The 61630-nt window shown below is 45.8% G+C and overlaps 1 protein-coding gene and 1 pseudogene across 4 annotated transcripts; one reads left to right on the top strand and one right to left on the bottom strand.

The window, feature by feature from the left end:
* Positions 1-23811: 23811 nt before the first annotated feature.
* On the bottom strand, positions 23812-26512 carry LOC118726159 (annotated as a pseudogene). The gene is made up of 2 exons (XR_006742411.1): positions 26498-26512; positions 23812-24843 (listed from the first exon to the last, which is right to left on the bottom strand). The product of XR_006742411.1 is annotated as an aquaporin-11-like (transcript).
* Positions 26513-29877: 3365 nt separating this feature from the next.
* MGAT1 (alpha-1,3-mannosyl-glycoprotein 2-beta-N-acetylglucosaminyltransferase) lies at positions 29878-46865 on the top strand. Of its 3 annotated transcripts, XM_045585780.1 has the most exons (4): positions 29878-30009; positions 30862-31293; positions 33659-33792; positions 44344-46865. In XM_045585780.1, the coding sequence occupies exon 4, from the start codon at positions 44453-44455 to the stop codon at positions 45794-45796; it is 1344 nt and encodes a 447-aa protein (XP_045441736.1). In that variant the 5' UTR covers positions 29878-30009; positions 30862-31293; positions 33659-33792; positions 44344-44452; the 3' UTR covers positions 45797-46865. The 3 variants fall into 3 exon arrangements, with proteins under 3 accessions (XP_045441736.1, XP_036306113.1, XP_045441735.1); XM_036450220.2 differs by lacking the exon at positions 33659-33792 and having other exon boundaries at positions 44338-46865; XM_045585779.1 differs by lacking the exons at positions 29878-30009; positions 30862-31293; positions 33659-33792 and adding an exon at positions 36500-36622 and having other exon boundaries at positions 44338-46865.
* The last annotated feature ends 14765 nt before the right edge of the window (positions 46866-61630 follow it).

Below are 61630 nucleotides of genomic sequence, written 5' to 3'. Positions count from 1 at the left end.
TTAATGTTGTAAAATGATGTTTTGGATTGTTATTGTAAAGCTTTCATGCACTCCATGTGTCTATTGTCTTTTGTAAAATATTATGAATATGTTGTTCAGGGCTTACTCTCTCTGCCATGAAGAGACAGATAATTGTGGCAAGGTAAGGTGGAACTCCAATAAAGATATTCCTCAAAAGTAAACAGGGTGTGCCTGGACTTCAGATGGAGCAGTATGCAGGGAAAGCCATTGTGTCACATCTTTGTGGGGTACGTTATGCCAGATACAAACCTCGGAGGGCAGCAGGGGCTCATCCCTCAGGGCTAGCAGCTCAGGTCTCACTAGAAATTAGGTGGTACCTCCACCAGGAGAAGTGCAAAATGGATTGGACTGGTGCTGGATCATTACTCCTGGGAATGGGCAAGCTCTTAATGGTAGTCACCACACAAACAATTCTGTTAGGAACTGAAAAATTTTAACAAAATATTAATTTTGTATAAAGCTGTTAACTAGGTAACTCAAAGGGTGAAATGAGAGTCTTCTAGAGTTCAGTAACCTGTCCAAGAATAGTCTGTGTGGGGCCAATCTGAAGAGGCTGAATTCCCTGTCGGGTCTCTCTGGTCCAAAAATGCACTCTTTTTCAATAGAAAAATCTCTAGCCAAATAGTGTCCCTGCTCTCTCTAGGACTTCATGTATCTAGCCACAAAGTTTACATGCCTCTCTCTAGAAGTATAAGTTTTTCACTTTATCTCCAAACCTTCATCAGTAAATTTTGACGGGGGGAGGCGGGGATAGAACTAGGAAAGGGAAAGATAAAGCATTTCTGTCACTCAACTCTCACTTAGGATTGTCACTACCATACTTGCTCTTTGTTCTGTTCACAGGCAACACTGGAAACATGATTCTCTCCATAGACTTGTGTTAATATATTCAGCAAATTCTTGTTGAGGACGTGCTAGGCACAGTCCATTGTCCTAGGCTCTGGGCAGGAGTAAATAAAGGATATATAACAGAGAAAGTCCATAAGCAAAGCTATCCCAATGGATGCTGAACTAGAATGCAGCATTCAGAAGAAAGTGAGCACCATTATTGGTCAGGAAGAAGAGGTAACGTATTTGGGCCAGACAGTTTAATTTTATTATAAAGTGGGAGGATTGGGAAATGGGTTGGCCTGATGAAAGACATCATCAGAAAAGCTCACACATTCTTGAGTGGCCAGTCTCTAGCAGGGCTATGCCCAGTGGACAGAAAGGAGGGAGGCCATAGAGTATCAGTTTTCAGGAGTCACCAGACCCTCTTTAATTTACTGAAGATAAAACCATTATGGTTTTAGATCACTGGGTTACCTGAGGTTTCTGTGTATCCAGGGCTGTCAGTATGCCAGTGGCTTGAGGCCCCCATAAGACACTGCCTACTTTCAGGAGAGTCACCACTCAGATTCTGCGAGCCCTTGTCTGCTGAGCACTGGGGCACATGACTATAAGACCTCCATTGACTCATCCATAAGAAGTGGGTCCTGGGGCCTCTTGGCCTTGAGCCTATCTAAGGACAGGTATGTGCAGCTCAGGATGATCCCAGACAAGGAGGGGCCTTTGGGCCTCCATCCATTCCGGGCAGACTGGTGCAGAGGTGGTTTGACTGCATAATTTCATCTCTTGGGACTTGAGCTGGTTTAGGGACTACTATCTCACACCTTTTCAGAGAAAATTTCTGATACGTGAGAAGAAAAGTAAAATTTCCAACATATGTAGGTAAATCAAGACACTTAAGAAAAAAGCAGTGTCTAAGAAAACCTTTAATTCAAGACTTAAAATAGAATGGAAATCTTGGACAACAGTAGGTAAATTGAGAGATGGAAAAAGGTCAAAGTGCAGTTTAAATGTAGATTTTTATGACATTAACTATGATAAGTTGTCATAGTGGCCACTAGAATGATAGAAATAAAGGATATAAATCTAAAAATCTGGGCTGGAAAACCTCAAAGTCTAGAAAAGAAAAACATTAAAAAGGTGGGGCAATGCTTTCTGGTAAAGATGGGCTATGTTATTTGTGTTAACTTCCCACATAAATAAATAAATAAATAAATAAATAAATAGACTAAAATGTAGTTGAGATGCCTTGTGCTTCAAGAGCATTGAAAGTGAGAAGACAGCGTAGTTTAAATAAATAGTGCAGTTTGAGAATGGGATCCTGTCATCAGAGAGGGAAACTCCAAAGCAGCTTCTTCTCTAAACTGTTTACTGATGCTGCATAGTTGAGCATCACGTCAGTCACCGGGAGACAGAAGGTCAGGGCCAGGTCCACCTGAGGTGATGAATCCCAAAGGGCTTTGTCCTCAGGATAAGGTAAACCAGGTCTAAACCCATCCCCAACTCTTGGGACTGCAGAGATACAGTGCTATTACTAAGAAAAGCAAGAGAAGAAAAAGTAATGGAAAAACATCCCTAATGCCCTGTAGTTATTGGCCAACCGTACTAGATAAACATCTGGTTTATCACAAAACTTTGGGATAAGGACCCTTCAATTTTGACCTCAAGTCAACCTTATAGATAATTTTTCAGGGACAATTAATAAAGATAATCAGATACATAAGGAAAAAAAGGCAACATACAGTAACTGAAAGCCATGTGAAAAGGACATACATAGACTTCACATATTGAGTTATTGGTTACACTGGGGTCAGGGGAGGAACTGTTCTCAAAATATTTGAAGATGTATTTGGCAACAGTATGTGACAGGAACAAAAGAATTGGTGAAAACACAAAAGATATTGGTGAAGAAATTATCCAGAATGCAGCATAGAGATACAAAAGAAGTTTGACGTATGTTTAACCATAAAAGGCAAGGACACAATAAAAGAGGCAAAGAGAATGGGGCTGAGAATTTTCTAGAGCTGATGAAAAAAGTACAAGCCTACAGATTTAAAAGCCCAAAGAACACAAAGGAAGATAACTTTATGAAAGTCAAACTTAAACACGAAATACTGTAACTGCAGAAAATCCAAGAGAAAAAATTAACAGCTAAACATACACAGACTTCTCAGCAGCAACAATGGGAGCCAAAAGAGTGAAGTGAAAACATCAGCATAAAGATAGAAAATAATTGTCAACCTAGAATTTTATACCCAGTGGAAATATATTTCAAGAATGAGGATACAAATAAGCACATTTTAAGACATTATTTGCTTTATTAGCCAATAAGGAAAAATCTAAATCTGTTGTGATACAGAAGGAGCATGATCCCTGATGGATTGGGAGACACAGAAGGTCAGGCACATATAAAAAGAAATGAGCAAAGAATAAAGAATATGTTGCCAAATGTAATGAATGCTTTATATAAAACAAAAATCTGGAGTTGTGAAAATAAGAGGCTTAGAATAACAGACAATAACATAAGTCAATAGTAAAAAGGATTGTATTATGTAAGGGTAAAGGTTTGGTTAATCTCATGCATATTGTAAAGTCCAGGGAAATAAAATAGAATATATAATTTCAATAGTAGTAGATTAAAAATGGACTTTTAAAAATAAAGTAAAATAAAAAATGGGTGAGACAAAAATAAACCAAAAAGATGATAGATCTTAAGTCAATCATACCAATATTTATACTCTATTTAATTTCATTAAATGATAAAGATGGTCAGTCGGTGTTAGTCTGTTAGTCTGCTCTGCTAAAACACCACAGACTGGGTGGCTTATAAACAGCAAACAATGTGTTTCTCACAGTTCTAGAGGCTGGGAGTAAGCCCATGTCAGAGTGGTGGAAGATCAGAATGCCTGGATACGGGCTCTTCCAGTTTTCAGATTTCTAGTTGAATCCTCACGTGGTGGACCCTCCTGAACTAACCACTTCGGAAAGGCCTTGCTTCCAACACCATCACACTGGCATTAGGATTCCAACGTGTGGTGGGGAATACAAACATTCTGATCATAATAGGACAAAAGTACAAAACCCCACTAGATGCTGCATACAAAAGACTTGTCTTAAATAGAATCTGAAAATGGGTTTGTAGTTCTAATATTAGATGAAATAGAGACTTTGAGGCACAAACCATTCCTAGAGACAAAGGGAATCATTAAAACAAAAGATTCAGAAAAAAACAGTGGGAAGACATAATTTTAAGTTAGTATCTACCTAATAACAGCTTAAGAGTTGGCAGGTATATTCAAACAAATATAAAATTCACCTCTCTTACTAATTAATAGGACAATTAAGGTAAAAATTATAGATACAAATTTGAACAATGTAATTAGCAAGCAATTTATAACTATGAAACACTGCACCAAGTATCAAGGATAAATATTTTTTTTCTCAAGAATATGAAACATTTTCAAAATTTGACCGCACAGATTTTCTTATCAGTTATGTCTCATTAAAGCTAGGGGAAGAAATTATGAGCCATATGCTGGCCCATTAAGTAAATCTCAAACTTTATAAAATTGAAATTTTATAGAGTATGTTCTCTGCATAACATAAATTAGCAATAAGGATACCTTGCTCATCCCATTATATTCAGAAACTTACATTTCTTTTTAGTCAATGTATTTTTGTTTATTTCAGAGAGGAGGAGGAGAGAGAAATAGCAGTGATGAGAGAGAATCATTAATTGGTGCCTCTTGCACAACCCCTACCGGGGAGCAAGCCCACAACATGGCCATGTGCCCTGATGGGAAATGGAATTGTGACCCCCCTGGTTCATAGGTGGACACTCAACCACAGAGCCACTGTGGCTGGGTATACATTTCTTTTTTCTTTTTTTAATAAATTTTTATTGTTCACATTATTACTGATGTTCCTTTCTGCCCCCCCCCATTGCTCTCCTCCACTAGGTTCCCACCCCACCCTCTGCCCTTTCCCCACTCCCCATTGTCCTCATCCATAGGTGCACAGTTTATATTCATTCTCTTCCCACAACCCCCTCTCCCCTTTCCCCCAAGAATCGTCAGTTCATTCCCCTTCCATACCTCTGATTCTATTATGATATATTCACCAGTTACTATTGTTCATCAGATTTTTTTTTAATTTTCTTGGTTTTTAGATTCACTTGTTGATAGTTATGTATTTGTTGTTCATAATTTTTATCTTTATTTACTTTCTCTTCCGAAAGAACCCTCTTCAGCAATTCATATAATTCTGGTTTGGTGGTGATGAACTCCTTTAGCTTTTTGTTATTAGTGAAGCTCTTTATCTGATCTTTGATTCTGAGTGATAGCTTTGCTGGGTAGATTATCTTTGGCTGTAGGTTCTTACTATTCCCGTCTGGCCTGCATGGTTTCTGTTGAGAAATCAGCTGACAATCATATAGGTGCTCCTTTATAGGTAACTACCTTCTTTGCTCTTGCTGCTTTTAATATTCTCTTTGTCTTTTGCTCTTGGAATTTTAATTATGATTTGTCTTGGTGTGGTCCTCTTTGGATTCCTTTTGTTTCGAGTTCTGTGTGCTTCCTGGACTTGTAAGTCTAATTCTTTCACCAGGTGGGGGAAGTTTTCTGTCACTATTTCTTTCAGTATGTTTCGATATCTTGCTCTCTCTCATCTTCTGGGACCTCCATAATTCTGATGTTGGTTCGCTTGAAGTTGTCCCAGAGGTTTCTTACATTATCTTCAATTTTCTGGATTCTCTTGCCTTCTAGCTTCTGTGGAGGAGTGTCTTCTGGCTCCTTTATGTTCCAAATCTTTGACTTGATTTTTGGCGATCTTCCATTCTGTTTTTAGGACTCTGTATAATATTTTTTATTTCAGACAATGTATTCTTTATTTCTTGTTGATCCGTTGTCATTTCTTGTTGATTCCTTCTTAATTCTAGTTGATCTCTTTTCATATCCTCATAGGTCTTATTGATCTTTTCTAGGAAATTCTTGAAAAACCTTATAAGCGTAGATTTGGACTCTATATCCAGTCGCTTTTTGTCCTCTGTTACTTTCGTTTGTGATCTATTTCGTGGTTGCATTTCACAGCTACAGATGGGGCGGGTTTCAGGGTGGATCCTACAGCCTTGGCTTCTGTCAGCCCCGCCCTATGCGGCTCCTGAGTCTCAGGGTCCTTCAGTACTCGTTGCAAGCGCCTCTGAGAGAAAGGTACCCTCGATTTTCGCCTGCTACCAAACATTCTAGGCTCTCCCCCAATGAGCCCGGTATTGGGGTTCAGTTCAGTTGGTAGTGGGATTGGAGGTGGCGTTCAGAGCAGTCTGGAGCCCCTGTCTCCTTCCCGCCAGGGCAATCCTGCGGCACAGCCAACCGTCCCTTCTCTGTGCGCAATGTGCACGCCTCCGGGACCTCCTTTCGCCGCTTCCCCGGAGTCCCGCCTTACAGCCGAGCTCCCTATGGATGAGCCTGGGTCCCCGGGGTCTGGCCTAGAACTGGGGTTCAGAGCAGTCGGGACGGGGGCCCAACATAGTCGGAGCTTTTATCTCCTTCCCTTTAGGGAACGCCAGCCAGGCACTCAGCCTCCCTCCTCTCTGGCTCCGTCCTCTCGATGCACGCCATGTGTCTCTGTACCTTAGGCTTTTATAGCTCCTCCGTGCTTCCTTCTGGTTTCTCCTTGCTTCTCGTTGTAGAATTTCCAGTCAGTCGACTTTCCCGTAGTTCTGGGTAATGTCCATTTTATATTTTAGTTGTATTTTATTGAAATTGTTGTGTGCAGCTGCGGCTAGGTGTTTACCTGGGCAGCCATCTTGGATTCTTGTGTATACATTTGTTAATCATAGTTCAAAAAAGAAAATATTTTGAACAAATAATGAAAATACTTCATATCAAGACTAGTAGGATATTTCTAAAGCAGTCTTTAGACATTGATAAAGCAAGTGAAAGAAAAAATATTTCTAAAAAGATATTTTAGAAAAATCAAAACCTAGCAACACAATCAAAATAAGTCCCAAAAAAAGTTAAAATAAGGAAGTAAAAAATGGCAGACATTTATGAAATAGAAAAACATACAATATAGAGGCTCAGTTAATCCATGTGTGTGCGTGTGTGTGTGTAAAGACTAATATTGACAAACCTCGGTGAGATTAATTTTAAAAAAGGGAACTCAAATAACTAATCATGATAAAAAGGGGGAAAATGGAGCACTGTTAAAATGTTTTTCTTTGGACATACACTGACCTTCTAGCCTGCTAATACTGAGAGAGTAACCCATTCCTAAATTCCTTGAGTCAGTAAGTCCGAGAGTAGGACACAACAAGAGGAGCCAAATCACAAAGAAAGGACTCATTTCTATAAGATTGTGATATCCACCTGACCAAAGCCCACCAAAACTGCCGTGGACACTGCTACTTGTTTATTTACCTTGTAAAGCCCCTCACACTCTCATGGTTATAGACATTCTCTGAGATCTTTGCTTGTTGCAACAGTTTGAATAAAGCCCTCATTCTCTTGTAGTTGAAGTCTCACAGAATTTCTAAAGTTTGATGTTATTTTACCATTTTATGCTAGTAAGTTAGAAATTTAGGTGAGAAGATAACATTCCTAGAAATAAAACTTACCAAACCTTTACTAACAGTCTCGTGGCACGGCTGTGGGGAGTATGGGGGAGTATAGGATGAGTTCAATTCTGTGGCATGAAAAGGGGGATCGAGGGTTGGAGCATCACCCAGTACACAAGTTTGTGGGGCGATGCATGGGAAGGTTGCTGGTTCAACTTCTGGTCAGGACACATGCCTGAGTTGTGGGCTCGATCCCGGATAGGAGGTGACCAGGAGGCAGCCAATCCATGTTTCATTCTCTCCCTTTCTCTAAAAATCAATAAAAAAAAATTTAAGTTTGGTCTTCGGTCAGGGCAATAGATTGATGTTTCTCTCATCTATATTTAGCTCTCTCCTCCTCTCTCTAAAGTCAATAAACATATCCTCGGGTGAGAATTAAAAGTATTAAAAACTAAAGGAACAGGAGAAGGGGAGAGTGGAGGAGGGGAAAGAAAACAGGGAGGGAAACCTTGATCAACAGCAAAGCCTTCCACAGGCATGCACTCTTTCTTCTGGTGAATGTGAAAATGAAAGCTTGGGAAATAATTTTAATCTGGGTTTGCTTGCAGAGACTAGGTATGAAAGGGTACTGAGGACCAGTCATGCAATTCAAGAGAATTTTTCCTCGTAGGATTAAAAAATGAGGGTTAGCTGAGGACAGAATGAGAACCTGAAGTCTGTCTGCTTCTGGGCTGGAAGTTCTCCATGTCTTTTTCCGGCCTCAGCCTGGAGTCACAGAGAAGGAGGTCACAGTGCTTTAACCCAATTCATTTCCCCCTGAATGTTTCTCATGTAGCTTTGGGAGTTTTCCTCAGCCCATGCATAGTATCAGTTATGCTCAGGAGGGAGTTTGTGTGAACCCTGTGTAGAGGCCACAAAGTGTAATGGCCAAGATCACAGACTCTCCACTTGGGTTCAGATGAAGACTCACTCGCAGGTGATTTACACAAGTTACTAACCCTGCCTTTATGCTGTGTCCTTATCTGTCTCCCACAAGGATAATAGTAATTGGACCTCATAGGCTGTAAGGAAGGTTGGAGAAGTTGGTGTTTATTAGAGTCCTTGGAAATATGCCTGGGATGAGAAGTGTTGGTATATGGGTGTGGCAAGTCTGGCGCTGTGGTGGCCTCCATCCCAGGACTAGCATCTGGCCACTCAGGTAGTGAAAGCAGCCCCATCTGGAAGCCAAGCTAATTCCCTAAGGACCACCCCACACATAGACACAACCTGAGACAAGGTTTGAGAAAATAACTTTTTGATCTGGTTACTCAGTAGTACCTTGCTTGTAAGCAAGAAATCCATTGTTTCTAAACTTGCTTTGCTCTGTCAGACTGGAGAGGGGTCAGCAGGAGGGGCCTTTATTCGTTGACCCAGCAGTGCTGGGTGGGGTGCAGCTGCTTCCCACTTGCTTCTCCAGCTCAGGCAGCCTGCCCGCTCATGCTCTTTGCATTTCCCTCCGCCCCAATCCTTCTTGGCAACAGGTGTGCTGAGATTAATGCAGGTAAGGATGCTGAGCCAAGCTTCCACCCTCTTAAGGAGGACTGTTTTGGGAGAGTGTCTCTTAAGGTGTCAAAAGATAGAGGTCATGAGGTGGGCAGAAGTTCCTCTGGTCTCGGATGCAAACCTTAGGGTCAGTATTTCAGTGAATGCAATTATGAATTTATTTCTTTTCCTGTCTGTAATTTCTCCATCTGAAAATGAGGGGAAAGACCCAACTCACAAGTTTATTTTTGTTGTTAATTCTCACTTGAGGATATTTTTCCATTGATTTTTAGAGAAAATGGAAGGGAGAGGGAGAGACAGGGAGAAACATCGATTGGTTGCCTCCTGCACGCTCTCCAACCAGCGCCTGGGAACCTACAACCAAGGTACATGCCCTTGACTGGAATTGAACACAGGACCCTTCAGTCTGTAGGCCAATGCTCTATCCAAATCGGTTAGAGTCTCACAAGCTTATTTTAAAGAATAATTAAAAAGCACTGAGTATTTTGTAAATCTTCATACAATACAAAACTATTAAGTTGACTAAAGATCTAATTTTTAAATGTTAAATGAACAAGAGAATGAAGATGAGAGCAAAAATTAAAACGTAAAACAATACAAGAGAAATGATCAAAGGATAGTCTTGCCTTTCCATTAAGTGCTCTGCCCACATAGGCCAAGTCTGCTCATCTCTCAGACTCGGTTGAGCCTTGGTGGTTTTTATTCTCCCTTCCTCCCCACAGTCTCCCCTACCCCACCATCCCCGCATAAAATTAGTCATTGTCTAAAATCGCTGACAAATGGCTTAGTGCCTCTTTCCTGTTCAGGTGGGTCCCTCAACATTTAGTTAATAGCAAAAAATAAGTGTCAGCTCCTGGTCAAGGCTCTTCAAAGGCCCCTGGCAGCCAGGCACAGGTCTGGGCTGAGCACGGGCCTTGTGGCTCTCACTCCATGGCCTGGGTTCCGTTGGGAGGCGGTTGGCATGTCTGTTTCTCCAACTGCCTGTGAGCAGCGTGTAAAGGGATTGCCTGTTGTGGAACCAGCTGCTGCAGCAGGACAGAAGTACAGGCTGTGAGCCCTGTGGTCCCTTCCTTTTGCTTTCATCCAACTTTTGCAGGAAACATACCTTCTTCCCTCTCACTGCCCAGGCCATGCCTCCTGGGGCCTTTTCTCCCTTTTCAAAAATGTTATGTATCTAATCTTTCTCCCAGGGCCATCTGGGTCTTAGAAAGGGGGGGGGGGGGGGGGGGGGGGGATTCATTGGCCTGGCCCAGTGGTTGGCAAACTCATTAGTCAACAGAGCCAGATATCAACAGTACAACGATTGGAATTTCTTTTGAGAGCCGAAAACCGACTTCTGAGCATGGGCCACGAAGTTTCAATCGCACTGTTCATGCATGCCCGCACGTGGTATTTTGTGGGAGAGTCACACTCAAGGGGCCAAAGAGCCGCATGTGGCTCACGAGCCGCAGTTTGAGGACCACTGGCCTGGTCGGTTTGGCTCAGCAGATAGAGCGTTGGACTGCAGACTGAGGGATCCCAGGTTCGATTCCTGTCAAGGGCATGTTCCTTGGTTGTAGGACATTCCCAGTAGGAGGTGTGCAAGAGGCAGCGAAAAGGTTTCTCATGTTTCTATCACTTTCCCTTCCTCTCTGTAAAAAAAAACCAAAAATCCCACACCATTTTGATTTTTTAAAAAATCATTGCTAATATGTAAATAGTTGCTATTAGGAAAAATTTGAAATTTTGTCTTTAAAAAACCAGGTATTTATTAGCCCTGCTATGTGTGCTGAACACTGTTAGGTCATATAAGATTAAGACATAGTTCTTACACTCAAGAATCAGACTGGAAGACAAGATTTAAGTACATAAAAAGCCATTCAGGAATGAACCAAAGAGACTGGTAAATGATAAAATGTGTTTGAAGTGACTTATAAAGGTCATATAATGACACTGCGTTTTATCATCTGTGAATCACACAGGACTTAGGTTATCCCTAAAGTTTATTTGTTCCAAATAAATTTCCCACTAAATCTTAGAAACTTTATATAACACCACCACCTGGTGTTCACTTTTACCAGCCATCACTGCTAGCAACACTTCCGGTCTTACAGATACTGTGAGGAGGCCATTATTCACTTCCCACTTGCCAGCGGAGGCGGGTGGGGGAACAGGGATGGAGAGTTCGGGGAGTGCCCATGGGCACAGAGCTGTGTAGGAGCTGGCACTTTGGACCCCTGGTGGCAGGCACTGTGTGCACAGCGGCTATGCCGTGGTGTCTCTGTGCGAACTCCCACTTTCCCGCATTTACTTTCCAGATTGTACTTCCTTCCCTTTTCAAATGGGAAAACAATAGAGCATCCTTGGAATGCCTATTCTATTTTCCATGACTTCAAGCAACCAAGTTTTTAATATGTTCTTGGCTGTTTTCTCTCCTCTAGGGCTATAGTTTACTGGAGTCTATCCATTTCACTCAGAGTTTAGCCCAAAGTCCTGTCTCCACTGTATCACATAGGTTTCTTTTCCCCAAAATTTATCAGGAGAAATCTTTAACATTTTATATCCCTCTTTTCTACCCCTTTCTTAATTCTGACTGCACAGCCTTGCTGGGAAGATTCACATATAGTGCTTCACTAAAGCTTTCGTTTCCTCCATGGTGGGTCTGTCTACTCCACATGCAGCTATTCACACTCCACTGGAGTCTCTCAGGATAATGTGAGGCTGTGTGTGTGTGTGTGTGTGTAGAGTCGAAGAGTCCATGAAGGAGTAGGCCTAGGACAGCCACCAATAGTGAATTCTAACACCAGGCAAAGAACCGGTGCTGACAGCTACTGAGGCTCCCAGGAGCGAGTGTCATTTGAACTGGTGATAAAAGACTTTGGAGGACTTTTTGGTGGAGAAAGAAGAGGTGGCACCCCAGGCTAAGAGGTCCCTGTCCTCTTTCCTAGAATGAAGTACCTGTGGTGGGGGGAGGGGGGACAATGTTAAAATATGTACACAGATGATAATTTAATTTAAAAAAAAAAAAGGAAAAAAAAGAAAAAGAAAAAAAAAAAAAAGAAGTAACTTTGGTGTTGCAGGCATTGGCAAAGAAAAAAGAAAATAAAAATTTTTTCTTGGACTATTCTCTTCACTCTGGATTAAAGATGAATAATCGGATCCATTTCATAAATCACACCCAGTTCTCTGCTGAAATTCCAATAGTTTTTCACCCACTCAAGAAGGTGTGTCAATGCAAGCAAGTAAGCTTGGTATTTCCTCAGAGAAGTCCCCATATGGGTCTGATTTATTTAGAAGAATCAATCATGGGAAAAAGTCCATCTCTTAACAGTCATTAGGAATGACCCAGGGACAAAACACATAGGTGATTGCCACAGAGCAGTGAGCAACCTGGAGCTGGCAGGCATGGGAAAGTCTATTAACCCCCAAAGCTGGTGGCTTCTTTAAAAACAAATTGCCACCCTAGCTGGTTCGACTCAGTGGCTAGAGCTTCAGCCCTCGGAATGAAGAGTCCCAGGTTCAGTTCTGGTCAAGAGCACATACCTTGGTTGCAGGCTCAACCCCTGGCCCTGGTGGGGCTTATGTGGGAGGCAACCAATTGATCAATATTTCTCTCCTCTCCCTCCTCCCTTCCACTCTCTCTAAAAGTCAGTGGAAAGCATCCGTGGGTAAAAATTAAAAAACAAAAACCAAATTGCCTTAGCGGTTTCCAGACAATATGTAATGAGCGTTTGCTGGGCCTTTAACTTCCAATCTTCAGAAGGAGTCTAGTGTTGGTTCTGAAGGGGACGGGAGCGCACATGTGGACCACACTGTTGTCCCAAAATATGGTGGAAAACAGTGAGTCTAACAAGAGACCAGAGATGGCACTTTAATGATAAAGTTATATACTTATGGGTTGGGGGTAGCAGTTGTACTTTTTTCTCCAAAGCTCTTCAGTGCTCCTACACGAGGCTGCTTTAAGGACTGACAGGGTCTGTGAAAGCGGGTCACGCAGCCAGACCAGCATCCAAGTGCCCCGCTCCAGACCCAGCTCAGAGCATAAGGAGAACAGCCATACTCCTATTGCAGCTGGCTTCTGCTGGCAATGAAGGACTTACTACTCCCAGCAGGGCTTCTTTGCAAGATCTTCCTGGGGTGAAAAGCTGACACAAGGGGATCCATTACAGAGGAATCGCTTGCATGTCTTGCTCCTTGAACCTTTGGAATGTTTGAACTGAACAAAATAACTTTGGACTGGGCCAAACAACTATTTATAAACCTAACAGGATAGCAGACATCCTGACCACAAGGACTGTTGAATCCAGAATCTTTTTCTAAGATAGAATCAGTAACCAGCCATGTAGAGCTTGAGTAACAGCTGGTCAGCAGCAATGGGAATTATCCTATTCATGTGATGATTTCCCTTCCTAGCCTCCTAAAAACTCCCTCTTGCACCTCATACTCGGGGCACAGTTTGGGTTCCTACATGAATCTTTGGGATCTCAAAGAAAAGCTTGCTGTCTTACTCTGGCTTTTTATTTTTAGGTTCACATTGACCCACCTACCCCGGAGGTATACCTAATTAACTTTGTATTCCTCTAAAACCATTCTTCTTCTTTTTTTTTTTTTTTTTTTAAATATATTTTATTGATTATTTTGCCCCCCTCCCTCCCATTCTTCTTCTTTAAAAAAAAATCTTTACTGCTGAAAGAATTACACAGGTCCTTCTTTTATTCCATTAACCCCTTCCAGCCCATCTAAATGATTCTTTCATCAGCACTTCTGGATTGTCTTCATTTTTTTGCTTGCAAGTTTCTTTGTTCTTCGTTGAGAATGAGTCTTCCTATGACTGGATATATCTTGAAGGCAACAGACACTCTATTTTGGAGTGTGCTCCCTCCACTGCTCCCTTCTCCCACTTCTCCCCTCTGCCCACCATCTCCCACTACTGGAGGCCCAGTACAGGAAAATGGGATCCAAGATGTCAAATGCTTAGTAGGTAACTGACAACCCCCACTGACAGAGCTGATCTAAGGAAATACTGAGCTGAGCAAAGGCGCCTGGGTTAAATGCAAATTTAAAAATCAATCCACCAAGCCCAGCCAGTGTAGCTCAGTGGTTGAGCGTAGTCCTATGAACCAGGAGGTCATAGCTTGATTCCCAGGCAGGACACATGCGGGTTGCAGGCCCAATCCCCAGTGTGGGGCATGAAGGATGCAGCTGTCTCTCTCATCATTGATGTTTCTATTTCTCTCTCCCTCTCCCTTCCTCTCTGAAATTAAGTTTGGACACTTTTTTTTTTTTTTTTTTTTTTTTTTTTTTTTTTTTTTTTTTTTTTTTTTTTTTTTTTTTTTTTTAAGTTTGGACACCTTAATTAGGAATATCTGTGCGAGTGACAAGACAGAGGGAAGCTAGGTATATGGTGAGGTGTAGGAGGGTAGGGAGTAGAACCAGGGAACCCAGCAAGGCACAGTTACTAAGAAAACCCAGCTGGGCAAAGAGGGGCCTACGTGGGAGACACTAGCTTTAAAATGTCTGGATGTAGCTGAGACAGGCAGCTTGCAGATAACCAATCACAAGGCAGTGAGGCATATATAGTAAACTAATCCCTAGCCTAGGGGAATGCTAAGGCCAAATTCTTTGAGAGGAGCATTCATGAGCTAGCACACAAACCTCCCCTAGGTAAAAAGCTCATTCCCCCCTCCCTCACTCTGGGGTGCACACCCTTGCACCCACATGGCCATGGGCGAATAGACTTTAACTAGCTTGGATGCTGAAAGACATCAGCTGCAGCACAGAATGAACGCTCTGGACACCCGCCCGCTTTTGGAAGCCCAGCTGCACATTTTCCAGGACCGCCTTCTGTCAATAAACTTTGCTTCTGTAAACTGTTTTTGTCCGTGAATCCATTCTTTAATTCTGTGAGATAGTGAGCTCGGACTCAAACACCACCTTTTGGTCTCCAGAGGACCAAGCAGGCAACTGGGCACAAGGGCCCTGAGATGCAGGGGGACTTACTTGGGTGTCTGGCACAGAGGTGACAATGGAAGCCCTGAGGCTTCCGTGGGATCATACAGAAAGAAAGTTGGGGAAGAGAGAAAGAGGGAGGAGGGGAAGCTAGATGAGAAGGCTGAGAGGGAGTGGGCATGAGTTCTGGAAGGAGAAGGAAGCACCCCCTCAGTTGCTAAGAAGCACATAAGACAAAGGAAGAAAATGAGGGGTGCTGTTTCCTTATGGGTCAGAATTTTAAAATACGTCCAAGGATAAAACAGCTATCAGACTTTGGACTAAAAACAGCACAAAGAATACTAACCAGGGTACGGAGAGGCCCAGTAAATTATAAAACAGTATCTAGGTGTGTTTTTTTAATTCAAAATAATTATCATCTGAAAAAAATATCTAAAAAATGTACCTGTGAAAACGGCCAAGAAAACACGGAAAAACAAGGCGGCGGGGAAGACTCTTCCTGCCAGGTTCCAGAAGAGGTAACTAGCGACCAGAAGGGGACGCCGGTACATTAGTGAGGCTGTGTGTGAGCTCCCTGGTCCCTGACCACCTTCTTTCTGGTTGGGGAGCTTGGGAAGCTAACCCCCTTGCATGTGAGACCTGGAAGGCTGAGGAAAGGTGGAGGCCATGTCCCCGCTGCTTCTGATGGAAATGGGCTCCCATGCGGAGGCAGGGCCACCGGTGCAAAGGCCTCTGATCAAACGACTGCCCAGGAGACTGCCTGCCGGTCCCCCAGCGGAAGAACTGATACAAAATCTCTATTTGTTCTAAGTTTATTCAAAGGCAGAGCATTTGTGAAAGACCACACTTCCGGCCCAGTGGCCTGGACTCTTACAATCTCAAAAGAGCACACAGACATAGTTAAATAATAACCTGGGAAATCATCTGCAACATAGTTAAGGAAGAGTACTTGCAAATAAAGGAGACAAACATAAGTCTAAATGGGCAAGACGAGAGTAGACATTTCACATAAGTGATGCCTAAAAACAGGCTTTATTTACTAGTTATTAAAGGAATATAACTTGAAACAACAATGCAAAACGACTGTTCCATCAGATTAACAAAGATGACAACAAGTGAGTGAGATGGTGCTGGCAGGGCATGGAGAAAAGGACCATCCTGCCCTGGTATCAAGGCAGGCCACCTTTCTGCAGGTCTGCTGACAGCACAGTGCAAAACCCTGCACCGAGTGCACCTCAACACAACAAGTTTATTGGGAGAAGGCAATTCCAGAATTATATTGTGAGGAAGGAAGTAGAGACCTGCACAGAGGTTTGTCTAGAAGTAATTCTGTTAAAGTGAAAAGTTGGAAAAAACCCAAATATACAAAAACAGAGACACTGCCAAAACCGGTTTAGCTCAGTGGATAAAGCGTCAGCCTGTGGACCGAAGGGTCCCAGATTCAATTCCGGTCAAGGGCATGTACCTTGGTTGCAGGCACATCCCTAGTGGGGGTTGTGCAGGAGGCAGCTGATAGATGATTCTCTCTCATCGATGTTTCTAACTCTCTATCCCTCTCTCTTCCTCTCTGTAAAAAAAAAAAAATCAATAAAATATATTTTAAAAAAAGAAAAGAAAAAAAATAGTAAACTTACAAGTTAGCATGATAAAACATGCTAAAAACAACAACAAAAAACCAACAGAGACACTATGGTGCATTTGCATAATGGGATACAATGCACTCATTAGAAATGCTGTAGAAGTGTGTGTGTGTGTATATATATATATTTTTTTTAAATAAACCTTTATTGTTCATATTATTACAAAAGTTCCTCATTTTTTCCACTTCCACCAGGTTCCTACCCCACCCTCTGCGCTTTCCCCACCCCCCCTTGTCCTCATCCATAGGTGCACAGTTTATGTTCAGTCTCTTCCCGCACCCCCGTCTCCTCTTTTCCCTGAGAATCATCAGTCCACTCCCCTTCCATACCTCTGATTCTATTATATTCAACAGTTAATATTGTTCATCAGGTTTTTTAATTCCCTTGGTTTTTAGATTCACTTGTTGATAGTTATGTATTTGTTGTTCATAATTTTTATCGTTATTTACTTTCTCTTCCGAAAGAACCCCCTTCAGCAATTCATATAATTCTGGTTTGGTGGTGATGAACTCCTTTAGCTTTTTTTTTTTTTTATTAGTGAAGCTCTTTATCTGCCCTTCGATTCTGAGTGATAGCTTTGCTGGGTAGAGTATTTTTGGCTGTAGGTTCTTGCTATTCATCACCTTGAATATTTCTTGCCATTCCTGTCTGGCCTGCATGGTTTCTGTTGAGAAATCAGCTGACAGTCATATGGGTGGTCCTTTATAGGTAACTACCTGTTTCTCTCTTGCTGCTTTTAATATTCTCTCTTTGTCTTTTGCTCTTGGAATTTTAATTATGATGTGTTTTGGTGTGGTCCTCTTTGGATTCCTTTTGTTTGGGGTTCTGTGTGCTTCCTGGACTTGTAAGTCTAATTCTTTCACCAGGTGGGGGAAGTTTTCTGTCTCTATTTCTTTCAGTATGTTTTCGGTATCTTTCTCTTCTTCTGGGACTCCCATAATTCTGATGTTGGTTCGCTTGAAGTTGTCCCAGAGGTTTCTTACATCATCTTCAATTTTCTGGATTCTCTTGTCTTCTTGCTTCTGCAGAGGAGTATCTTCTGGCTCTTTATGTTCCAAGTCTTTCACTTGACTCTTGCGATCTTCCATTCTGTTTTTAGGACTATGTATATTTTTTATTTCAGACAATGTATTCTTTATTTCTTTTTGATCCCTTATTATTTCTTGTTGATCCCTTATTATTTCTAGTTGATCCCTTTTCATATCCTCATAGGTCTAATTGACCTTTTCTAGGAAATTCTTGAAAAACCTTATAAGCGTGGTTTTGAACTCTATATCCAGTCGCTTTTTGTCCTCCATTTTCTCGTTTGTGATCTGTTTCCTTGTCTCGGCATTTTTGCAGCTTCCCTGAGTTGGTAGCCTTAAAAGTCTCTGTGTTCAGCCTGGATGGGGCGGAGTTTCAGGGTGGAGCCTACAGCCTTGGCTTCCATCAGCCACACCCTATGAGGCTCCCGAGTCTCAGTATTCTTCAGGGTCCTTTAGTACTCACTGCAAGCACCTCTGAGAGATAGGTGCCCTCGAGTTTTGCCTGCTGCCAAACAGTCTAGGCCAGGTGTCGGCAACCTAAGGCTCCGGAGCCGCATGCGGCTCTTTTGGAGCTTTGTCGTGGCTCTGACAGCAGGGCCGATAGCAGGGGGTGCGGGGAGCGCTGGAAGCTGTATCACTTACCTCCGCCGCCTCCGGCGCTCCTGGCGCTCTGTGTGGCAGGCTGCTGGTGACTTAGCGTCGCTAGGCAACCATAGCATTCCTGTCCTGGCCCAGCCTCCTCCCTCACATCACAGCGTGTGATGTCACTGAGGCATGCTGAGCGTGCACCTCTGCATTGGGGAGGAGGAGACTGCTGCGAGGGGGAAGAGAGGTGCTGACAGAGGGGACACTGAAAAATAATAATAATAATAAAAGCAATAAAGAGAAAAAAGGGAGAGGTAAAAAGAAGACAGGACAGAGAGGACTGGAGAAAGAGAAAGAGAGGGCTTGCAGTGTGACTGTCAGGGAGTCGGACCTGTACAGTGAGTGGAGAACAAGAGCCTAAAAGAGAAAAAACAGCAGCCAGGTAAAAACAAAAAATTAACAGACACTAATTTTTGTTGTTGGTTAAGCATGGGAGACAGGTCCTTTTGTAAGATGTACACTGTAGAGCCGAAACCGGTTTGGCTCAATGGATAGAGCGTCGGCCTGCGGACTGAAAGGTCCCAGGTTCGATTCCGGTCAGGGGCATGTACCTTGGTTGCGGGCACATCCCCGGTAGAGGGTGTGCAAGAGGCAGCTGATCGATGACTCTCTCTCATCGATATTTCTAACTCTCTAACCCTCTCCCTTCCTCTCTGTAAAAAAATCAATAAAATATATTAAAAAAAAAAAGATGTACACTGTAGGAAATTTGTGGCTATTAAATAAAAAATTATTTTTTAAATAAATAACATTATTATTTACATTTTTTATTTATTTAATTTAATTTACGGAATATTTGGGGGCCTGATGAATTATTTTTATGGCATGCATGGCTCACTAATTAATTTACAAAATATTGGGGGCCTGATGAATTTTTTTTTTAAAAAAAAGGTGACTTGTTAATTTAACGTTTATTTCTATGAGGAGGAGTAATTCTGAGGGGGTCAAACAAATAATTTTTTTAAAAAGTGGCAAAAATTATTTTTATGATGAGGAAGAGTAATTCTGAGGGGTTTGGAAAAGAAATAATAATAAAAAAGTGAGAAAAAATATTTTTTATGATGAGGAGGGCTTCTTGAGGAGGTCAGGAAAAGAAATTATTACCAAAAAGTGACAAAAAAGTTATTTTTATAATGACGAGGATGACACTGGGCCCTCATTATTAATTATTATTTATATCAGGCACTGATTATGATTTATGGTACACTGGGACCCTGATTAATTTTGTGATTTCTTATTACGTCCCTGTTTTTGACCCCCCCGGTAGGCCAGCCATGGATAAAGGCAAGAAGAGAAAAATTTCTGAAGAAAACAGAGTGTTTAATGATCCATGGACTGAATCATTTGCATTCTCTACTGACGAGACTGGTTTACCAGTATGCTTAATATGTGGAGAGAAATTTGCAAACAACAAAAAGTTGAATGTTGCAAGACATTTCCAGAATAAACACACAGCCTTTGCTGAAAAATATCCAGATGGAGATGAGAGACAAAAAGCCGTTGCAGAACTTATGAGGAAGGTAGATAGGAGCAAAAATAATTTCAAGAAGTGGGTGAAGTCTGCAAATTCCACAACATATGCTAGTTTTGTGGCCGCTCAGGAAATAGTCAAGCACGGGAATCCGTTCACAGATGGAGAGTATATAAAAGAAGCATTCATTAAGGTTTCAGAACATCTATACAAGGACTTCAAAAACAAGAATGAAATTGTGCAGAAAATTAAAGACATGCCTTTCTCTGCGAAGACTGTCAAAGACAGAACCCTAAAAATGGCAGAAAACATTAGCAAACAGCAAATTCAAGACATCAATTCAGCTGTGGCATACTCCATCGCCTGTGATGAGTCCAAAGATAAAGATGATATTGTACAAATAGCGCTGTTCTGCCGATATGTGAATTCTTTTGGGCCACAGGAAGAAATGATTGAGCTGATACCACTAAAAGACCAAACAAGGGGTGAGGATCTGTAAGGCTGTCCTGGACTATTTAAGTGCTGAAAAAATAAACACCAACCACCTGGTCTCAGTGGCTACTGATGGGGCACCGAGCATGAGAGGAGCACAGAAGGGCTTTGTGGCTCTACTGCAGAAGGCTCTGGGTAGAACGCTGCTCTCATTTCATTGCATCCTGCACAAAGAGGCACTGTGTGCTCAAACATTTCCCCCGGAATGCACAAAAGTGATGGATGTGGTCATTCAGATTGTTAATAAGATAATGGCAGAGGGTTTAAACCACTGCCAGTTCCGTTTGCTATTGGATGAGGTGGAAAGCATATATTCTGACCTCCTGCTCCACAACAAGGTCCAGTGGCTGTCCAGAGGCGAGGTGCTAAAAACCTTTGTCGCATGTTTGGAAGAAGTAAAAACTTTCCTGGCCAGCAAAGAGCTCACCTTTGCTGAGCTGGAACAACCAGGGTGGCTGGAAAAATTACATTTCATGGTAGAAATTACAGCACATCTAAACACACTAAATACAACCCTTCAGGGGAAAGGAGGCACAGCCCTGCACATGCTGGAGGAGGTTTTGGCATTTGAGCACAAGTTGACAGTGTTTGTCAAAGATTTACAGAGAGGTACACTGTCTCACTTCCCCTCTTTGAGAGAGTTCAAACAAAGTCATGATACGATAAATTTGGAATATTTGAAGTCTGCAATCACCACAATGCAAAGTTCGTTTGGGAAACAATTCTGAGTTCAGAGAGGAAAAAACCACATTATCCTTTCCTGTCACTCCCCTGGTGATAGATCCATCCCTATTGAATATGCAGGTGTAAGTCAACCTGATCTTGAGATGGAACTGGCCGATATAGCCGACAAAGATATATGGGTGTCCAAGTTCAAATGCTTGGCCGCTACTCTTGAGGATGTTGCCCGTCAGGCCATTCTGGCTCAGAATCATAAATGGAGTGATATTGAAAACCTTCCCAAACAGGACAAACTTATATTCGAAACATGGAATGCCACCCCCAACACTTATATAAACATGAAAAAGTATGCATTTGGAGTCCTGTCGATCTTCTGCTCCACATATGTATGTGAGCAGGTCTTCTCCAACATCAACTATATGAAAAACAAACATCGGTCACGCCTCACAGATGACAACTTGCAAGCCTGTGTGAAAATGAAGGTAACGTCTTACAGCCCTGATGTGCAGACACTGTGCATTGAGGTTCAGGAGCAAAAATCCCATTAACCAGGCAAATTAAATATTTTAATTAGCTATTAATTTGCAAAAATATATTTTACATTGTTAAGTGAAAAAATCCTTTTTTTTCTTCAGATTGACAGCTAACTGCACGATCCGGTATATAGCATTAAGGTAAAAAACAATATATGCAGTGTTATATTTGTTTTAATTGTCGCAATGGTTTTGTAGCTCCCAGGGTTTTTTTTCCTTCGGAAACGGGTCCAAGTGGCTCTTTATGTCTTAAATGTTGCAGACTCCAATGAGCCCAAAACTGGAGTTCAGTTCAGTTGGAAGTGGGGTTCAGAGCAGTCTGGAGCTTTAGTCTCCTTCCCACTAGGGCAATCCAGCAGCACAGTTAACCGCCCATTCTCTGCGCGCAATGTGCACGCCTCCGGGACTTCCTTTCGCCACTCCCCTGGGTTTCCGCCTTACACCCCAGGCTCCCTCTGTTTGAGCCTGGGTCCCCAGGGTCTGGCCTAGAACTGGGTTCAGTGCAGTCGGAACTGGGGCTCAGCATAGTCCGGAGCTTTTGTCTCCTTCCCACTAGGGCAATCTAGCAGCAGAGTCAACAGTCCATCCTCTGCACATAATGTGCTCGCCTCTGGGGGCCCTGTCTTTCACCGCTCCCCTGAGATTCCGCCTAACAGCCCAGGCTCCTTCTGTCTGAGCCTGGGTCCCCAGAGTCTGGCCTAGAACTGGGGTTCAGTGCTGTCGGATCTGGGTTTCAGCACAGTCCGGAGCTTTTATCTCCTTCCCTTTAGGGAACGCCAGCCAGGCACTCAGCCTTCCCCTCCTCTCTGGCTCTGTCTTCTCCGCACATGCAACGTGTCTCTGTACCTTAGGCTTTTATAGCTCCTCTGATTTTCCTTCTGGTTTTCTCTTTCCTTCTCATTGTAGAATTTCCAGTCAGTCAACTTTCCTGTAGTTCTGGGTAATGTCCATTTTGTATTTTAGTTGTATTTTATTGAAATTGTTGTGTGAGGAGAGATGCAAATCAAAACAATGCGGTACCATCTCACACCTGTCAAAATGGCAATATCAACAAATCAACAAACGACAAGTACTGGCGAGGTTGCGGAGAAAAAGGAACCCTCGTGCACTGCTGGTGGGAATGCAGACTGTTGCAACCACTGTGGAGAACAGTGTGGAGTTTCCTCAAAAAACTGAAAATGGAACTCCCATTTGACCCCGTAATCCCACTCCTAGAAATATATCCCAAGAAACTAGAAACACCAATCAGAAAGGATATATGCACCCCTATGTTCATAGCAGCACAATCTACAATGGCTAGAATTTGGAAACAGCCTAGGTGCCCGTCAGCAGATGATTGGATCCAAAAACTATGGTACATCTACACAATGGAATACTATGCTGTCATAAAAAAGAAGGAATTCTCATCATTTGCAGCAACCTGGATGGAATTGGAGAACATCATGCTGAGTGAAATAAGCCAATCAATGAAAGAGAAACACCACATGACCTCACTCATTTATGGATAATAAAGAATATTATAAACTGATGAACCAAAAGATAGATATAGACAGTAAAGCAACAAGCAGACTGTCAAATTACAGCAGGGAGGGTAGGGAGATCTGGGGGAGATAATTGATCAACCGAAGGACTTGTATACATGCATATAAGTACAACCAATGGACACAAAACTCTGGGGAGGGAGGGTATGTATGGGAGGAGGGGGCAATGTTAAAATATGTACACAGTTAATAATTTACCATATTTTCTGGCATATAAGACAACCCCCTAATTTTACAGTTAAAACATAGGTTTAGGCCTATATTCGCTGTATAAGACTACCACCCACTTCAAAGAAAAGACTTACTTTGCCATCAAGATCTGCAGGTAATTTTTGTGCAATTTTGGTCTTTTGCCTCCGATTTTCGGTTGACCAACCAACCCCCCACCCCCCCCCCCCCCCCCCCCCCCCCCCCCAGTTTCAAGTCGTCTTATACGCTGGAAAATACGGTAATTAAAAAAAAGAAATTGTTGTGTGAGGCTGCAGTTAGGTGTTACCTATGCCACCATCTTGGATTCTCTTGTAGAAGTATATTTTGCAAATGGAAAAAGGTTGGCTCTTATTAAGCAGTAATAGCTACCCTGTTTCCCCGAAAATAAGACCCAAAGATGTGCTAGGTCTTATTTTCAGGGGATTTCTTATTTTTCCACGAAGAAGAATATGGTACACATTTTGTTAAATGAAAATAAAGGAAATTTATTACCTGTATACAGTACGGTAGTACAGTAGTTGTCAACACAAACCAGACAAACTGTGAATCCTAAAGTATCAAGAAGTTACTCATTTATTCAATGACAATCATGTCATCATCTTCTGGAACATCATCATAACAATCCAATTCCTGAATTTCCTGGTGAATTTCTTGTGACTCCATTTCTTTCAGAATCAGTGGACCAAATCTCTCATGTTTAGCACTGTCTTTATTTTTTATTTTTTTATTTTATTTTTTTCTGCTAGAAGCATTTAATTCACACTAAAAAAAAACAAGTCTTAACAGAAATACAGGATGCCTCCTTTTCATTGTAATTTTTTAAGTCCCAGTGATGAAAACTAAGGCAGCTTCCTCAAAGGAAGTGACATTGATGAGTCCAGTGCAGCCAGTGTGCTGAATCTGAGGAGACAAAGTCTTTGTCATGTCCAACTGGACTGTCTTGTGACTTAGTCTGAGTCTTTTGGAACAGATTATTCCTTCTTATTAGGTGTGTGGTTGTTATACAGCCATGGAAGAAACAAGCTGAATGTCAAAATCATCAACAATATACCTAAAGAAGGAGCCAGCCAATATACTATAAAAAATTGAAGGAATGCTTCATCAAAGCACTTGAAATGTAGTGAAAGTGCCAGAGCTGGATTAAATATAGCTCCTGTTAGACTTCCTCCTGCATAGACCAGAAAGGTGATGAGGGCCGCCAGCATGTGGATGCGGAACTTGGCTCGGACCTCCTGGCAGTGCAGCAGGACGCTGTGGAAGATAAAGGAGCAGACGATGGCTTTGGGCAAGTCGACATGGATGGGGTTCCTGCAGGCGAGGCTCCTCTCCCGACGTGATACCCGGTCAGCCCCAGGCCCCGCAGGGCGCCGACGCAGTACCTGCTGCCCAGGGCGGCGACCAGCCGCGCCAGCAGCCGCGCCGCGCCGGCCTTGGGGGCCATCTCCCCCAGCAGCATCTGCATCATCACCCCGCGCGGGTTGCTGGACATGCCCGCCAGCGTCAGGCCGTGCACCAGCGAGAAGAAGTAGGTGAGTGTCAGCGGCCAGGGGGGTGGCCCGGCTCCTGCTCGCCCATCAGCTGCAGCTCGTGGGTGCAGCAGCAGAGCTGGAAGGTGGCCGCCCCTCCAGGACGAAGGCGTGGGCCGCGGGCCCGTGCACGTGCCGCCGGAGGAGCCCGCGGGCCAGCGCCACGGACAGCACGACGGTCAGCGTCAGGCCCAGCGACGAATAGCACTGTCTTTAAATGAGTACTTCTTATCAAGGTAGCCTGCTCGCAGTGTATCTGCAATGCAACTGTGATTTTCTCCCATGAATTCTTCACCCAAGTCACAACTTCTTGCAGTTTAGGTTCCACAGATTTCCACGCTGATTTCTCTTCATTCTATTTTCAATGTAGTCATTAATTTCCATGCACAAATTGTCTTTGAATGGCTTGTTTATTGCAATATAAAGAGTCTGGAGATAGGCCTTCATTCCTGCAGGAATCATTATCTGATCTATTTTTCTTTCATGAAGAAATGTCTTTTATATATATATATATATATATATATATATATATATATATATATATATATATATATATATTATTGATTTTTTACAGAGAGGAAGGGAGAGAGATAGAGCTAGAAACATCAATGAGAGAGAAACATTGACCAGCTGCCTACTGGGGATGTGCCCTCAACCAACGTACATGCCCTTGACCAGAATCGAACCTGGGACCCCTCAGTCCACAGACCAACGCTCTACCACTGAGCCAAACCGGCTTTGGCTCATGAAGAAATGTCTTCATGTCTTTAGCACGGTGAGTGCTGGCTGCATCCCAGACTAGCAGACCTCTTTGGCTCCCTCGCATAACAAGCAGCAGCATTAAATCGATCCACTTCCTTATAACTGCTTGTGTGGCCCAGGATTTTTCAATGCCCAGAACACATTCAATCTTTTCCTTCTTGCCCTTAAAAATGATTAAAGGTGGGATTTTAGTGCCATCCAGACGAATTGCCAAAATACAGGAAACACGTGCATTTTTGTAAGCAGTGGAGGGAATGTACACTAAGGAGGCACCCCGCTGGTCAATTGTTGTTTGAGAAGATTGTCTCATAAACACTCATGAAACATCCATAGCAATCATGTTGGAAAGATTGTATTTAGAGAAGTCAGCATCATCAATAAAGGACTTGAATGCAAGTGCTTGCTTAATAACTTGAGTATCTTCCAACCTAAACAATGTTGTAGATCTTAAAGACAATTCACTTTGCTGAAGGAAATTATTCAGCCAGTGTTGTGATGCTTTGAAGTCTTCGGGGGCTATCTCAAACTGTGGTGCCATTGCAAGGGCAAATTCTTGAATCTGAGCCCTATTCACAACCAAAGCCTTTGCTCTCCTGTCAACAACCCATTCACAAATCAGGTCTTCCACCTCGGAAAATAATGGTTGCTGACCTGATCCACACTTGTGCTTTTTAGCATTTCCCTTGTCCACTTGTTCAATGAGGTTACCATACTCTGCTCGCCATTTTCAGACCAATCGGATACTCAACATCTTCTCTTTGCAGAAAGCAGTAAGATTTTGGCCCCAAGAGTCTTCCATGATTCCTTTCTTGTACTCCACGGAGTAGCTTTTTCTTTTTGCGCTCATTTCTAGGGGTAAAAAAAAGGAATTGGGGTATCAAGGTGGGGAGAGGGGGATCACTTAAAATGACACGGGGGGATCAGATGGGGGAGTCAAAATGGCACAGGAGAGTCAGAGAGGGGATTACCATTTTAGTAACCCCTTTTGATCCTCCTGTGTCATTTTGATTGCCCCCTCTGATGCTCCTGTGTCATTTTAAGTGATCCCCCTCCCCCCACCCCTGTGCCACTGAACACTTTCACCAGACATCACCCCTACCCCTTTATCAGACATTTACCCCCTGTGACCTGCCTGGGGACTGTCACTGGGCTTGCTGGGGCCTGGATCTGGGCTGGAGCAGGGTTTGCCACTGACTGAGAACCTTCAGTCATCATGAGGGCGGCCGAGAGCATCAGGTAGTGTCACTAGAGACAGGCCAGCACTCAGCACCTTCGCCGCCTCCCATCTGCTCTAATCCTCCTGTTCTTCTACACGCATCTGCGAAAGTCTCTTCTCTCCAGCCCCGAGCTCACCGCTCACTCTGACCTCCACTCCACACAGCAGTGACGTCAGGACTCCGTGTAATGTCACTGGTTGCTAGATGCCAGTCGGGGGGGAGGGTCCTAGCGACCAGTTTACAGTAAATTAATTTTCATTCTGAGACAGAACCTAGGGGGGCCTTATTTTTTTTGGGGGGGATGCCTTATATTTCACTCAGAAGGAAACCTGTAAGTAGGTCTTATTTTCAGAGGATGTTTTATTTTCAGGGAAACATGGTAGTTACAATATGAATCCCCCAAATGCAAATATGTGAAGAGGATAAATTTGGAAAGTTTATTTCTGGCTGCTGGGTTTATAGATGATTTTTATTTTTTCATTTCTCTTATTTATGGTTTAACATTCTTCTGTAATGAATGTCTATTTCTTTTACAATAAGTTTTAAAAACTGGTAATTACATGAAGTTGAAAGGAGAGAAGAAAAGATAATAAATTCTGAATTTACTGGAATTAAACTACTTGATCACTAATAAAGAAGCAAATCATAAAGTGCTAGCATTTACCTTGAATTAACTAGATTTAGTTTCTGCTACCAAAGGGACTGAGGCCTAAAATAGGAACTGTCTTGAGTTATAGAAAATAAAGTTACAATTTAGACATACCCATTTTTTATCTGTGAAATTTGTACCTGTTACATATGTATACATATGTATAGAAAATATTTGGAAGGATATCCACTAAATTACACACACACACACACACACACACACACACACGATTGATTTCAGAGAGAGAGAAAGGGAGAGGTAGATAGAAACATCAATGATGACAGAGAATCATTGAACAGCTGCCTCCTGCGCGCCCCCACTGGGGACCCAGCCTACCCCTTGGGCATGTGCCCTGACCAGTAATCAAACTGACTTTCTGGTTCCTGGGTTGATGCTCAACCATTGAGCCACACTGGCTGAACTCCACTCAATTTTAAAATGGTTCCCTTCAGCAGAGTGAGATTTGAGGGAGAGGGAAGACCATTTTTCTTTACAAAACTCTGTATTATTGGACTTGTTATAACAAGCATGCAAAAATCTAAGTACAATTAAAAGCAAAAATGGTTGCCGGGACCGGTTTGGCTCAATGGATAGAGCGTCGGCTTGGGGACTGAAGGGTCCCGGGTTCGATTCCGGTCAAGGGCATGTACCTTGGTTGCCAGCATATCCCCAGTAGGGGGTGTGCAAGAGGCAGCTGATCGATGGCTCTCTCTCATCGATGTTTCTGGCTATCTCTCTCCCTTCCTCTCTGTACAAAATCAATAAAATATATAAAATAAAATGGTTATAACTATAGACATACTATTTAGAAACACAAATAGTATCATGGCTTGATACTAAATCATAATGCAAAATATGTATATCATGCTTATAACTGTATTCATGGATCTGTATGTGAGAGAGTACTGGATGGGAGGCCTGCATGGGAATACTCTATCATGAAAATAGTTGTTCAAGTTCATTCATTTTTTCCACAAATGTTTATTGAGCACCTACTAGGCCAGGCACATGGCCCTGTACCAGGCACTTGGGAATCAGCAAGAAATCACAACATCACAAAAGATATGTCAAAAGGGGTGCTCTAGGTTCCAGTTTTCAAAAAGGGTAAAAAACAAAACAAAACAAAAACAAACCAAAAACACACAAAAAAATAACAGCCTGCAAATCTATCCAGAGTCCTGGCAAGATTCTAGAACGAGTCATTAAATGGATGATGTAATGAACTCCAAAGTTTAGCAGTAACTTCTCTTGGATTCAGTTTAAGTCAGCTCAATATATTTAGAAAAAATGCAACCAGGGTAGTTTAGGAACTTTTAAGTCTAATTGTTAGAGGCAGAAATAGACTAGTGGGGACTAGCTATAATTACAAAAAAAAACCCAAAAGATTTCATCATGCTCTGTTAACCGCGACGGTTCTATTCTGATTAGAAAAAGCACATTCTAACCTGGCTGAGAGCTGTATACCCTGGGACATGGGAGCTCACATCGGAATGCAATCCATCCTCCTTTTCCCAGAGCTGCCTATCATTCTGGAAATATTTACAACCTGGCAGTCCCCGAGGTATAACGGTCACAGGCAACGCCAGCCCCACTGCCTGCAACTATGACACCTTGTCTACTTTCCCATGCCTAGAATTCTTACTTTCACCTAACTTTTGTCCTTCTACGCAATATAAGCAGCTGGATTATGGGGAGGGGAGGGCAGATTTTGTGGAAGACCTGCTGCTCTCCCATCCTGCCGGCGCTCGCTCCAATCTGATTCAACCCTGTCCGCTTAACTGGCTCACGCAGTGACAGGCCCCGACCCCGTGGTTGCCCAGTCACATACGTCCCCCTCGGGAGATGGGCGTCCAGCCTGCAGGGCTTTCTAGTCGCGTCGCCGCCCGCAAACCTCTCTGCAGCCCGCAGTGAGCGCGGGGAAGGCGGCTTTGAGTCCTCTCACCCTCTTTCTCTTCACACTCGAGGAAGGTCCGCGAGGCGCAGCGAGAAAGCAGGTGATGAACAAAAGGTAACTCTCCTCTGGCACTGCCACAGAGTTCTCAACACCCGACGGTCAGCACGGCCTTCATTTCTGAACTGCTTCTCGCCGGGAGGCGCCGTCCGGAGCGGAGCGCCGCAGCCCCCTCCAGAGGCAGGTCCCGCGGGGGGCGCTGGCGGACGTCCGGTGGGGAAAGGGGGTCGGAGGCGGCGGCAGGCCCCGCCCCACGTCCCGCCCACATCCCGCCCACGACCCGCGGAGCCGCCGTCCCGCCGTCGACACTCGCGACAGGCTGAGGCTCGTGACGCATGCGCCCTCTCCCCGCGCCGCGGGCCGGGAAGCCTCCGCGGCTCTCGCCACGCTCCGCTCCGCCCCTCCTGGCGCGGCAGCACCTGAGCCCCGCTGTGCCCGCCCGGCCCCCGCCGCGTCCACACCGGGCCGCCAGTCTGTGCACAGTGACTGTGGAATCACCGCAGGCCCTGCAGGCCCACGTCTCACGCTCCCGTGCCGGCGGTGGTGATGGGCAGGGGCTGTGGGTAGAGAAGGCGGGAAGAGGGGAGGCGGCAGTTGCCTTGGGCTCACTTCCGGAGGAGAGCGGAAGTGGCCGCGGTGGATGGGGAGGGCGGGGAGGAGCGCGAGCGGAGGGCCGGGCTGCCGAGGGTCGAGGGGGTGGGGCCTGGGCCGGCCTGGGGGACCGGGAATGGGGCCTGTTGTCGGACCCGGGGCGGGACGCGGCTTCCTGCCGGGACTGGTCGGGCGGGATTGAGGTAACGACCCGCGCAGATAGGGCGAGGGTCGTCCGGACGGTGGAGGGGCGGGGGTCGGTCTAGGGAGGGTCGCTGTCACCCCCTTTCCGGTGACCCCAGAGCCCCGCGTTTCCGAGAAGAGGAATGGGAGGAGTTAAGTTCTTGGCGAGGGGTGTGGGGGGGTCTTGTGGACGCCACGCCCCTGCAGGAAGGAAATGAGAGTGTGTGTGTGTGTGTGTGTGTGTGTGTGTTTAGGAATAAACTTGGAGGGGAGGGGCGGGCGGGTGGGCCGGGACTGAGGAATGGGAACCCTGTGGGGTTCCTGCAGGCTGGGGCGGGCCTCAAACACTCTTGGGAGTGGCCCCGGGAAGGAGTTGGACAGCGATTAGGAACTACGTCCCTGGCACAGTTTTGGAAGCAGAGGGGGAGGTGAGGGTGAAGGGTCTGTTGCAAAGAATGCATGTGGAAGGTCTGGATGGACGTAGTTCCTCGAGGAGAGCTGGCGATTAGAGCACTGAACCCCTTAAGGAGCTTGGGAGATGTAGGGCGATTAGCGCAGCACCAACAAGACGGGACAGGAGGGACGTGTTCCTTCCCACGTTTCTTAGAAGACAATCTCCATACACCGTCAGTGCTTCTGGCTGCTTTTCTGTTGTGGGAGCAGGTGCAGTCCTTTATCCTGAGCCGTACTGATGGGGTGACAGTGGGGTCGAATGTGAGTGAAAAAGATACGTTGTGTATCTTGAGTGTGTAAGGATGGGCTTTCGTGGTAGAGCATAATAAAGGGCTCTAATTTGTTAGGTAGGAAGTCTTAGGAATCCATTTGGGAATAGAATAGATTAGAAAGTGTCGTAATGGTTAAATATTCCACAGGTTAACACAGAAGTCAGCCTTCCGGGCCATGCCGGTTCTAAGGCCTGTTTTTCCTCACAAGCCCCAGCGGAAGACAGATGGGCCAGTCTTCACGGTGGATGACTTCCCCTCACTGAGCAAGAGATGGGATAACACCTGGGCTCTGCCTGTCACCAGAATCTGGGCTTACTAAGCCAGCTGAATGAAGGGCTATAACAGACGCCTGGGAGGGACACTGAAACCTGCAGTGGGGGGGGAGGGGTCTGGACATACCCCTTCCCCCCCAGACTCCTCCCCCTCAAAGTACACTCAGCCATGGACTTTGGACTCGGATAAGAGGAGAGAAGCTGCATTTTGTTTGGTGCCTCTGGTTTGGGATTCTCAGTTTTGGAAATGGAGTGCTGGATGGGGTTTGATGATCTCCAGGGGAGCAGCTAAGAGAAGAGAAGAAAGGTAAGGTTCCTGTCTCCTTTTCCACTGTGTGTCTTGCTGCTCCTTGGAGAAAGTGTGGAGTGGGGCAAGTCTGGATGCTGCCGTTCGGGAAGTGCCCCGAGTGCCTTGCCCGCTGGGTAGCAGGAAGCCTACCTCTCCCTCACTCTCGGAGTGAGGCCTGCTCCCAGCCTCTCCTCCCGGAGGAAGGAGGACCTGTAAGGGGTTGTGAGCAATAGGTTAGGCCAAGGAGAACATGGAAAGAACTGAGCCCTCTGAAGGGAGGTTGGGTTAAATTCCCTGTAAGGGTCTTTACAACACTGAGATAGTAGGATTCTCAGTCAGTTGGGGCCAAACTAAGAGGCTGGTGTGCAGCACCCAGGCAGAGGCAGGCTGTTACGTTTTGAGGAACTGAGGAGAACTGCCTTGAGAGAGTGGGTTGGAGATGGCCTATGTAACCTTTTTCCCCGACAAGGAAGTTTAGGCTATGAAAACTCATGGAAAGATCAGAGCAACAGATAGGACTGGGCATCAGTAGGATTTGTGTTCTAGCTCTTGCTCTCTTATTGTACAACCCTAGATACATATGTGTTTTTTTTAATTTATTTTTAAAAAATACAATTTATTGATTTTTTACAGAGAGGAAGGGAGAGATACAGAGTTAGAAACATCGATGAGAGAGAGTCATCAATCAGCTGCCTCTTGCACACCCCCTACTGGGGATGTGCCTGCAACCAAGGTACATGCTCTTGGCCGGAATCGAACCTGGGACCTTTCAGTCTGCAGGCCGAGGCTCTATCCACTGAGCCAAACCAGTTTCAACTAGATACATATGTTGGTTCATCTCTGCCATGCTCTCTTCACCTGCAACATGGGAATAACTAGCTTTCCAAGTCCCTCTCCAGTTATTACAAGGAGCAAAGGAAATGATAGATTTTGACAAGTATCCAGGGCATGTACTTATTTATAACACAGTAACATGGACATAGATTGATATGCTTGTATAACTGTCACATAGAGAAAAGCTCTGTTCTTTTACTGAATTAGTGTGCTGGCACAGCCTTAATAGCCTCAATTAAAAGCCTACCCTGAATTTGTCTCATCTTGTTGTTATTAAATAATCCCTGGGGTCATCAAGTTACGGAAAGGTATATGGGTCCAAGAACTTAGATGGAGGGATTCTAGCCCTCAGGGTTCTCCAGCCAAAGTGTACTGTGCCTCTTCAAGAGCAGGGAGGAATGTTTTAAGTCCCGAAGCCTCTAGGGCCAGGTGTCTGGTTGGGAGATGGAGCCTCTTTTCTTGGAGTGAGCACTGGGCCTTTCCTTCCTAGTCTTCTCTCCTGCCCTTTAAGATGACAGTTTTTTTTCTAACTGCCATCTCTTAGCGCTTTACATTCTCAAAGGCCCTGTACCCACCTAATGAAGCCCTGTTACCTTCTCACCTCCTGCCTGTTCCTTCTTGGAACTCCCATTTCCCTGGGCCAAGATGCTTTTCTCAGTGACAGCAAAGGAGAAAGTATTGGGAGAAAGGAGAGGCCTTGGGAATTTTGATAGACAGTGTGGTATAGTGGCCTGGGTGACGGGCAGGAAGCTCGGTTTCAGGCATCCCTCTACTAGAGAATTCTCCATCTAACTAGCTGTGTAAACATCTGGGCCTCACATTCAGTGGCACAATAATATGGGAATTTGCTGAAAATCCTGAACCTGTGGTTCAGTTTCTTTTTACCCATTCCTTCCTTCCCGGCCACAGGAGGCCCTGACTTCCCTAAAGGCCCGAGGGCGGGGCCAGCAGGTCTGGGTGGAGTCACTGGTCCTGAGTTGTTCTCCTTCTGTGGTCTGATGCCTGGGGGAGCTCTCTTTGAGCCCAGGTTTCTATTATAGATGGTCCAGATTTCAGGAAGGGATGCCATCTCTCCCAGCTTCACCCAGCAAATTCTTGTGTTGGTTACTGCTTAGAACTGGGATCACAACAGTCCCTCGGGTAGATGTGGTTCCCAGGATGCCTCTGTGCCCTGTGAGTACTTGGGAACACGTGAAGTACCATGGGGTTGTGTGTATTCAGGTAGTGCTTACATCATATGAAGTGTCCAGGCTGTTGTGCTGTGTCAGTTCTTGTCACCATTTGTGAGGAGGAAAGAGGGGTTATTTCCCTAGTTTGATGTGAGAAAGGAAGCTACGGAAGCTCTGATCAAGAAAGCTTGCCTGAGTATGGAATGGCAGGCCTGTGAGTGCCTGCCCAATACTGTGCTGCTTCTATGGCATCTGACCTGCCAAGGGCCGTCTGGATTCTGCTGTGAATCCCCAGGGAGGGGAACTTGGCCAGACAGCCTCTCTGGTAAGATTTCTCCTTTGGGGTGAGCCAGAATTCCTCTCCCCTCTCATTTCTATAGAAAGCACTAGTCCTGCCCTCTGCCTGACCCTCCCACAAGGGTGTCCCCACAGGACAGCTGTCGGCCCTCTCACAGAGGCACCAGGAAGGCCGATTGGCCCCAGGACCAGTGACAGATTTGGCCAAATGTGAGTGTGTGTTAACTGAACTTATTTCTATCCTTTTTTCCAAAAGGAATTGTAGGTAGCTAATGAAAAGCTCCACTTCACACACATTGCTCAATAGCGATGGGGTTAATCTTTTCTCCTTTCTTTGATCTTGAGGAGCTGAGTTTCTGGGTCTCCATGGAGAGTGGGAAATATTGGGAAGAAGGAAGGGGGAAATAGAAGTAACATTGATTTAAAACATGTCTTTTACTTCTGATGGTTTCAAGCCAAGATCTGTTTGAAGTTCAGAGCGTGAATTCTTTCCAAATTGTAAAAAATTCAGGTTTTCTTGGGCATGATTTGAGGAGGGCAGTTTCCTGAAATAATTTTCACTTCCTTCACCTTATTCCTCCAGTCATTGTTTAGAAGTGGTAGGGGTGAACAGGATATAGTATTGCCCCTTCTGGGCTCTTATTCTATAAGCAGATCCTTCTAGTCCTTCCATTTTCACATAATCAATTCTGAGTTTCATCCCTGAAATCAGACTCCTTGTTTCTTCTGTCCTTATTCCACCCAAACCCCGCCCCATGAACCTCCATCAGCCCATTTCAATTGTCTAACAGTCTTTTCTGTCTGGGACAGTCCTCTCGCAGTTGGCTGGTTTCTACTTAGGTGCTCCTCTGAGCCTTGGAATGTAAACAAAGGACAGTAGTGCTGAGGTATGAGTGTTGGTGCGCAGACAGTGCTCCGTATTATTCCCCATTGAACTTCCTTAGATGGAGAAGAACTATTGTTAGAGGTGGGACTCTCATGGGTTGGTTGGTCTCCTCACCTTTCAGCATCCTGCTATATCCTTTGTCCTGAAGTGGTTTTAGCTACTGATATCTTGGATCTACAAACCATTATTTCCCGACTTTTTACACTTTTATGAAACTACTAGAGACCTGGTGCATGAAAATTCATGCATGGAGTGGGGTCCTTCAGCCTGGCCTGCCCCCTCTCACAGTCCAGGAGCCCTCAGGGGCTGTCCTATGATGTCCTACGCCACAATCTGGCTTCCCTCTGAGGGAGGCAACCGGCCGATCAGGGAAAGGCAATGCCCCCATCATGCCTCTGCTGCTGCCACTGCCGGCCACTGAAGCTGCCTGAGCCTTGGCCCTCATAGCCGCTGCAGCTTGCCTGAGCCTCATCCTGGACCTTGTTGCCTGAGCCTTGGGCCCTCGCAGTGGCAGCCACCCTCTGTGACTTGCCTGAGCCTCGAGCTGCTGCTTTGTCTGGAAGACATCTGCCCTAATTAGCATATTACCCTTTTATTAGTATAGATTCCTTTCCCTCTTGTTCTGACATTGAGTGTGAGTGTGTAGACCTCCCCTGACCCTTACAGGAGGAAAAACTTAGAGAAGGCAGAGGTGCAGGCATTGGCCACTGGCTGGCACATGAGCATGGGCTCACATCTCCTGCCAGAGTCCACATAGGCAGCTAAGCTGGAGACCGGGGACACACACACATTTCAGCCTCACTGCTGTGTCAGCTCTTCTCTCACTCTGCTCTCTCAGGGCTGAGCTCGAACTTCTACCAAGATTTCCCTGCTGCCCACTCTGCACCCGTCATGCTAGTACAGACATCTCAGAGAGCACTGCGTGAAAGGGTGCGTGAGGACTCCAGCTTCGGAGGCAGGGGTGCCTGGGTCCAAAACTCAGCCAGGGCTCAACTAGGTCTCATGCCCTTCATCATTTGGCACTTTCACCCTGAGCCTCAAATTCCTCATGTGTGGAACCGGATGATAATGCAGAGCTGCTAGGAGGGTTAAAGGAGAGAGGCTGAGGGAGGGGTCTGGCCTGTGGAGGCCTCTGTGGACTCTTGTTTTAGCACCTCTAGTCCATGAAGGGGCCTTTAGAACCCTGCAAAATCCACGTTTCATGCGAACCAAGTAGTCAGTGTGTAACCAGCACCGCAAAGGTCAGTGTGCTCTGCCCTGCACCGCAGGGAGGGAAGCGGCTGGGGAGGGGAGGGCCGGTGCAATATGTGCTGACCACATGTTAGGGCTGGCCCTGGACTGGCCCTTCTCAGGAAAGTCTACCGAGCAGTCAGCACTCAGCTCCCCTCCCTCACTTCTCATGTCAGATACAGGCATGTAGGCTTTTCTGGATCTGCCTCCTACCCCCTTTCACAGGGCTCTCACAAAATCCTGTGACCGAGTCCTTTCCTCCCTAGGTGGTGGGTGGTTCTACCTTAGGGACGTGTCTGTCTCTGCTTTCACTCAAACTGACAGCCTGGTCCACCCCAATCCCCGCCAAAAAGAAAGAACCACAATGGGCCCTCTCCTGCTTTGGGCTACAGGTGTCATACACCCCTCCCCCTTCCCGTTTGGCGCCCTGGTGGTTCTAACATTGTATGAGGGCCCTCTGCTGTCCCTCGCTTCTTCCCTGGTGCCCCGGGTTTGGCCTAGGGTTTGGCAAACGCACCACCCAGCACTGCCCCGCATGTCGGGCAGGGCTCTGCTCCCCAACTCCGGGGCTGGGGAGGGAGAGGCGGGAGAAGTCCGGCCTGGAGGGCTCGAGGGTGTCGCTGGGGTCGGGTAGCGACCGGTGCAGCTGCATTTGCGAGCTGGGAAGGCCCAATGCTGACAGCTGCCTCCAAGCAAGCGCCTCCCGGAACTGGGGCCCCGGGGAACCGGCGGGCGGGCGAGAAGGGGCGGGAAGGAGCGGCCCGGGCGGGTCGGGGCGGCCGGCCCCGCCCCCGGGCCGCCCCGCCCCGGACCGCCCCCGGGGAAGGGCCACGTTGCCCGTCGGCGGCCGGGCAGGCGGAAGGCGCCGGGCGCCAGGCTCGCTCCCGCACCCCGGCGGGCCGAGCTGCGGACGGGAAGTTGGGAGGACCTGGTGAGTGGGGCCGGGAAGCGGCGTTCGGCAGCTCCGGAGCTTGTCCCGGGAGGTGACGGAGTCCGAGCAGGGGCGGCCCCCGGCAGCGGAGGGGGCGCCTCCGGGCGCCGTCCCGGCCGGAGCAGCTGCCCCTTTCCGAGCCTCCGCGGCCCCGACAGCTCCGGCGCTCGGCGCGGCCGCCGCCCTCCGGCTGGAAGCCTCCGTGTTCCGCTTTGGGAGTGCGGCCTCCACTGCGGGACGGAGGCGGGTGTGAAACTCGGTCGCAGGCGTCCGTGGGTGCGGGCCGGGGAGGTGGGGTCGCCGCCGGGGAGGGTTTGGGGAGCCAGAATGCGAGGTGGCCTTTCCCCTAACCCGCCCCAGCGTCCTGTCCACAAGTTACAGGGGTTCTTTCTTCTCAGCCGTAAGGAAGAATTAACTTCAGGTGAAAATATGTAAATTGGCGAGAAAACTTTTCCTGTTTGCTGCTGGGTGTAGAGTAGGGGCTCCTGAGGTCCCATCCTGTAAACTGGAGCAGGAGGGACCGTGCAGGCTGGTTTGCATCTCCATCGAGCCGCGGAGCCGAGGGCGAGGCTCCCCCGGGTTAACCCTTGCCCCTGTGATGTGTTTAATTAGTCTTGCTTTAGAACAGTGATTTTCAATCTTCTATCTCATGGCACACATAAACTAATTTCCAAAAATGTTTATGATCTGACAAAAAAAGTAGGTATAACTTTGGTTCATTCACACCACATGGTTATTGTTGTGGTGGCTGTTGTCCTTTTTGTATTTGACAATTTAAAGAAAAGAGGTCAGTGCCTCTGACTACATAGCGAGGTATTGTATGTGTTAAAAATTATTGCAGCGCACTTCTGAATATGCAGCCTTTTCTCTTAGATGTCATCCACCAGGACCTGCCTCCCAGGGTGAATCATTGCTGCTGACCCCATTCCTAGAGACCATTGAGCTCTGGGTCCCCACTTCTGTGCCCTTTCCTTATGGCTAGAACGCATTGTCTAACCTCAGTGGCATCTGTGACAGTCAACTCACTTTCTCTTCATCAGCAGAGATCAGGGACATTGATGGTCCAAATCAACCCTCTCTCTCTTCAGTGAGGGAACCAGGTCACAAGGGGTCAAGTGACTTGCCCAGGTTACCTGTTTGCTGGTGCTGGATGGCCTGAATCCCCGGCCTTCATGCTTTTACTGGGCTAGACAGTGGTAGGCAAATTGTGGCTCTCAAGCCACATGCGGCTCTTTGGCCCCCGAGTGTGGCTCTTCCACAAAATAACACGGCCTGGGCGAGTCTAGTTTGAAGAAGTGGCATTAGAAGAAGTTTAAGTTTAAAAAATTCGGCTCTCAAAAGAAATTTCAATCGTTGTCCTGTTGACATTTGGCTCTGTTAGAGTTTGCCGACCACTAGGCTACTTCTCCCTGGCCTTTTCTTTTCCAGGATAATAACCAGCACCCTTTCTGTCCTAGGTCTTATTTTCTAAGCCCTTGAATTATTTAGTGTGTCTTCTCTGACTCCCTTTCAGTTCTTCCATCCTTCTGAAATTATGGAGCCTGGTATGTGATACAGGAGTCTAGTGGATGTCTAATAATGAACAAGAAGTAATTCATTACCTGTGCCATGTTCTCTGTTTTCTGAATATTTTTTGTTGTTGTTGTTTTTAGATATTTTTTATTGATTTCAGAGAGGAAGGGAGAGGGAGAGAAATAGAAACATCAATGATGAGAGAGAATCATTGATGGGCTGCCTCTTGCATGTCCCCTGCTAGGGATTGAGCCCACAACCAAGGCATGTGCCCTTGACTGGAATCAAACCCGGGACCCTTGAATCCACAGGCTGATGCTCTGTCCACTGAGCCAAACCGTCTAGGGCTAGGTAGTGCTTTTTAACATACTAAGCAAGGCAGAAATAGAAGGGAAAGTCTGTCATATTCCTTCAACTCCTCTACTTTTAAAAAACTAAATCTGACTTCTCCATTATTGCTTACAATGGGAAGTTGACTATCTGGGGTTCTCTTGCTATTTGAGAAACATGGATGGAGAATGCCACGGAACTAGTGTTAGAAATGGATCTCACAGCTCCTAGGCTACCCTTCAGATGAAGAAATGGAGACTCGTAGGGGATGGTGGGGCTTGCCCAGTGCTTCCTGGCTTTAGCTGAGGGTTTTACGAACTAAAAAGGCTCCCACTGCAGGTGTCTTTGTACTTGGTGTGGATCAGCTATGTTACTTCCCTAAAGAAAAACTCTAGCAAGTCAAAAACAGTTTTGAGTCTGTGCCTTGCAGACAAGTGTCATTAAGAACAGAACATGAGAGACTCAAGCCAGTGTTATAGACAGTTGATCTATTTTAGAAAGGAAGGTATGGCAGATTGTATTTTCCCAGAATGACATACCCATAAATATCTCATTGCACGTGTTACCGTTAGACTTGTCCTCCTGCCACCCGGTGTTGGGGTTTGTGGTTCTCCCCCTTTGGATGTGGGCAGGGACTTGTGATTCTGACTTGTGAGTAAGGCAGACATGCTCCAAGGCTGGATCCTGAAAAGGATCCTTAGCTTGCTGTCTTTCTTGGGACTCTCACCTTTGGAACTCAGCCATCATGTTCAGAGGAAGCCGAGGCCACATGGAGAGACCGTGGAGGGTTCCAGCCTGTGCTCCAAGCTGCTATCTCAGCCAACTCCAACTTCAACCTGCAGACGTGTGCGAATGAGCATTTTGGGGAGCCCGTCCCCAGCTTTTGAGTTTTCTAGCTGAGGTCTCAGACATTGGGGAGCAGAGGCAGGTTATCCCCTGTGTCCCACTGTCCAAATTCCTGACCGATGGACACTGTGAGAGGGAATACATGATTGCTCTTGTTTTAAGCCACTCGGTGTTTCCATTCAGCAGTAGATATCTAATAAGGAAGGGATGTGAGTAGACGCCGGCCTTCAGAGTTTGGATGTGGGGCCTGAGCACAGAGGCAAGAAGAACTCGTGCCCTGCTTGTCAAGGGCATAAATTCTGTTTTACTCATTATTTTGGTTACTTTTTGCCTCATAATGAATCATCCCAAAACTTAAAAACAACAGAATCATTTTATTCCTACCTCAGCTATGAGGTTCTTGCTCCTGGTCTTTGGTGAAGTTGCAATCAGATGTGGCTGAGCTGGGATCATCTGAAAGGCTTCCTTCATGTCTAATCAACTGGAATACCTAAAGGTGTCCTGTCCATGTGGCTTGGACTTCCTCTTGCATTGGTGGCTGGGGGTCACAAGCAAGCATCTCAGGAGTACCAGGTGGAAGCTACTGGCCTTCTTGTAAGGTGACCAGATCGTCCCGCTTTTGGTGGACAGTCTGATTTTTAACAACTTTCCCCGCGTACCACAGCGTTTTAAAAAAGAATCTTTCCAAAAATCGGGACTGTCCCGCCAAAAGCGGGACAATCTGGCCGAAACCAGTTTGGCTCAGTGGTAGAGCGTCGGTCTGCGGACTGAAAGGTCCCAGGTTCGATTCCGGTCAAGGGCATGTACCTGGGTTGCGGGCACATCTCCAGTAGGGGGTGTGTGCAAGAGGCAGCTGGTCGATGTTTCTCTCTCATCGACGTTTCTAGCTCTCTATATCTCTCCCTTCCTCTCTGTAAAAAATCAATAAAAAAAAAAAAAAAGTGGGACAATCTGGTCACCTTACCTTCATGGCTAGTTTCACAGTCACATGTCAAAGGGAGGGAACACAGGCTCTCCTCCCCTCCCCCCTCCCGCTGGCGGGAGGACAGTCCTCACTGTGACATGGGATTGGTCATAGTCATCCTTGGGAATGTAATCCTCCACTCATGCTGCTGGTTTGTTTTATTGCTCCTTGATGTATTTAATAATGCAGGCAGACCTCCTTCCAACTAATTGTATTTTATACGTGTGCCACGCTGTGATAGGCTTACAGGTCATAGAGCCTCTTTCCAGTGGAGCCAGGGAGGGCACGGCCACATGTTCTATCTATTATAGTGTGGTGGACAAACACAGATGTGGAGAGAGTGTAGTGGGAGTCTAGTTGAGGGAAGATTTGGTTCTGCCAGGAATGTTACAGAAGGACTTACGTGGATGGGCTGTAAAGATGTGTGAGTGCTTGCAAGTGGGGCAGTGGGTAATACTTCAGGATGAGGAGCCAGCAGAGCAAAGACACAGGAGCGCACAAGCATCCGGGGGGGAAATAAGTCAGAGGATAGGTTTCGTGGTATTGTGGGTGGAGGCAAGTTTGAAAAGGGATGTTTGAGACAGTTTGTTGTGGAGACTGTGTGTCATAATATTAAGTTTGAGTTTTATTCTGCAAGCAGTGACAGCCTCAGGGTTTTTGTTGTTGTTAATCCTCATCTGAGGATATTTTTTCATTGATTTTTAGAGAGTAGAAGGGAGGGGCAGAGACAGAGAGAGAGACAGATGTGAGAGACACATTAACTGGTTGCTTCCCACACGAGCCCCCCCCAGGGCCAGGCGAGCCTGCAGCTGAGGCATATGTCTTTGGTGGGACTTGAACCTGGGACCCTTCAGTTCAAGGGTCAATACTCTTATCACCTGAGACAAACTAGCTAGGACAGCCTTGTGATTTTCAAAATAAGTTAGTGCTATGACCAGTCATGCACTTTAAGAAGCAGGTTCGTCCTTTGGGGGTCTTGGCTTAGAGGAAAGCAAGGTTAGTGATAGATAGGCCAGCTGAGAGGTGGCCTATCTATATAATTCACTAATTCAGGTTTAAAATAATATTTTATGCCCTAGACAGTTTGACTCAGTGGCTAGAGTGTCAGCCTGCAGACTGAAGGGTCCCAGGTTTGATTCTGGTCATGGGCATGTACCTTGGTTGCAGGCTTGATCCCTGGCCCAGGTCGGGGCATATGTGGGAGACAACCAATCGATGTGTCTCTCTCACATTGATGTTTCTCTCTCTCTGTCTCTCCTCCTCCCTTCCACTCTGTCTAAAAATCAATGGAAAAAATATCCTCCGGTGAGGGTTACAACAACAAAAATAATATCTATATATATAAAAGCCTAAGTGACTTATGACCAGACAACAGGCCCATAACTATGATGTGCACTGACCACCAGGGGGCAGACACAACCTCCCTCTGCTGGCTAACCTTCCTTGGTCCCTCCCCCCTGGACCGGATAGATCAGCCTGATCGGGACTGGGTGAGACAGCCCCGATCTCTGGGCAGGCTGAGGGACCTCACCCATGCATGAATTTGTGCACCAGGCCTCTAGTTTTATAATATGGAAAAACAGTTCAGATTAAAGGGTTTGAGGCCTTCAAATAGGATGATGGCAGTGAGTACTGTCTCTTTCATTTTCATAATTTTGAAATTTTGGATTTTAAAAAGATGATCTGAGCCCTACCCAATATGTCTCAGTGGATAGAGCATCGACCTGCGGACTAAAGATTCTGGTCAAGAGCATATACCTGACCTGATCTCCTGGCTCAATCCCCAATAGGGTGTGTAGGAGGCAACCGATCAATGATTCTCTCATCATTGATGTTTCTCTCTCTCTCTCTCCCTCACCCTCTCTCTGAAATCAATAAAAACATTAAGTTAAAAAAAAAAAAAAAGATCTGAGAACCACAGGATTTTATTGTACTTACATGTGGAATATAAAACTGAAACTCATGGACACACAGTGTGGTGGTTGCTAGTGGCAAGGGAGGGGGTGAAGTGGGCATAGTATATGGTGACAGAAGATGATTTGACTTTGGGTGATGGACACAGAGCATAATATATAGATCTTGTATCAGAAATCTACACCTGAAACCCATGTGATCCTATTAACCAATGTCACCCCCATGTATGTAAATAAATAAATAAATAATGATCTGGTGCATTTATGATGTAGTGTAGGGGTGTCGAACTCAATCAGAGAAGGGGCCAAAATCTAAAATCCAGCCTAAATCTCGGGCCGAATGGTTTACTGAACAGTCATAAACTGTCATTGTGATGGAAATGCAGCGGAGTGCAGTGATGACAGCGCGGTGCGGGCCACATTGCAAGGCCTGGCGGGACGGATTTGGCCCGAGGGCCTTGTGTTTGACACATGTGATGTAGTGTAATGTCTGGAGCAGCACACCATAATCCAACATATTTATTTCTGTAGCAAAATGCATCACTAGTCACACTAAGTGGGATTAATAAAGACTATCAATAGCCTCACATTAGATCAGATCAGATTTCACCAAATGAAGGTAAGTTGGATTTTACTGCCAAATGAGTGTAGAAAACTTCGGTTTTTTAGCTCCTTGTGGACTTGGGAATTGCAGTTAAAGGATTGTGGGTTTGTGGCCAGTTTTTAGGTCATAGGCATAGCTCCTGAATGTTGAGGACCCAGCACAGCAGTTTGGCACACCGGGCAGCTGATCCTCACCCCCAAGTAGCTTGTAGCCAGAGGAGATCTGACATGTGTTAGACATCAGGAAAGTTGTCCTGGTAGATGATACGAGCCAGAGCGCACGAGGCGAAGACAAGGAAGAGCAGATCAGGCATCAGGCACACGCAGAGGCCCTGAATGGGCGCCGGTGTTTGGGGCCTGGAAGGAAGCTAGCAGAGTGGAGCAAAGGAGCCGCAGACAGGACAATGAGTGACTGACTGGTGTGTATATCGTCAGGTGCCAGGCACCGTTCTGAACACCTGATATGGATTTTCTCACCCAATCCTCAGCAGTCCAATGGGGTATTTGATGAGGGGAGGAAATTGAGTCTCTGAGATGTGAAGAAATGTGGCCCCAGGCTCTCTGGCTTGCCCTTGTTACTCGCATATCTTTCTGATGGTTCCGAGCAGTGCTTCCTGGAGGAGTATGTGGCCAAAAGTCTGGCCTTCTGGGCTTGCTCATCTCTAGGGCACAGCCAGCTACCAGGAGAGAGGGCAGTCTTGCTCTGGAGACTATGTGGACAAGCAGGAGGGAACGGCACTGGGACTGCGGAACAGCCTGTGTGGGAAGCTGAGAGGTCTGGGGAAGGGTGTGTCGTGTTCTTCTATGGCAAGAGGAACAAGTCTGTTTGGGAAGTTAGAGAAAGGGGTCATGGGCTGGCGAACAAGGGCCAGCGTGCTAAGGCGGAGGCCTGGCTGCACTGTGGCAGCTGTTTCCTGTTGGCCATGGGGCCACTGTCATGTTTACGGACTTGCTAAGAATTTGGTCTGCCTAGGGCCTTCAGAAACTGCTTTGATCTGCATGGTGAAGGTCCGAACATGGACCACATCCTTACCGGGGCGGAGGCACACGCAAGGGCGGAGGAGAAACTGGAAATCCATGTGTCTGCCTGATTGGTGTATGATCACTGATAAAACAGGAAGTTAAAGACCCTGTGCAATGGACGGTGGTTTCTGAGAAGACTGGTGGTGTGGAGCCGTAGTGGATGGTTTCTGGGAGGAGACAGGTGGTTTGGTGCTGGCAGGCGCTGAGGGAGCCTCCAGGTCCCTTTAGAGCAGTGGCTCTCAGCTTTTCTGACGCCACGATTTAGTACAGCTCCTCATGTGGTGGTGACCCCCAACCATAAAAACATTTTTGTTGCTACTTCATAACTGTAATTTTGCTACTGTTATGAATCGTAATGTAAATATCTGTGTTTTCCGATGGTCGATGGTCGTAGGCGACCCACAGATTGAGAACCCCTGGCGTGCCTGCCTCCTGCTTTCCGCCTGTTCCTGGAACACCCCTCGCCCCACCCATGCTGCCGCATGCCTTTGTGGTGATGGCTGCTGTTCTGTCTTCTCTCCTAGGCGCTTGCTGCTTCCTAATCCCAAAGCCCGGGGGACACATCCCTAGAAGGGCGGGAGTGAGGCCGGCCAGCAGGGCAGCTTGAGCGCCCCCTCGTGGCTCCCCGCGGGGGCCAGGATGCTGAAGAAGCAGCCTGCAGGTCTTGTGCTGTGGGGCGCCGTCCTCTTCGTGGCCTGGAACGCCCTGCTGCTGCTCTTCTTCTGGACGCGCCCTGTGCCCAGCCGGCTGCCCTCGGACGGCGCTCTGGATGACGACCCCACCAGGCTCACCCGCGAGGTGATCCGCCTGGCGGAGGACACCGAGGTGGAGCTGGAGCGGCAGCGGGGACTGCTGCAGCAGATCTGGGAGTACTCGGTGCGGCGCGGCCAGCGGCGGAGGGTGCCCACTGCGGTCCCGCCTGCGCCGCCACGAGGGCCCGGGACCTTGGCGCCAGCTGTGATCCCCGTCCTGGTCATCGCCTGCGACCGCAGCACCGTCCGGCGCTGTCTGGACAAGCTGCTGCACTATCGGCCCTCGGCCGAGCGCTTCCCGATCGTCGTCAGCCAGGACTGCGGGCACGAGGAGACAGCTCAGGTGATAGCCTCCTATGGCGGCGCCGTCACCCACATCCGACAGCCCGACCTGAGCACCATTGCGGTGCCCCCCGAGCACCGCAAGTTCCAGGGCTACTACAAGATCGCGCGCCACTACCGCTGGGCCCTGGGCCAGGTCTTCCACAGGTTCAAGTTCGCCGCCGTGGTGGTGGTGGAGGACGACCTGGAGGTGGCCCCGGACTTCTTCGAGTACTTCCAGGCCACGTACCCGCTGCTGAGGGCCGACCCCTCGCTGTGGTGTGTGTCCGCCTGGAACGACAACGGCAAGGAGCAGATGGTGGACGCGAGCCGGCCCGAGCTGCTCTACCGCACCGACTTCTTCCCCGGCCTGGGCTGGCTGCTGCTGGCCGAGCTGTGGGCCGAGCTGGAGCCCAAGTGGCCCAAGGCCTTCTGGGACGACTGGATGCGGCGGCCTGAGCAGCGGCAGGGCCGGGCCTGCCTGCGGCCCGAGGTCTCCAGAACCATGACCTTCGGCCGCAAGGGGGTGAGCCACGGGCAGTTTTTTGACCAGCATCTCAAGTTCATCAAGCTGAACCAGCACTTTGTGCCCTTCACCCAGCTGAACCTGTCCTACCTGCGGCAGGAGGCCTACGACAGGGATTTCCTTGCCCGCGTCTATGGCGCCCCTCTGTTGCAGGTGGAGAAGGTGAGGACCAGTGAGCGGAACGAGCTGGGGGAGGTGCGGGTGCAGTACACCAGCAGGGACAGCTTCAAAGCCTTCGCCAAGGCCCTGGGAGTCATGGATGACCTCAAGTCGGGGGTCCCGAGGGCCGGCTACAGAGGCGTCGTCAGCTTTCTGTTCCGGGGCCGCCGCGTCCACCTGGCGCCCCCGCAGACCTGGGAGGGCTACGACCCCAGCTGGGATTAGCGCTGCCCTCTCCGCCCCTCCTTGCCTCATCACACGCCGAGACAGACTGGGTCCGGGCTGCACCCTCCTCTCTGTGTCTCCTGGGTCCATTTATCTTTTTATTTTATTTTTGAGTGGCATTCGAGTGCACAGATGAGAAGGTGAAGATGATTCGCCCATTCTTGAGAGGTTCAAATCGGGGGAAACTTTCTGGGGTACGTTGGGGGGTACTGAGCACTGTGTGGTAGGCAGAGACTGGGCTTTTATGTGCCAATTTTTCTCCTGGGGCGTCTGCAGAGAGGCTGGCAACTTGAGTTCTCTTGCCCAGGCCTCTTTCCCTGTCCTGGCTCTCACAGCCAGATACGGGCCCTTCTCTTGGGCCTGACCCGCCCCCACTTGGAGGGGGAGCTGGGTCCGGTGAGAAGAGAACAGACAGATTTGTGGCCAGAACGAGACCAAGCATCTAGGTCTGGGCGGAGTTTGTTAGGTTGTCAGGGTTTATGCCTCCCGCCTGTTTCCCCCCCTCTCCTCTCTCCTTACACAGCTCTTTCCTGCCACCTGACAGCTCTGATTCTAAGATGGAAAATTGAAGGGAAAAGTAAGACCTCTCCTCAGCTTATCCCTGGCAGTGGGGGAAGGGATGGGGGGAAGCTTGGTGTGCGAGCACCCTCTCTATCCTGCCTCAAAGAACCAAGCTGCCCCAGCCCCTCCTTTCTGCAAGCAGGTCCTTTCCTGTCCTCTCAGGAGGGTTCTGAGCTGGCTCGGTGGGGGCAGGTTAGCTCCGGTGTTGCTTTCCCCCTGGGGTTTGCTGCACAGGCTCCTCTCTGAGACCTTGGCTTTTAGCGGTCCCCTCAGTGTGAGGCAAAGCAGCCAGGACAGAACGACCCAGACATCCCTCCTTCATGTGTGCGGCCCGCCCCTCCCCCCCCCCCCCCCCCAACACACACACCCTGTATCTGTGCAGGTTAGGATGCAGATGGGGGCTTGGAGAGCAATGTCTGCTTTTGTTTCTTGCCCGACCTCAGTTCATGGAAGAAAGTTGAAGCTGCAGAATTATTTTCAAAAATAAAAGGCTGAATTGTCTGAAAAACCTGTGTGTGTGTGTTCTGGAAAAGGAGGTGAAGGGTGGAGGAAGAAAGGAAAAGAGGGAAGGATGAAGACTACAGGAAGGGCTGAGCAAGAGGAAGTGGATCGCTTGAAGGAAGGAAAGCAGATGACAAGGGGGCCAAAGCACAGGAAAGCTGAGGGCTCTGCTGTAAACAAAGTCCAGGCCTGAATATGGTCAGGACCCAAGACTAGAATCATCTAGAGGTGGGCTGTGGGGCCTCAGTGGGCTTGGCTTCCTGTGAGCCCTGGGGCGGGAAGGTGGGGGGGAGCTCAAGTGGGTGTGTGTGCAGGGTGCCCTCTGCTGGCTCAGGCTGCGTTTCTGGGCCTCGGGAACTGCCCCTGGTCTCCAGGAAACGTTCCAACCGGTGGAGGGTTTTTGTGAGTTTGAGCCAAACTGACAATTGCTAGGAAGCAAAATCTCAATAGATTGGAATAACGCTCCAGAGAATGTCAGTTTTGCATGTTATTTTATACATTACAATCAAAAGGAAGTGGGTGGGTTACATGAAATCCTTGGTGACAGAGTAGGGGGGGTGGGAGAAAGCAAAGCAGGAAACCTCTGGGATTGCATAAAAAGTAAAATGATAGACACGTGCTGCTTTTATTATACTTAGGTGGGTGCAGGATAGCTAACAGTCAGCTATTAACTATAACAATGAGGGGATTTGTAGTGTCTGCCCTGGGCAGTCAGGAAAAAAGCAAGTTAGAGTTGACCTTTGTCAGGGAATATTCTAGCCTAGGACACGACTACCCACCATAAACTGCTTTTAGTTCAGCCCTGGCAAGTTTGGCTCAGTAGTTAGAATGCTGGCCTGTGGACCAAGGGTCAGGGGTTTGATTCCCAGCCAAGAGCACTACCTCAGTTGCACGTTTGATACCCAGCCCTGGCTGGGGCACGAGCAAGAGGTACCCAATCCATGTGTCTCTCTCACATAGATTTTTTCTTTGTCCCTCTCCTTCCATTCTCTAAAAAACGGAGGATTTTTTTAAAAAGTTTCCGTTTCAGACCATCCTGTGGTTACTCTGAGTCTCTGAGTTTTTAAGGCTGCCACGCAGGCCTCCTCAGAGCGCAGGTTAGTGTGCACCTTCCCTGCCCTCTGGGAAGCTGTGGCAGGGCCCAGGGCCCCGTGTGAATGCCTTTTACACTGCCACTCAGAGTGTACATACTGGCTGTTTTCTGAGAACAGCCCACATCGTGTAATGCATTCTGAGAGTGTCTATTCACCAGTTTATTTAAATGCTGCTGTGACCTACCACAACTTGATTTCATTAATAGATTGTCAGACAGAGTGGGAGCGAGAGGAGGAGGAGAGAGAGGAGAGAGGGAGAGAGACATCTATGGGAGAGAGACACATCGATTGGTTGCTTTTGCCTCCGCCCCAACCAGGCGGGCATCAAACTGCAACCGAGACACATAAAAATACTCTTGATGGGGAATCAAACCTGGACGACCCTTCAGTGCAGGCTGTTGCTGTAACCACTGAACCACCGGTCAGGGCGATGTGCTCAGAGAAGCAGGCATGGCCTGTCTGGTGGGGCTCACAGACGCCAGCTGTGCCCTGGAGGCTTCTGGGCATGCGACAAGGAGAGCTGGGCGGTGCCCTGCCGAGTGGCTCCAGGAGATCCCTCCCCTCCTTACCCTGTGGTGAGCCCACAGCCTGGCCTGTGCCCTCCTGCGGGGCGGGCTCCAGGGACCCGCTGAGCCTCGGTGCAGGTGCCGGATGAGAGCCCCACTTCCCCAGCCTCTTCCTTCCTGCGGGTTTGAATTTGGGGAGGGGCTCCAGGGCCCCTGAGCCTGTAGGCTTAGGAATGAGTGGTGGCTGCCTGCCTTCCACTTGCCTCCCCTGGCAGATGCTCAAGGGATAACCCCTGGTCCTGGTGGTCGGTTCTCCTCTCCGTCGCAGAAGGAAACGCTCTTTTCCAGAAAACAGTTTGGCCACGTCCAGTCACATGAGACTATGTCTACCCAAAACTCGATTAAATTGCTCCTGATATGCCCTGGCCAGTTTAGCTCAGTGGACAGAGCATTGGCGGACTGAAGGGTCCCAGGTTCAGTTCCGGTCAAGGGCACATGCCCAGGTTGTGGGCTCGATCCCCAGCAGGGGGTGTGCAGGAGGCAGATGATCCATGATTCTTATCACTGATGTTTCTATTTCTCTCCCTCTCCCTTCCTCTCTGAAGTAAATAAAATCATTCCTGGATATCCATTCCAAGGAAAGAATCACTAAGGTCACATACAAGTATGCTATTACCAAATATTCCCTCAGTACCGAGGGCCCAGCTCCCTGTACTCATCTCTGCCAGCCTTTAGGGCAGGTGTCGGTTACCTACGGCTCCAGAGCCGCATGCGGCTCTTTTGAAGCTTTACCGCGGCTCCGACAACTTGCAAGCCCGTGTGAAAATGAAGGTAACGTCTTACAGCCCTGATGTGCTGACACTGTACACTGAGGTTCAGGAGCAAAAATCCTATTAACCAGGTAAATTAAATATTTTAATTAGCTATTAATTTGCAAAAATATATTTTACATTGTTAAGTGAAAAAGTCCTTTTTTTCTTCAGATTGACAGCTAACTGCACGATCCGGTATATAGCATTAAGGTAAGAAACAATATTTGCAGTGTTATATTTGTTTTAAATGTCGCAATGGTTTTGCGGCTCCCAGGTTTTTTTTTTCCTTCGGAAACGGGTCCAAGTGGCTCTTTATGTCTTAAAGGTTGCAGACCCCTGCCTTATGGCCTCAGGGTCAGTGCTAGGGTGTGTGGGGTTTGAGGACCCCACTGTTAGGGTTGGGGTAAGGCCTCACTGTTAGGGCGTTGAATTTAGGATTTCAGTGTTAGGATTTGGCTTATTGTCTTAAGGTTAGGGCCTTACATAAAGGTGATTGTCAGGATTAAGGTCATAAAAGGAATCTGCTGATTCATACAGATCTCTTAGAGGTTAAGGGAAAAAAGATACAGAGAAATGCATATGTTATAATCCTATTTTTTAAAATATGTTTTTATTGATTTTTAGAAAGAGAGGAAAGGAGAGGAACAGATAGAAACATTGAATTGAACTGTGAACTCTTGGTTCCTAAGGTCTATGCTTAACCACTGAGCCACACTGCCTGGGCTATCATCCTATTTTTGTAAAACAGATGGTGACCAACCTTTTCTGTATGCCAAACAAGGTTGGGCAAAGTAGTTTACAATTTTGAGTACATGAAACAGCGTTTTATTATTTATAGTTTTATTATTTACTAGAGGCCCAGTGCACAAAAAATTTTTAATTTTTTTTTAAATTAAATTATTATCTGTGTACATATTTTACCATTGCCCCCCCCTCCCATATATACTCATTCTCCCCAGAGTTTTGTGTCCATTGGTTGTACTTATATACATGTACACAAGTCCTTCGGTTGATCTCTTATCTCCCCCAGATCTCCCCAACCTCCCCGCTGTAATTTGACAGTCTGCTTGTTGCTTTACTGTCTCTATATCTATCTTTTGGTTCTTCAGTTTATAATGTTCTTTATCATCCATAAATAAGTGAGGTCATGTGGTGTCTCTCTTTCATTGACTGGCTTGTTTCAATCAGCATGATGTTCTCCAATTCCATCCAGGTTGCTGCAAACGATGAGAATTTTTTTCTTTTTTATGGCAGCATAATATTCCATATGTTTAAATGTACCATAGTTTTTGGACCCAATCATCTGCTGATGGGCACCTAGGCTGTTTCCAAATCCTAGCTATTGTAAATTGTGCTGCTATGAACATAGGGGTGCATATATCCTTTCTGATGGATGTTTCTAGTTTCTTGGGATATAATCCTAGGAGTCAATTACTGGGTCAAATGGGAGTTCCATTTTCAGTTTTTTGAGGAAACTCCAAACTGTTCTTCACAGTGGTTGCACCAGTCTGCATTCCCACCAGCAGTGTACGAAGGTTCCTTTTTCTCCGCAACCTCGCCAACATTTGTCGTTTGTTGATTTGTTGATGTTGGCCATTCTGACAGGTATAAGATGGTACCACATTGTTGTTTTGATTTGCATCTCTTGGGTAATTAGTGACTTTGAGCATGTTTTCATATGCCTCTTGGCCTTCCTTCTGTCTTCTTTTGAAAATATTCTATTTAGATCCATTGCCCATTTTTTAATTGGATCATTCATTTCCTTTTATTTAGTTGTATAAACTGTCTGTAGATGTTGGAGATTAAACCTTTATCAGTGATAACATTTGCAAATATGTTCTCCCACACAGTGGGCTTTCTTGTTGCTTTGTTGATGGTTTCTTTTGTGTAAAAAAGCTTTTTATTTTGATGTAGTCCCATTTGTTTATTTTCTCTTTAGCTTCCATTGCCCTAGGGGCAGTATCAGTGAAGAAGTTCTTTTGGCATAGGTCTGAGATTTTGTTGCCTGTGGATGCTTCTAGTATTTTTATGGTTTCCCGTCTGATGTTTAAGTCCTGTATCCATTTTGAGTTTATTTTTGTGTATGGTGTAAGTTGGTGATCTAGTTTCATTCTTTTGCATGTATCTGTCCAGTTTTCCCAACACCATTTATTGAAGAGACTATCTTGATTCCATTGTATATTCGTGCCTCCTTTGTCAAATATTAATTGAGCATAGTGATTTGGGTTGATATCTGGGTTCTCAATTCTATTCCATTGATCTATATGTCTGTTCTTGTGCCAGTACCAGGCTGTTTTGAGAACAGTGGCTTTGTAATACAGCTTGAAATCTGGTATTGAGATCCCTCCTACTTTACTCTTCTTACTCAAGATTGCTCTGGCTATTTGGGGTCTTTTATTGTTCCAAATGAACTTTTGGCGAGTTTTTTCTAGGTCAGTGAAATATGCCATTGGTATTTTAATGGGGAGTGCATTGAACCTATAGATTGCTTTGGGAAGTATGGACATTTTGATGATGTTGATTCTACCAATCCATGAACATGGTATGTTCTTCCATCTGTTTACATCTTCCTCTATCTCTTTTTTCAGTGTCGTGTAGTTTTCCACATATAGGTCCTTTACTTCCTTAGTTAAGTTTATTCCTAGGTATATTAATTTTTTTTGGTGTGATGGTAAATGGAATTGCTTTTTTAGTCTGTTTCTGTAAGTTCACTGTTAGTGTATAGAAATGCCATAGATTTCTTGGTGTTAATTTTGTATCCTGCTACATTGCCAAATTCATTTATTGTCAATTAGTTTTTTAATGGAGTCTTTTGTTTTTTTTTATGTACAATATCATGTCATCTGCAAATAAGGATAACTTTACTTCCTCTTTTCCAATTTGGATGCCTTTTATTTCCTCTTCTTGTCTAATTGCAATGGCTAGTACTTCCAGTACTATGTCAAACAGGAGTGGTGAGAGTGGGCAACCCTGTCTTGTTCCTGTTCTTAATGGGAATGGTTTTAGTTTTTGCCCATTGAGTATGATGTTGGCTGTGGGTTTATCATATATAGCTTTTATTATGTTGAGGTATAATCCTTGTACTTCCACCTTGTTGAGAATTTTTATGAGGAAAGGGTGTTGGATTTTATCAAATGCTTTTTCTGCATCAATTGATATGACTATATGATTTTTATTTTTCAATTTGTTTATGTGATATATCACGTTTATTGATTTGCGGATATTGTACCATCCTTGCATTCCTGGAATAAATCCTACTTAGTCATGGTGTATGATCTTTGTGATGTTCTGCTAGAGCCGATTTGCTAGAATTTTGTTGAGGATTTTGGCATCTAAGTTCATGAGGGATATTGGCCTGTAATTCTCTTTCATTGAGTTGTCTTTATCTGGTTTTGGTATTAGGGTGATGCTGGCTTCATAGAAGGAGTTTGGAAGTGTTCCTTCCTCTTGAATTTTTTTGAATAGTCTTAGTTTTAGTTCTTTCTTGAAGGTTTGGTAAAACTCTCCTGTGAAGCCATCTGGCCCTGGGCTTTTGTTTGCTGGAAGCTTTTTGATGACTTTCAATTTCTTCCCAAGTCACTGGTCTATTGAGATTTTTAGATTCTTCCTGATTGAGTTTTGGAAGCTTGTATTTTTCTAGGAATATGTCCATTTCCTCCAGGTTGTTCAGTTTGTTGGAATAGAGTTGTTTGTAGTATTTTGTAACAATCCTTTGTATTTTGGCGGGGTCTGTTGTTATTTCACCTCTTTCATTAAAGATTTTGTTTATTTGAGTCCTCTCTTGTTTCTTGGTTAGCCTGGCTAGAGGTTCATCAATCTTGTTTATCCTTTCAAAGAACCAGCTCTTGGTTTTGTTGATCTTATGTATTGTTTCTTTGGTCTCTATGTCATTTATCTACACTCTGATTTTTATTATTTCCTTCCTTTTGCTTACACAGGGCTTTTCTTGTTCTTTTTTTTAACTCTTTGAGTTGTAGAGTTAGATAATTTGTTACCATTTTTTCTTGTTTTTTTTTTTTCTTGTTTTTTTTTCTTGCAATAGGCTTGTAGGAATATGAACTTCCCTCTCAAAACTGCTTTTGCTGTGTCCCATAGATTTTGGATTGTTGTGTTTTCATTGTCATTTGTTTCCAGGATGTTTTTAATTTCTTCCTTGATTTCTCTGATAACCCAGTCCTTGTTTAATAGCATGCTGTTTAGTCTCCATGTGTTTGATTTCTTTGGATTATTTTTATTGTAATTTCCAGTTTTATGCCACTATGATCTGAGAAGATGCTTGATATGATTTCTATCCTCTTGAATTTGAAGAGACTTTGCCTATGTCCCAACATCTGGTCTATCTTTGAAAATGACCCATGTGCACTTGAGAAGAATGTATATTCTGTGGCTTTGGGGTGGAATGCTCTGAAGATGTCGATTAATTCCATCTGGTCTAGTGAGTCATTTAGGATTGATATTTATTTTCTTTTTTCTTTTTTTTAATATTTTATTGATTTTTTTTACAGAGAGGAAGGGAGAGGGATAGAGAGCTAGAAACATCAATGAGAGAGAAACATCAATCAGCTGTCTCTTGCACACACCCCACTGGGTATGTGCCTGCAACCAAGGTATATGCCCTTGACCGGAATTGAACCTGGGATTTTTCAGTCGGCAGATTGACGCTTTATCCACTGAGCCAAACCGGTTTCAGCATAGGATTGATATTTCTTTGCTGATTTTTTGTTTAGGTGATTTGTCCAAAGGTGACAGTGGTGTATTAAAATCTACTATGATTGTATTGCTATTAATCTCTCCCTTAATGTCCTCCAGCAGTTTTTTGTGTGTTTTTTTTTTAATGTATTTGGGTGCTCTCGTATTGGGTGCATATATATTTACCAGGGTTATTTCTTCTTGTTGAATTGGTTCCTTTAGTATTATGAGTGGCCTTCATTATCTCTTGTTATGTCTTCACTTTGAAGTCTAATTTGTCAGATATAAGTATTACTACCCCAGCTTTTTTTTCATTTCCATTCACCTGGAAAATCTTTTTCCATCCCTTCACCCTCAGTCTGTGTGCATCTTTTTTTCTGAAGTGGGTTTCTTGTAGACAACAGATATATGGGTCTTGTTTTCTTATCCTATCTGTTACCCTATGTCTTTTGATTGGAGCATTTAATCCATTTAAAGTTATTATTGATAGGTACTTATTTAACGCCATTTTTATTCTGTATCCCTGTGTTCCTTCTTCGCTTTCTATTTCTTTATTTTTACAGTAGACACTTTAGCATTTCTTGCATTGCTCGTTTGGTGGAGATAAATTCCCTTAGCCTGTTTTTGTCTGTGAAGCTCCTGATTTCACCTTCAATTTTGATTGATACACTTGCTGGGTACAGTATTCTTGGATTCAGACCCTTCCTTTGCATGACTTTGTATATTTCATCCCATTCCTTTCTGGCCTGATGAGTTTCTGTGGAGAAATCAGTTGCTAGTCTGATAGGGGTTCCTTTATATGTAACTTTCTGTCTCTCTCTGGCTGCTTTTAAAATTCTTATTTTGGCCGGGACCGGTTTGGCTCAGTGGATAGAGCGTCGGCCTGCGGACTGAAAGGTCCCAGGTTCGATTCCGGTCAAGGGCATGTACCTTGGTTGTGGGCACATCCCCAGTAGGGGGTGTGCAAGAGGCAGCTGATCGGTGATTCTCTCTCATCGATGTTTCTAACTCTCTGTCCCTCTCAATTCCTCTCTGTGTAAAATCAATAAAATATATTTTAAAAAAATAAATAAATAAAATTCTTATTTTGTCGTTGGTGTTTGCCAGTTTAATTATAATGTGCCTTGGGGTTGGTCTTCTGCAGTTCATTTTGCTTGGGACTCTGCGAGCATCTTGGATTTGTGTGGGTTTTTTCTTCTCCATCTCAGGAAAGTTTTCTGCCATTATTTCTTGAAATACGTTTTCCATGTCTTCCTCAGTTTCCTTTCCTTCTGGAACCCCTATTATTCTAATATTATTTTGTTTTGTATTGTCCCAAAGTTCCCTTAGACTCTCCTCCTGCTTTTTAATTTTTTTCCCCAGAAGCTGCTCTAATTGGGTATTTTTTTCCAGCTTGTCTTCTAGCTCACTGATGCAGTCCTCTGCTTCTTCTGGTCTACTCTTGATGCTTTCTATTGAGTTCTTTACAGTAGCGATGTCATTTTTCATTTCTTCTTGGTTCTTCTTCATTTCCTCTTGGTTCTTACTCATATTGTCAAGTTTATCTTCCATTCTTTTTAGCCATCTTATGATCATTACTCTTTTTTTTGCTCTGGTAGGTTGCTTGCCTCTAACTCGTTTACTTCCTTTTCTGGTAATGCTTGCTTTTCTTTCATATGCGAGCTATTTCTTGTCTCCCCATGGTCTCTCTTTTTAGGATGTCTGGTTGTGTAGTTCTCTCCTTTTCGCTGTGCGGTGGGGCACTCCTGTGAGTCCAAGTGTTCGCGCCACCTAGGATCAGCATTCTGGGGGTCACAGCTGCTTGGCCGTCGCTGCGGCTGTGTATATTCAGGCCTCTGACACGATCCAATTTCCCTTCAAGATGGCGAGATTTCCCCGTCCAAGCCTGTAGGTAGCTCTGGGAAGGGACCTAGCCCCGCCGTGGGTGCTACCCTGTCAGGGGCACCCTGGTCAGCGGCCCCCGTTTCTTCTCCAGTGCACGAAATTTGTGCCAGAATAGGCCTTCCTTCCCCCAGCTGCCAGTACCGGCCTCCCTCTGGCACCTGGGACCCGGGCTTCCCGCGCAGCCTCAGATTTATCCAGAAGGCCGTCTGGAAGTACATCCGGTCTAGTAAGCATAGTATGCTTTTATTATTATAGATTATCTTGTGTTATTATTTATTAATTAGTGTACTATTTCCCTATAAACAATTATAACCCTATTTTGCTCCACCCTGTATGTTTATACATATACATTCACATGTGAATGTCATTAATATTGGATAAAAGGCAAGGAGAGTAAAAAGTTTTTTCAAAGCTGTACTTTGAAGAAGAGGCACACAACTCTTTTGACCCCACTGACCTCACAGGAAGCAACCACTGGTCCCCACCTTTCCTCTCCTGCCTGACTCCTCCCACCTTTCCATGTCCAGCTACCTGTCTGTGGGCACCTTGACTCCCAAGGTGAGGAATGCAAGTGATCCCCACACCCTTCAGGAACAACCCAGATCCGCCTCTCATGGCCATACCAGACAAAACAGATACAACACAAAATGCAACATCTCAACCCGGCCAAAGTGCTCAGTGGTTGAGCACCAACCTGTGAACCAGGAGGTCACGGGTTCGATTCCCAGTCAGGGCACAGGCCCAGGTTGCCGCTGATCCTCACTGGGGAGCCTGCAGGAGGCAGCTGATCAACGATTCTCTCTCATCATTGATATTTCTACCTCTATCTTCCTCTCCCTGCCTCTCTAAAATCAATAAAAATTACATGCATTTTTTATTGCAACATCTCTGATCATGTGTAGGAGCCCAGGTCTGTTTTTGTAGGGGACCATTCAGAGGAGCGGAGGGGGATGTCCCCGTCTGCACTTGCTCGTGCCGAGCACTCCCCTTGCAGTTCAGCCTGTGGAGTTTGCCAGGTGCCCCTGAGTCGCCTGTCCTGTTGTGAGTCCCTGGTGCCGCCGTCCCTGCTGCTCAGCATTGGCGACAGGAAACATGCGGCTCCAGCCCCACGCAGCAGGATTGTTCACATTATGCCTCTCTGGTGTCTTCATTCCACAGCGAGTGCCGCAGCCCAAGACAGGCTGCCATGGGACCGCCACTCCTCAGCCCTGCGGAAGGGGCAGGGGATGACTTAGGGTGAGCTCCCCTCTCTACCTAATGCTAGACCTGCCCTCCCCAAATCCAGACACATCTCCCTCCTCTGGCACTGGTCTCACGGAGCCCTCTGTTGGTGGCACGTCTGGCCTCAGCCTTCCCCTCCTCTTTCAGGACTCATCTCTGATTCAGGTCTCAGATCCTTGGCCTCTGTGGTTCTCCTTATCCCAGAGCAGGAAACTAAATTAGATTTGATAAAGCTTGATGAAGAGATTGGTGCCTGAGTGGGACAGTGCCCTGGGAAGACAGGAGGAGTTTGGAGAAACAGGCAAGACAGGAGGAGGAGGGTGTGCAGGTCAGTGGACTGGCATCTGTCCTCCACCTGGTCCCACACACCTGCGTTGAGCACCTAGGTACAGGGGGTCAGAAGTTGAAGCTGCTGCTGCCACTGAAAAAGTGTTTTTAAGATGCTCAGGACACAGGCACGGATGCTCCCGCGGCACGCGGCTGGAGCGGCGCCCGGGGAGGACGGGCGCTCGGCCCGGCTGGACACTGGCCCCGAGGAGCCCCTGAGCCAGAGCGCAGCGGGCGGAGTGTTCTCCTGACGCCGCGGGAGGGGCGGGGAGCGCTCCTGAGGGGCTGCTGGCCACCCAGGTGGCGGGCGGAGTGGGAGGAAGTCCTAGTGAGAGATAACATGTACGAACACTTAAGACAGACGCTACAGTTAGCTCTTTAGGTGATTATATTTTTTAAGTATCAAACGACCCTACAAGGAATATGATATTGCACTATGAAGACAGTACAGCCTCAGGCTTACGGGTCAGCTCATATAGGGATGAGTCACGATGTTGCCACCCTCAAGTTATTTAATTGCTCTGGATCTAAACTCCATCACCTGGAAAAGACAAAAAAAAACAGTGACTATGGAGCGAAAAATATGGGGTAATTAGACAAAGCACTGACTTCACGGAGGACTTAGCTAAGCACTGAGTGACTCTCACTTATTATCCCAGTTTTATTTGTAAGTAAACAGAGGATAGGTGACTTACCCTAAGGCACATGCCGATGTACAAGCATCCGAGTTGGAATGACTGATCCTGACACCAGAACACAAAATCTTATTCGCAAAAGTGTACTTGTCCAACAGTCTCAAAACTTACAGTGTCGTCAAATGATCACACAGTACTACCAAGGTGGTGAGGACGTGTATGTAGAAAAACTCTGCACCTATCTATATTATCTTTCAAAACTGAGGCCTAAAGAGAGTCATTAAAGATACAGAATGTTTAAGAGACCTTAATTCCATACAGCCTCACTCAATGAACTACTGAAAAATAAATACTGCAAGAACAAAGGTGAACCCAGAGAATATACCAGGAATGCATGAAAAATGACCCATAAATGTGTAATCAGCGAATAGAATTAGTTTATTTTCCCATTTAAAAACCACAAATGGGGGGGCGGAGCTTGAAGATGGCGACCGAACAGTCGGACTTGTTCTGACTCTGGTCCCAGAACAGATAGAAACAGCGTCTGAGGCGCTCAGGGAATGTTGATTGGCAGCTAAGGGGCTTCGGAATTCTCTAGGAAGGTAAGGAAAGGTCCGCTGGACAAGATTTCCTGACCAAGAGGCCAGCACTGCCGCGGCTGCGGCGGCTCTCCCAGCGAGCTCTCGCGGAGAGAAGGCAGCGCCATCTTACCAGGAAAGGAGGAGCATCCCTGAGGCCTGGAAAAACACGCAGCGGGGAGGTCCATCGAGCAGCTGAGAAGCCCGAATCGGCACGGGCGCGTGGAATCCGGGGAGTTCTTCGGTCACCCACGGAAAGGTCAGAGTTTGCGGGGACAGCCTAGGGGACCGGGGTCCCGCGGCCCAGGCGGCTACGGTAGCCGGGGAGCTCCCTCAGGGTAGCCAGGAGCGCGCACTACCGGCCGCCGAGCGGCACCCAAAGAAGGCTGCAGCGACACCTAGTGCTGGGTTTGACGTTATCCTCCCCAGAAGCGGGACTTGTTTAAAACGCCACAGGTCACTGGACAGAGCGTTAAGAATCTCGGCTGTTTCGCCAAGGGCGGAACATCTGGACACCTTGGTGCCTGATCCCCTTCACCCCCTTGCTTCTGAATACTAGGGAAGGACTGCCCAGTTGGGCATATCCGGGGAAATTGCAGGGGGAAATTGCCTTCCTGGAAACAAGGGATCGGAGCCAGAAGAGATAGTCTGGGAGCCAGCTGGCACCCTGCCAGCTAGAGCCATAGAGAAAGAAGGCCAGAGCAACCAAAAGACTGGAAGGTCAAACCAGTAACACTGACACCTAAGAGCTGAATTACAAGCTGCCCCCCCCCCCTTTTTTTTTTTTCCCTTCTCTTTTCTTTTCTTTTATCTTTTAATTAATCAAAAATAAATGGACACAAATAACTAAGATATAGTCTACTTAAAATTAAGGATTACCTTACAAATCTGAGGTGCAGTGGAATGCTGGGAACTGCAAGACTTTCTGGGCCGAGAATCAGGAGTGCCAAATACATTAACAGAGGAAGTGAATGACCACTACTGGACATTTTTATGCTAATTTTACTATTATTTTATTTTCATTTTTTACCTCTTTTATTTAATCTTCATTTTTTATATTTTTTACTTAAGAAACGATTTTTTTTTCCTTACTTGATTTTACCTTTTTAATTATTACATTTTTCAATCTCTATCATCACTATTACTACTGCTATTTTGCAATTTTTTTTTTTTCCCTCTTCAGTACCATTTTATTTTTTTTCTTTATTTTACCTTGGGAGTAACCTTCATTCTATTTTAATCTCTACTATAGCATCATTCAACCCTATCTCAACTCGACCTTTACACCATCACTCTCTTGCTAAACTTTACCCTTTTAGTCTACGGTTTATCCTATCCCTTTCTGGCTTTAGTTTTTCCTCTATTCTTTCTGTATACCCCCTGCTAAAACTCTCACTATACTTATAGACCTATGTTCCAACCCCTAATCCAAGTGTATAAATACCAATCTCTGCACTATATTAACTAGTTAAAAAAAAAAGAAAAGAAAGAAAAACTGTTCTCCCCTCTATCCTTTTCGCATTGTTTGTGTGAAGGTTGATTATTGTGAATTTTTAGGCTTGTTAGTGAAATTGTTATGCTTATTACTGTGTTGTTATTGTTGCTTTGTATTTTTTTAAAAAAAATACTCTGTTTTTGTTTGTATCTTTTACTTCTGTATATCATAGCCTTACTTAATAATAGGGGATATTGTAGTTTGTATTAATCTCCAAGTATTGTTACTGGCATTAGATGGGTTCAGTGGTTGTTCTATGGCAGTTTTCTCCACATATATATAGTTTGTTTCCCATTTCTCTTTTAGTTTGCTTCTTCTCTCTCTTTCTCTCTCTCTCTCCTTTCTTTTTTTCCCTGTTTTCCAACTTTATTTTGTCATTACTTTTTTTCCTCTTTTTCTATCTCTTTATCCCTCTTTTTTTTTTATTTTATTTACTTAATTTTTTTTAATTTTAATTTTTACTTTTTAAAATTTTTCTTTATTTTATTTTTACCTTTCTTCCTTCTCTCCTATCCCCTAAGTTGCCTTTCTCTAGTGGTCACCTTTACTAAAGGTTATTAATATTGTAAGTACATTCCTGTTAAGTGCCTCTTGTGTTGTACCAGGTAGTGTTTGTATTTTGAAATTTTAAATCAACGCAGGAGAAGGAACACCACATAACCAGACATCCTGAGAAGAGAGGCCATGGGGAGACAAAAACATAGTCCGCACATGAAAGAAAAGCAGGCATCACCAGAAAAGGAAGTAAACGAGCCCGAGGTAAGCAGCCTACCAGAGCAAGAATTCAGAATAATGATCATAGGATGGCTAAAAAGAATGGAAGAGAAATTTGACAATAACCAAGAAGAAATGAGGAAGAACCATGAGGAACTGAAGAAGAACCATGAGGAATTGAAGAAGAACCAAGAAGAAATGAAAAATGACATCGCTACCATGAAGAACTCAATAGAAAGCATCAAGAGTAGACTAGAGGAAGCAGAGGACCGCATCAGTGAGCTAGAAGATAAGATGGAAAAAAATACCCAAGTAGAGCAGCTTCTAGAAAAAAAGATTAAAAAGCAGGAGGAGAGCCTACGGGAGCTTTGGGACATTACAAAACAAAATAATATTCGAATAATAGGGGTTCCAGAAGGAAAGCAAACTGAGGTAGACATGGAAAAAGTATTTCAAGAAATAATGACAGAAAACTTTCCTGAAATAGAGAAGAAAAAACCCACACAAATCCAAGATGCTCGCAGAGTCCCAAGCAAAATGAACCCCAGAAGACAGATTCCAAGGCACATTATAATCAAATTGGCAAACAACAATGACAAAGTAAGAATCTTAAAAGCAGCCAGAGAGAGACAGAAAGTTACATACAAAGGAACCCCCATCAGACTAGCAACTGATTTCTCAACAGAAACTTACCAGGCCAGAAGGGAATGGGATAAAATATACAAAGTCATGCAAAGGAAGGGTCTGAATCCAAGAATACTGTACCCAGCAAGGCTATCAATCAAAATTGAAGGGGAAATCAGGAGCTTCACAGACA

Source organism: Pipistrellus kuhlii, unplaced genomic scaffold (genome assembly GCF_014108245.1).
Source record: "Pipistrellus kuhlii isolate mPipKuh1 unplaced genomic scaffold, mPipKuh1.p scaffold_m20_p_21, whole genome shotgun sequence".
In the NCBI taxonomy this organism is placed as follows: domain Eukaryota; kingdom Metazoa; phylum Chordata; class Mammalia; order Chiroptera; family Vespertilionidae; genus Pipistrellus; species Pipistrellus kuhlii.
Note: the sequence above shows the minus strand (reverse complement) of the source record. Positions and strands in the feature narration are given on the sequence as shown.

Excerpts from the sequence above, each read along its gene's own strand:
- MGAT1 (XM_036450220.2), top strand. The coding sequence starts at position 44,453 with ATGCTGAAGAAGCAGCCTGCAGGTCTTGTGCTGTGGGGCGCCGTCCTC.